Raw genomic sequence first — 61,383 nt, 5'->3', positions numbered from 1 at the left:
AAGAACTGAGGGAGATATTCTCAGAAGATGGAGAAAGAGAGAGAAGAAAAGAGCGCTAAGACAGAGACTAAAAGAGACTCAGAGGTTCAAAGACACAGTCTGAGGCAGACTTAAAAGGGACCTCAGAGATAGAAATGGACCATCAGACACTGGGATTGAGGGAGACAGAGAGAGGAACCACATGCTGTCTTGAAGGCTGTCTCCTAACTTTCTGGAGCGATCCCACACCTCACCCTGCTTCTTCCCCGAACCCCAAGTGATTCACATGTGGCAGTTGAGCTGTCTTTTTCATCAAATGTATACATGTACATATGTTCAGGTGCACATGAACACACACATACAATACACACCTGATGGGTGCATACTATGGATGAAGGCTGTTTTCCAAGTTTTTCCCTCCTCCATTAACTTTTTCCCCATAATTGCATCTCCATTCTGACAAATTAAAAACATCATCCACTCATTTCGATGAATAACTTTCCAAATTGATAGCTCAATGTGTATTTTTCATGTAAAACGATGGTTCATATACCACACAGGGTTTGCCTCATGCTGATCTCACTTAATAAATCATTAATTTTCTCCATGTGTTTTTGTGGTTGCTTGGCATTCCACCTGAGATTATTTCATGGAGTTGTTGATGTCAATCATCCAAGGTTCTTGTTTCTTTCATCATGACTGCAAGGAGCTTTCTCCTGGGAAGGGTGTGTTTTACAAACTAAAGCTCTTTGGTGCACTTTTGAGAATGGACTTCCCCAAAGCCTCTTCATGGAGGTGTTTGCTTCTTGCCAGGGCACTTCCCATGGTTGTTTTCTAAAGAGAGTCCCAGGGCCTGGCTGCAGGGGCCCACCAGGGCTGTCACATCAAATTCAAGTTCCAAGGTCTTGTCCAGATGAAATGAATGACAGCTGGTAGGAGCCCTCAGAGAACAGTGGTTATGTATCAGATCCCTAACCACAAGGTCAGCAGTGTAGAACCCCCAGCCACTCCCCGGGAGAAATACAAGGTTTTCTCCTCCTGTAAAGAGTTACAGTCTTTAGAAACCCACCGGTACAGTTCCTATCTGCCCCACTGGGTCACTAGGAATCAGAATCCACTCATTAGCAGTGAGTTTGGTTTTTTGGAGGAGCTGAGAGTCAACATTTTTATCAAGTCTGTGTGCAGAGGGGATTTGTCAGAGGCGTAATCAACACTTTGTCTCTTCACTTCTTTTTTTAACTTATAAAACCCTGACTCTTTCTAGAAGCAGACAGCTTCACATTTCTCCCACAGAGAAGCTGGTGGGTCTGAACCACCAACATTGTGCTTAATAGACCAATGCTTAGTCCACAAGGCCACCAAGGCTCCTTAAAGACGACACGGTCTCCCATAACCATTCCATCATTTGCATTTATGCAGAATCAGGATCTTTCTCTGCATACTGAACATGTCTAGAGATCACCTTATCCTATGCCTAGAGCTCACCTTATCATAGGCTGAAAGAGGGACAAGCCCTGCTATTTGGATGGCCAGTATGGAAGTTACATAAACTGTCAACTTGGGATAGGATGGAGTCTAGCCTGTCAATCAGCTCCCACCTTGATCACCTCATTTGGATGCCCAGCCGAGAGAAATACCTCACTGGAAGTCAGACCCATACTCTCTGCTTTGTCTTCCTGCGAGATATTCCTGATGACAAGCCTGGTGTAACTATGCTGATAGAACTAGAGCCCTGGATCTGGAGGAGCCAGCACTGAGATGCTTCCATGCCACTGGATCTGTAAGACTTTTCGTCCAGTGGCCTGTGATTTTCCTGCATCCTGTGTTATTGTGTGTATTGCATGAGTCTGAAGGGGGATTTACACACTAGTTTCAGTATCAGGCATATGGCTTTATATAGAACTCAAGGACTTGATCAGGATTTTGCTGGGATGTTTTCTTAATATTCAATTATCTTTTATATAAATCTCTCTCTTACACACATGAGTTTCTCTGGATTTGTTTCTCTAGTCTACCCAGACTAACACAGCCAGTTCTCCCTCTAGGGACCAGCACTCTGTGCTTTGTCTTGGAGGATAATAGTCCTGAAAAATGCAATTAATATGAATGAAATAAGCCCTAACATGATAATCAGTAGGCAGGAATGTTTCAAGATATTAATTTATTAATTGGGGCAGTTATGATTTATTGAACTTTAACCACAGAGCCTAAGCATTGGGCTGCTACCCTCAAGATTAGGGGTTCAGGGAAGAGATGTCCGAGCTCAAAAACAAGCAACCAAATCTAGGTGATGGGGCTTACAGACCCAAAACCCACCTGTTAGATCATTGGACAGTTCCTCTCAGAAGGGCCACATGGAAGAGATGATAAATCCAGGGTGTGGTATAGCACTGATGAACCACAGAACTATCCTCTAGTTCTTTAATATTTCCTCCCCTTACTATTATGGTTTTTATTTGCTTTACCTCATTAATCATGTTATAGTTGCATATGTAATTTTTATATTTAAGATTGTTTTATACATGGAAGCCAAGATAGATGACCCTTCATAAACAGAAATAGAAGTAACGGTTCCCTGAGGGCACGGGAAGAGAAGTGAGGGGAAGGGGGAATAGCGAGCTGGTAGCATTGATGACTGGATAACCCCACTGGATGGAATCAGATAACAGAATTGTATGTGGATGGATATATTGGATTCTGTAAGATATGGTACACATACAAAAAAACTATTTTAGAATGTGTATGTGTATGTATATCTGTAGTGGGAAGGATGGGGAAGGGAGGGGATAAAGGGGAGCCGATATCAAGGAGCTCAAGAAGAAAAAAATGTTTTGAAACTGATTGTGGTAGCAATTGTACCGTACTGCTTGATGTGATTGAGCTATAGTATATTATGTTATCTGGAAGAGCTCCCAATACAATTATTTTTTTAAAGATCAGGGGTTCCGACCTGCCACCTCCTCCATGGGGAAGAGCCGAGGCTGCCTGCTCCTGCAAAGGCTTACAACCCTCGAGCAGCAGTTATCACCCTCTGCGAATGACCCTTCCAGAGGGGTCGCCTAAGACCATTAGAAAACACATATTTCTGATAGTCTTAGGAACCAAGACATCGCTCCTCTATCCCCGGTGGGTCCGCCCTCATGCAGATGTGCTGATCTGGTGAGAAAGAACCAACCTTCGCACTGACGTTGCTTTTTACACATACTGACGCAAAATGTAGCAATGTAGTTTACTGTTGTTATATTAAGACTGTTACCCCATGCTACACCATGCTTCAGACAAAATTTCATGTATTTGTCATTAGAAATAAATATTTCGGGGCTCCAGGAAGGTGGTTGCCAGATAGGTAGCTCACGCCCGAAGTTCCGAGGAGATAGGTGAGTGGGGAAAGTTGGGGGTGGCGTAGGGGTATCAAATCTGTCTGTTCGATTCCCAAGACTACTCAGAGCATCTCTCGGACCCAGAGGTGGAGCCCCCCTGATCGCCAGGGGTCTGTGCGGACACCCGGGGTCTCTGGTGTGGCGCTCGGGGAACCAGCTCTGCCGGACTGGCGCCACAGTGCAACCAAGTGCACGGCTGAGGATGCGCCTGCCTCGGCATTCCGAGCAAAACCGCCAGTCAGTAACCCCACCCCACCTCAGGGTGTCCGGGGTCCCTGTGTGTGCTCCAGCCAGCAGAATCCCTCCCCCCAACCCCGCAGTTCCGGTCCACACTCAGGGACCCCTTGTGGTCGAGCGGGCCAGACCCTCCCCCTGTTCTCCTGGGAGGTGCACGTCCAGCGCTAGTCAGGCAGAAGGCAGAGGCTGTGGTCCTGCCTTAGTGCTCTACGTGAACTGCCAATAAGACCTGCCGCACGCTCAGAGGTCTCAGCCCAGAGGTGACTGCCCCATCACTGCGCTCCTTGCAGATCCGTCAGCCAGCCCCTTCCTTGGGCCTCCCCCCTTACCCAGCCCCCTATACACGCGTACGTCCGTGTGGGTGCAGGGGCGCGCGCGCGCACACACACACACACACACACACACACACACACAGATGCACGTAGAGGTTCCTATCCTGCCACACTGCTTGAGGCCTGCCAGGCAGAGGACCCAAGTTTGGCAGAATTTTCTGCAGCTGCAGCATAGGAACCCAAACCATTGGGGCTTGCTCACTGCATTCACCCTTCTACCTGCTCACTCTGTCCCACCCTTTGGGCTCCAAGCGGTGCATCTGCACACCAGTTGCAGGCCCCCCCTCCCACCTGCCTACCTGAGGGAAGTGCCCCTAGCCAAAAACAGATCACCCAATCCCCAACCATCCCCTAAATACGCTCCCCTGCACTGGGGCCAATACTTTCTATCAGACTGCAGGATGCACAGCTGCAAACAGCCCCTAAGGGTACCTAAAGGTGACTGCAGCACAAACTATAGGCCAAGGGGAGAAGGAATGCCCAGCAGAACAAAGGTGAAACACAACCCCACGAGACAATTGACTTAAGGCAACCAGCTCGAACACCAACACCAATCTCCCAAAGAGGGAGCCCAGGGCTCTGAGACACCCAGGAAAATGGCACCAATTTCCAACAAATCGACCAAAAAACAGCAAACTGCTTCCACAGTTTCAACAAGAAAAGAGTAACAAAATTCGATGCCAGAGGACCACCTGGACCTAACAGCAATCATAGAAAAGGCAAAGATTGACCTCCCACAGAAAGAAACCTGCAGAATGCTGCTTGGAGCCACACAGGACATAAGGGAAGCATTACAGAAAAAAGGATGAAATGATAAAGGAAGTAAAAACCCTGCACCAAGCGGAAATACAGGAGTTAAAGGGCGAGATAACAAAAACTAATAGCAATCTGACTGATTTCACCCAGAGAATGGAGGAGGCAGAGAACCACAAGAGCAGTCTAGAGGATTCACAAGCAGAAATTAATAAATGTGAGGAAAAAGTCCAAGTCCATCAGGGAAGCTGAAGAAAACCTCAGAGCTATGTCTGATGCTATGAGAAGAAAGAACATCAGAATTATCAGCCTGCCGGAGGAATGCACATCAAGGAAACCAGCATCCAGAATAGTGATGGAATGCTTGGAGGAAAACTTCCCTTACTTAATGAATGAAACCAGGCAACTATCCAGGAGGCCGAAAGAACACCAGCTAGACTAAATCCCCAGAAGAAATCACCAAGACATACAATTGTTAAACTATCCTACTTTGAGAAAAAGGAGAAAATTATGAGAGCAGTTAGAGAAAAATGGGAAACCACATATAAAGGCAAGCAGATATGAATATGCTCAAACCTGTCAGCAGACACTATGAAGAAGAGGAGACAGTGGAATTCCAAAAATTGCAGGAAAATATCGCAAACCCAAGAATACTCTATCCAGCCAAATTATCTATCAAAATTGATGGAGAAGTGAGAGTCTTCCCAGACAAGGAAAGCCTCAAAGAATATGCTAAAAGGAACCCAGCACTACAAAAGATCCTCACTGACCCAGTATGGGCAGAAGAACAACACTCACCAAGCACATACAAGAGACCGCCACACAGAACAACTCCACCCAGAGACCATCAAAGGGAAAACAGCCCCCAAGATAGAACTGGCTCAATCATGGAAAGAAGGCAAGAAAGAACCACAAACACACATATGCACAACCCACAGAAAAGAAAGGGAGATAGGAAAACACCCAACACAAGAGAGATAAAACAACATCACAGGGTCCACAGATAGATGTAATAACCTTGAATATTAATGGTTTGAACTCTGCCCTTAAGAGACAGGCTAATAGACTGGCTTGGAAAACACAAACTCTTGATCTGCTGCCTACAGGAGATACATCTCAACATTACAGATAAAAAACAGGCTGAGAATCAAAGGTTTGAGACAATATCAGGCAAACTCTAATTCAAAAAGGGTTCCACAAGAAGAGTACTGGAAGCAATAGAGGAATATGGCAGAGTAGCAGGTTACAAGATCAACAAACAGAAGTCTATTGCACTACTATACACATCAGACAAGGACACAGAAGAGGGGATCAAAAAGGGGGTACCCTTCACAGTAGCCAAACACAAATTGGAATATCTAGAGATATACTTGCCTCAAAAAACAAAAGATCTGTATGAGGAAAACTACAAACCACTATTAAAAGAAACCAAGGATGACCTCAACAAATGGAAAGAGATCCCATGTTCGTGGATTGGCAGACTCAATATTTTAAAGATGTCAATTCTACCCAAGGCACTAAATAAGTTCAAAGCTATGCCAATACAAATTCCAGCAACTTTCTTCTAAGAGTTGGAAAAACAGATTGCCAACTTCATATGGAGAGGGAAGAAACTGAGAATTAGCAGAGAACTCCTCAAGGAGGAGGACCAAGTCGGAGGGCTTGCTTTACCCGACTTTAGCACCTACTACACAGCCACAGTGGTCAAAACAGCATGGTACTGGTATAACAATAGATATTCAGACCAATGGAAAAGGATTGAAAACCCAGAAATAAAATCATCTGCATACAGACAACTGATCTTTGATAAGGGGCCCCAAAATATCAAATGGGAAGTAGATGCCCTCTTCAATTATGGTACTGGAAAAAAATAGATACGTAGCTGCAGAAAAATGAAGCAAGACCTTTATCTCACTCCATGCACAAGAATAAACTCAAGGTGGAGCACAGACCTTGAGGTAAAACCCCAAACTATTAAGGCTATCAATGAGGAAATTGGGACAAACCTGAGAACCTTGGCACAGGGATTACATAGGCTATCAGACATCAGGAAGGACACCAACACAGAGGAGGCACAAATTGACCAATGGGACATACTAAAAATAAAGCACTTATGTACATCGAAAGAATTCACCAAGAGAGTAATAAGAGAGACTACAAAGTGGGAAAACATCTTTAGCAATGACACATCAGACAAAGGTCTTATTACTAAAATCTACAAAACACTGCTAAACTACAACAAGAAAAAAAACAATTGTCCACTCAAGAGGTGGGCAAAGGACCTGAACAGGAGTTTCTCAAGGGCAGAAATTCAAATGGCCAACAAATATATGAGAAAATGCTCCAGATCTCTAGCCATAAGAGAAATGCAAATTAAAACAACTATGAGATACCACCTAACACCCTTAAAGAGCCCAATTCCAAAAACCAGAAAGCAACAAGTGTTCGAGGGGAAGCGGAGAGACAGGAACTCTTGTCCACTGTTGGTGGACCTGTAGGTATGTACAACCATTATGGAAATCGATTTGGCAATATCTAAAACAGTTGGAAATTGAGCTACCTTATGATCCAACAATCCCCCTACTGTGCATATACCCAGAAGAGACAAAAAACAAACCACGGCCAGACATCTGTGCCACAACGTTCATTGCGGCACAGTTCACAATTGCAAGGAGTTGGAAACAGCCCAAATTCCCATCAACAGACAAATGGATTAAAAAAAACCCTGGTACATACATACAATGGAGTATTATGCATCCCTAAAAAGCAATGATGAACGCATGAAGCACATTGCCACATGGGAAGAACTAGAGGAGATTATGCTAAGTGAAGTAAGCCAAGCACAAAAGGACAAGTACTACATGAGTCTGCTGAGGTAAGTTCAAAAAAAAATTCAAAAGGGGCATAGGGAAGAAGATGCTGCATACATACGTCCCTGGGGTGAGGCCCAGGTAATATGGCAGGGGCCAGATTAAACTCAGGGATACATAAGGGATACATATGGTAGCCCATTAAAAGGGAGGATGGAAAAAGGTATGGGTACCGGGGGAACAGGGCACTAACCCACACAGGGGGAGGGTGTTGATTGTGTTTCCACAGGGAAAGAGAGACCAGACTACAGCTCGGAGCTCCAAGACAAGAATGCTCCAAGACAACATTGACACGAAGAAGGGAACCAATAGAGAGAGAGGCCTGAGGGGCCGGCCCCATTACCAACTATGTGGACAGCACCACCCTCCCCCCATGAAGAATTCACTTCAGAGGACAGCACTGATGCTACAGCTCAAGAAGAGGGGATGATGGACTGGTCTGGTCAGAGCACACAGGAGCCAATGAGGGAGCATAGGAGAAAATAAAGAAAAGAGTGACGCATATCCTGGCTCACCAAACCTTGAGGACAATGTTCCTGCTCAGAAAAGCAATGCACAGAGATGACCACAGGGCCAGCCCCACAATGGGACACAGTGTTCCTCATTGACCCATAACACCATTGGTAAGAACACTAGAGACACACAGCAGGAATTGTGCCTGCCATGAGCTCACCACGCCGAATCCAGCCCCTGGGGACATGCAGCAGAGCAGCGGGGGAAGCAGATCAATGAAGTCCCCAGGGATAGAGGCGGTGCCAGGGCATGGCACCCCATCAGACTTGACTGGAAAGCACCCATGAAAGAAAACAAACAAACCCTGAACTACTCATACGTTTATGTGTGTATGCATGTGTGTTGTTGTAGTTGTTGTAGCTATTGTTTTACTTTCTGTTGTTGCATCATGTTACTCAGTTTTGTGATAGCACATAGAATGTTTACCTGGAAAGGAGAGGCGGAATAAACAAGCCAGAAGAGAGATCAAAGGGATGACAGTTCCGGGGGGACATGGGGGTAAGAGAGGCGGGGGAAAGGAAGAGGGTGTTAACAAGCCCAGGGACAAGGGAATAACAAGGGATCAAAACCAATGTCAAGGACGGTGTGGGAGGTCTGGCAGGGCTGGGTCAAGGGCAATATAAACGAGAGGAATTCCTAAAGTGCAAATGAAGGCATAACATGATAATGGGACAAGAGGAAAGTACAAAGAAACAGAGGAAATAACTAGGAGGCAAAGGGTAGTCATATAGATTTAAATGCAGGCATATAAAGATGTAAATATATTTATAAATGATGAGGGGGAAATAGATCTATGTACATATATTTATAGGTTTAGTATTAAGGAAACAGATGGACAGTGGGCCCCTGCTCAAGTACTCACTCAACACAAGAACACTTTGTTCTAACAAGTCGGCATTCTGAGATGCTCACCTGCCTGGCACGACCACCGAAGACAATGGGTGCACAAGCAAATGTGGTGAAGAAAGTTGATGGTGCCCGGTTACCAAAAGATATAGCACCTGAAGTCGCTGAAGACAACGGGTACACAAGCAAATGTGGTGAAGAAAGCTGATAGTGCCCAGCTACCAAAAGATATAGCACCTGAAGTCTTAAAATCCTGAAGATAAACAAGCAGCCATCTATCTGACAGACAACAAAACCCACATGGAAGAAGCACACCGGCCTGTCCCGACTCGATCACGGACAAAGTGGGTGCATAAGCAAAAGTTGTGAAGAAAGCTGATGGTGACTGGCTATCAAATGATATAGCATCTGGGGTCTTAAAGGCTTGAAGACAATCAGGCGGCCATCTAGCTAAGAAACAACAAAGCCCACACGTAAGAAGCACACCAGCCTACTCCAACACGAATGCTGAAGACAAAGCAGGTGCATAGGCAAATGAGGTAAAGAAAGCTAATGGTGCCCAGTTGTCAAAATATATAGAATCTGGGGTCCCATATGCTGGGAGATAAACATCTCTAACTGAGAAACAACAAAGCCCACATGGGAAATGCATACCAGCCTCTGGGATTACACGGCATCGAAGGGATCAGGTATAAGGCATCAAAGACAAAAAAAAAATCATAGCATTGTGAGTGAGGGCGAGTGCGGAGTGGGGGACCGAGGGCCCATCTGTGGAAAATTGGACATCCCCTTGCAGAAGGGCTGCGGGGAGCAGATGAGCCAGCCAGGGTGCAGTGTGAGAGTGGCAATATCGGGAGGGTGGGGGGAAGGTGAGGGAAAAAGGGGGAAGAGATGACAAGGTCTACGTATAACCATCTCCTTGGAGGATAGACAGCAGAGAACTGGGTGAGGGAGACGTGGGATGGTGTAAGATATGATAAAATAATAATGATTTATAAATTATCAAGGGGGAAGGGGGAGCGGGGAGGGAGGGGAAAAATGAGCTGACACAAAGGGCTCAGGTAGAAAGCAGATGTTTTTTGTATGTGTGTTTTTAAAACATTTTATCAGGGGCTCATACAACTCTTATCACAATCCATACATACATCACTTGTGTAAGGCACATCTGTACATTCACTGCCCTCATCATTTTCAAAGCATTTCCTCTCCACGTAAGCCCTTTGCATCAGGTCCTCTTTTTACCCCCTCCCTCTCTGCTCCCCCGACCCTCATGAGCCCTTGATAATTTATAAATTAATATTTTGTCATATGGTGCCCGTTCTGACGTCTCCCTTCACCCCCTTTTCTGTTGTCCATCCCCCAGGGAGGAGGTCACATGTAGATCCTTGTAATCGGTTCCCTCTTTCCAACCCACTCTCCCTCTACCCTCCCAGTATCGCCACTCACACCCCTGGTCCTGAAGGGACCATTCGCCCCGGATTCCCTGTGCCTCCAGCTCCTATCTATACCAGTGTACATCCTCTGGTCTAGCCAGACTTGCAACGTAGAAATCGGATCATGATTGGGGGGTGGGGGGACCATTTAGGAACTAGACGAAAGCTGTATCCTTCATCAGTGCTACATCGCACCCAAACTGACTCATCTCTTCCCCTAGACCCCTCTGCAAGGTGATGTCCAGTGGCCGACAAATGGGCCTTGAGTCTCCACTCTGCACTTCCACCTTTATTCACTATGGTAAGATTTTTTTTTTTCTGATGATGATGCCTTATACCTGATCCTTTCAACATCTCGTGATCTCTAATAGGCTGGTGTGCTTCTTCCATGTGGGCTCTGTTGCTTCTTAGCTACATGGCCACTTGTTTACCTTCAAGCCTCCAAGACCCCAGATGCTATCTCTTTTGATAGCCGCGCACCATTAGCTTTCTTCGCCACATTTGCTTATGCACCTGTTTGTCCTCAGCAATCATATCCTGGAGGTGTGCACCCAATGATATGATTTTTTTGTTCTTTGATATCTGATAACTGATCCCTTCAGAACCACATGATCACACAGGCTGGTGTGTTTTTCCATGTGGGCTTTATTGCTTCTGAGCTAGATGGCCGCTTGTTTATCTTTAATCTTTAAGAACCCAGACGCTATATCTTTTGATAGCTGGGTAACATCAGCTTTCTTCACCACATTTGCTTAGTTCACCCGCTTTGTCTTTAGAGGTTGTGTCAGGAGGGTGGGCATCATAGAATGCCAATTTAATAGAATAAAGTATTCTTGCATTGAGGGAGTACTTGAATAGAAGCCCAATGTCCTTCTGCCACCTTAATACTAAACCTATAAATATAGGCACATAACTCTATTTCCCCACCCTCGTATATATATTTGCATATATACATGTCTTTTGTATAGACCTCTATAAATGCCATTTGCCTCCCAGCTCTTTCCTCTATTTCCCTTTACTTTCCTCCTTTCCCACAATCATGCTCCATCCCCACCTGGGTTTCAGCTATACCTCTTCGTTATATTACCCTTGATCATGCCCTACCAGGCCTCCCACACCCACCTCACCACCAATTTGGATCACTGTTGTTCCCTTGTCCCTGGGTTTGTTAACACCACTTCCTTGCCCCCAAGCTCCCCCTATCCCATGTGCCTCTGGAACTGTCGGTCCTGTTGTTTTTCCTCCAGATAATTCATCCAGCCTATTTATTTAGATACCTGAAAGCAGGTGTTTTGAGAATGCTGATGGCAACATATGTATGATTGTGCTGGACACAAATGATATATGTACGCAATGTGAAAAGAGTTGTATGAGACCATAATCAAATAATTATATATAAAAAAGGAAGTGTTCATAATCTATAATTACATATGGCTTTTGTGACTAATCACTATGCTTTAAAGATGTTCAATTTGTACCAATGAAAAAACATCCTGTATATCAGATATTTATGAGATGATTCATAATAGTAGAAACATTACAGTGATTAAGTAGCAATCAAAATAATTTTATGGTTGGGGTTACCACAACACGAGGAAGTGTATGAAAGGCTCATGGCATGATGAAAGTTGAGAACCACTGCTATATAGTGTCTCTATGTGTCAGAATCAGCCTGATGGTAGTGGGTTTGGTTTGGGGGGTTTACTCTGTGAACAGGCACTCTTTGAGGTGGTGTTGGAGATCCAGCAATAAGCAGGATGAGAAAAAAATCCCCATGCTCCTGGAACTTCTATCAACTAATCAGAAGCACACAAGGGGCTTCAAAAGGCTGGTCGAAAAAAAGAAAATTCCATGATGGAATTGTTTCACGAGCTTTCTAAAGCGTCCTGGTCTAGAACAACAGAGAATGGGGCGTACTAAGGCTTGTGAGAAAACGAAACCTCAGCCTGCTTAGTTGTGCAGCAAGGAAAACATTTGTGACCTAGCAAATGTCAAGACCTTTTCCGCCAGAACGTTTCTATGTACAAAACCAAACACAAACGCACTGCCATGAGTCAATTCTAGCTCACAGCAACCCCAAAGGATGGGTAGACTACCTCTGTGTGTTTCTGAGACTGTAACTCTTTACAGGAATAGAAAACCTCATCTCCCTTCCCCGAACCCCCCACCCACTGGAGTAGCTGGTGGTTTTGAACTGCTAACCTTGCAGTTAGCAGCCCCGAACATAACCACTACATCAGCAGGGCTTCTTACTCACCTGAATAGTGTACCCCAAAACAAAAGCCCCATTTCAGACCAGGAGGAAAAAGCAGTATTTGGACTGGAAAGATCTGGGTGCAAATGCCATGTCTACCACGACTGACCTTAAGCTAAGATGCAGTTAGCATCACTCCAAATCTCCATTATTTAATTTGGGAAAAAATATGGGAGAAATAATATTTACTTTTTAATGTTGAGGTAAGGACTAGATAAGAAATTATCTTCCTCCACTCATTTTTCGTCCCTCTCCACAGTCTGCCCTCCTGTACTCCCCCTGCTTGCCAGGGATTTGTGTGTGTCTGTGTGTGTGTGATGCTTTCATTGGTCATAAGTTTATTCATTTTGTCACAATTGGTTGTCGTGTCAGGTAGCCAATTTCAGCCAGAGTAACAGCTCTTCAAAGCCACAGTCAGCCTCTGGCCTGCAGACAGACCCATGCAGTGGAGGGACCACCACCCCTGCACTTGAGGGAGGAATCTATCCAACATATGTTGCCAAGAATTCACCTGTTGACATGATGCATGGCCCATTGTCCATCAAAACCCAAATGTAGTGACCAGGTTTGTGCAAACAAGTAGCATGACTTTTCCCACATAAGTTTCTACTGGCACCTGTTATCAGGTCGAACCACACACTGATCACAAAATTGGAACAATCCCAACTCCATTCAAGAGAATTCAAGGGGTCAGGTGATCAGGTCAAGTTCCCATTGAGAAGACAGCAGTCAGGCTGCTTCTGCAAGGAGGGAGGAAACTCTCCCTTTAGGCCCCCTGCTGTAGCACATGCCAGATAAGAAAATAATACCACTGCTCTAGAGGATGAATCCAAGAAACTGGGTTCTATGATGACGAATGTGGCGTCAGGATTGGAAAAGGGCCTATTAACAACCTGTGATACGAAGATGACACAGCCTAGCTTGTTGAAAGTGAGGCGGAAACTGAAGTTCTTGTTGATGAAGATCAAGCATTACAGCCTTTGGTGTGTACTCAGTTTAAAGAAAACAAAAACCCTCACAACTGGTACAATACTCAGCATCATGATAAATGGAGACTACATGAAGCTGTCAAGGATTTCGTCTTGGATTCCCAACCAAAGCCCGTTAAAGCAGAAGTCAAGAGATCAAATGGCTCATGGCATTGGGTAATTCTGTTGCACAAGACTTCTTTCAAGGGTGGAAGAGCGAAGTTGTCATTTTGAGAAGGAAGGTGTGGTGACCCACCTTCGATGGCATTTAAAATCAGTCTCATATGCATGTCAAAGCTGGACACTGAGTAAAGATGATGGAATAAAATCAGTGCAATTGAACTATGGTGTTGGCGAATACAGAAAGGACCATGGCCTGTCAAAAAGACAAACAAACCTGTCTAGGAAGAAGTACACCCTGAATGCTCTTTAGAGGGAAGGATGGGGAGACATTGTCTTACGTCATTTCAACATGCTGTCAGGAGTGAAAGGGACACCAAAAAAGAGATAAACCCTGGACAAGATGGATGCTCACAGTGGCTGGAACAATGGGATCAATATAAAAACTATTGTGAGGGTGGTACAAGGCAAACCATGTTTCATTCTGTTGTACATGCAGTCGCTATGAGTCAGCACGGACTAGAATGGTACCTTACACCAAAAACAGGACACGGAGGATGTGGTTTACTGATAGAGAATTGAGGCTCAACATAGTCAATCGTTTCCTCTGAAAGCAGTGATTGCTGAGCCAGGACTCCACCCCAGGTCTATCGTCCTTCCGAGTGTCAACCTCATTACCCTGCCTGGGATCTATCAGAGGATGGAAAAGGCTGATAAATGTCAACTGAATGGACTATGAGTAACTGTCAATCACAGGAATCCTTACTTCCCTTCTTGCTTCCTCCTTGTTTTCCTACCTGTGGGAAATACAGGACCAGGAAGAGAGTGTTTGCAGATGGTTTCTTTATTCTCACATTTCAGAGGTTGGGAGGCCAGGGTTCTGGGTGGAGAGAGGCCTTTACACGAGTGACTTAGAGATGAGTACCAATCATATTCTCATAATTCAGTGGTTCTCAACATTCCTAATGCTGCGAGACTTTAACACGGTTTCTCATGTTGTGGTGACCTTCTCAACCATAAAATTATTTTGTGGCTACTTCATAACTGTCATTTTGCTACTGTTATGAATCAGGCAACCCCTGTGAACGGGACCTTCAACCCCCAAAGGGGTTGTGACCCACAGGTTGAGAAACACTGTTGAAAATCATCCCCACAGAATAATTATACACATAGCTGGGGAGGCCCTGCCTGTCCTTGGGCCCTAGATGCGGCTGAGACAGTGCCCCCCTCCCAACCCCTGCTATATATAGCACATTGTGCTATATACAGAACAATGCAGGTACACCAGCTAACTCCAGCACCCAAGTGACCCCTGGCCATGGGCGCAATCTTGCTTTTGAAGCATCTGTGGAACCCTACATCAAACAGGTACACCACCCTGCTCCCTTAAGGAAGACTTATAACTCCTCCAGTCTCACGGACAGATGATTTATTTATCTTACACCAAAAACAGGACACGGAGGATGTGGTTTACTGATAGAGAATTGAGGCTCAACACAGTCAATCGTTTCCTCTGAAAGCAGTGATTGCTGAGCCAGGACTCCACCCCAGGTCTATCGTCCTTCCGAGTGTCAACCTCATTACCCTGCCTGGGATCTATCAGAGGATGGAAAAGGCTGATAAATGTCAACTGAATGGACTATGAGTAACTGTCAATCACAGGAATCCTTACTTCCCTTCTTGCTTCCTCCTTGTTTTCCTACCTGTGGGAAATACATTTATCTCCTTACCTACTACTCTACTTCTCACTTTATTCACTAGCCCTTCTAACTTTCCCACCACACTCAGTCTCAGCGAGCTCAGGTTTGTGTTGGAGTTTTATTTTCTTTCTTTCTTCTTTATCCCTCTTTCTTTTGTTCCCCCTGATTCTCTTCTCTCCCACTCTCTCCTATCATATGCCACTACTGACTTCCAGGTCACTACCCTCCACTTAGGGTAAATCAACCCAAATATCAGGAGGAAATCCAGCCTGCCCTCCGTGGGAGTGCTGTACACCACACAAGGCAGCTGGGACAAACACCTACACTGTGCTGCGCTGCTGAGGAAACTTCCATCAGACCTCTAAGGTGATCTCGTCAACTAGGGCAATCCTGCCCAGCACCAGTGGATCCCAGCATTACAAGGGCATGCCAACCTGCCATTTTGTGGCAGGGTCTAAACCCATCTGGCCCCACATTTAAGCAATCAGGAATCAGCTATCACTTTATTCATTATATCCTTCTTCTTTCTCTTCTCCCTCTTTATCATCACGGCCAAACTTAGTGAAATCAGTTGGGTTTATTTCCTTCTTTCTCTTTATTATCTTTTTCTTTCTTTCCTCTTTCTGTCTTTATTCTCCTCGCCTCTCTCCCCGCTTGTATGATTCTCTCTGCTCCCACTCATTCCGTTCACATGCAACTGCTGGTTCCCAGACCCCTACACTCTGCTTAGGGCAACCCTGTCCTCCCGGTGAGCAGCCTGACCCCTAAGACAGTGCTGCACACAGGACGAGTCAGTGCTATACACAGCACAGCACAGGGTCAGCTATTTAACTAGTTTTTAATTCTCTCTCCTTCTCCTTCCTTTTAGCTTCTCTTTTTTTTTCATTGCTCTCTTCTTATACATTCTCTTCTTTTCTCCTCTCCTTCAAGCTCTTCTCTATTTCCTACCACAGCCTCAACAGATTTAGTTCCTCCTTTTTAGCTGTTTTCTTTCTTTCTCTCATTTTAAACTGTTTTCACCTTTTTTTATTCTGTGCATTTTAGTTGTGCGTGAGTCAGTGGGTGTCAGTTTGCTTTGAATTATTGCCCAAGTCTGTGTCTTCCTCTTTCTCTCTTTTTCCTCTCCTTTCACTCTCTTTCCTGTCATAAGATACTAGCAGCCTCCAGGCCACTCCCCTCTGCCTAGGGCAACTCTGAAGGCCCAACTAAGGGAGCTCCCACCCACATTTATTGGCTTGGCAAGTGGCCGGTACTCTCCCACGTGAAGGTCCTCTCCCACACACCAAGCAGCAGGGGGGGGGTTCTCCCCTAAAAAAACTGGGGGCATCCCCAGCCTAAATCCTGAGGCCCTACAAGTGACTGGGGGAAACGCCTGACCACCACTTCTGGACTGCACGCTACTGCGGGAATATCCACCCAACCTCCAAGGCGATCTCTCTGTCTACGGTAATTCCCCTGCCAGCTAAAGTGCTCTACACCAAGGAGGGTATACCCACAAGCCCTCCTCAGCACTACAGTTGCATAGAAAAACACCAGAGGCCAACCGAGCTGCTTCAAGAACTGTGAAGCCTACTTAGAGATCAGCCGGGGAAGCGACCCCATCGTGGGCCCACAACAACCCAACCAGTGCCACATGAAAGGAATTTCCAATACACATTCCAAGTAACGGAATTCTGGATGGCTAGGATGTGTGAAATCACAGGAAGATATAGCGATAGCCTGACCCCTCAGAAAACTACCGGCAGGTAGTACATGGAAGTACTCATACAAATCCCCCAGGAGAGAGCCCAGGGATCTTCGACTCAGGAAGACGGCTCCAGGCTCCTCTAAAACAACACGTAAACAGCAACCAGTTCTAACACCTTCAACAAAAAAGCAGGAAAAACAGAAAACAATGCCAGAAGAAGTCATGAACCTAACGATGTGCGTAGAAGAAGCATATATTGACCTGTCACAAAAGACATTTTCAAAATGCTGCTTAAAGTCATAAAGGATAGGAGGGGAGCAATGCAGAAAAAAGATGAAATGATAGAGGAGATAAAGGCAACGCAGCAAAGGGAAATACAAGAGTTAAGGGATGAAATAACAGAATCCAGTGACAAATTGACAGACCTTGCGAATAGGGTTTAGGAGGCAGAGAATGGCACCAGTGACCTAGAGGACAACTAAGAAGACCTCAGCAAATGGAAAAAGCAATCAAATAAGACAATCAAAGAAGCTGAAGAAAACTTGACAGCCATGTCAGATGCTACGAAAAGAAACAATATTAGAATAATTGGACTACCGGAACAAGACACAACAAAGAAGTCAATAGTGAAAATAGCAAGAGAATTCTTAGAGGAAAACTTCCCCAGGGTAATAAATGAAAATCAAGTAACCATAGAAGAGGCTGAAAGAACACCAGCCAGACTGAATCACAAGAAGAAGTCACCAAGACATAATTGTCAAACTATCCAACTATGAAGAAAAGATCATAAAAGCAGCTAGAGAGAAGCAAACTGTCACGTATAAAGGTACCTCAATAAGAGTATTTTCAGATCTATCAGCGGAAACAATGAAGAAGAGGAGGAAATGGGAGTAACATATTCCAAAAATTGAAGGAAAACAATGCAAACTCAAGAATACTTTACCCAGCCAAATTATCTATTAAGATAGATAGAGAAGTAAGAGTCTTCCTAGACAGGGGCAACCTCAAAGAGTACATAAAAAGAAACCAAGCCTTACAAAAGATCCTTGTTGATCCAGTATGTGCTGAAGATCAACACTCACTGAGGGCAAATAAGAGACCATCACATAGAACAACTCCACCCATAGGGCAACAAAGAGGAAATAGCCCCCAGGATAGCATCAGCTCAATAGTGGAAAGAAGGCAAACATAAACCACTCACACAAAACAAGCAGATAAGATAGGTAGATAGGAAAATATCCATCACAAAAGGTACAATATGACATCACAGAGTCCATAGATATATAGAATAACACTGAATATCAATGGCCTGAACTCAGGCATTAAAAGGCGGAGGCTAACTGACTGTTCAGGAAACATAACCCATCGATCTGCAGCCCCCAGGAGACTCATCTCAAGCTTACAGACAAAAACAGGTTGAGAAGTAAAGCCTGGAGAAAAATATACCAAGCAAATGGTAATGCAAAAAAAGCAGGGGTAGCGATCTTAATATCTGATCAAATTGACATCAAGATAAAGGCCATCAAAATAGATAAGGAGAGGCACTATATAATGCTCAAGGGAACAATAGACCAAGAACCAGTGAGCATAATAAATATATATGCATCTAATGAGAGACCTGAGACATTTGTAAACACTCCAAAAGGTGAAAAAAAGAGATCACAGGCTCAGCAATTATAGCTGGTGACTTTAATACACCACTCTCTGATAAAGACAGATCATTGTGAAAGAAACTCAACAAGGAGGCTACAGATCTAAATATCAAAATTGGACGACATGACTTGATAGATATTTTCAGAGCTTTCCACCCACATGCAAAAAATTCACATTCTTTTCATGGCAACATGGCACATACTCGAAAATAGACCACATGCTGGAACACAAGTTGAACTTTAGTACATTCAAGCACACAGAGATTATACAGACATCTCCCTCCGATCATTGTGCCATAAAGCTGGAAATTAACAGAAGGACAGTGAAGAAAACAAGGACAAACAATTGAAGGATGAACAATTTCCTATTGCAAAAGGAGTGGGTATTGACCCAGATCGGGGATGAAATCAGGAAGTTTCTAGAAACCAATGAGAACGAAAATACGATGTACCAAAACCTGTGGGATACAGCAAAGGCATTTATCAGAGGAAGGCTGATAGCAATAAACACACACACATTAAAAATGAAGAGAAACTCGTGGATGATATGCTGACACAAAACTTGCACCAATTAGAGCAGAGTCAACAGAACAACCCTACTAATAGCAAGATGATGGATATAATAAAAATCAGAGCAGGGATACAGGAGAGGGAAAACAAGAAAACTATGGAAAAAATTAATGCCGTTAAAAGTTGGTTCTTTGACAGAATTAGCAGAATTGATATACCTCTGGCAAACCTAACCAAAGAAAGGAAGGAACAAACGGCATTTTCAAGGATGAGGGATGAAACAGGGGACTATACAATGGACCCTAATGAAAGCAAAAGGATAATTACACAGTACTATAAAGGTCTATATTCTAATGAATTCAACAATTGGAAGACATGGACAATATTTGGAAACACAATCCCTCCCTAGACTATCCCAGATGGGTGTCAACAACCTCAACAGACTCATAGTAAAGGAAGAAACAGACAAGGTAATCAAGGGATTACCAACAAAAATATCCGCTGGGCCAGATGGCTTCACAGGAGAATTCTACCAAGCATTCAGGGAAGAACTGACACCAAGCCTATACAAACTCTTCCAGAACATAGAAAAAGACGGAAAACTCCCAAACTCTTTCTATGAAGCTAGTATTTCTTTGATACCTAAAGCTGGAAAAGATGCCACAAGAATCAAGAATGATAGACCAATATCGATGCAATGAATATCAATGCAAAAATCCTTAATAAAATACTGGCCAATAGAATACAAAAGCATATTAAAAAATAATTCACCACGACCAAGTGGGATTCATACCAGGGATGCAGGGATGGTTCAACATACGAAAGACCATCAGCATTATTCACCCCATTGGAAGGAAAAATGATAAGAACCACATGATAATATCAATAGATGCAGAAAACGCATTCAACAACTTCCAACACTCATTCCTGTTTAAGACACTTAAGAAAATAGGAATTGAAGGAAAATTCCTCAGTATTATACAAACCATATATGAAAAACCAACAGCTAATGTGGTAGTTAACGGAGAAACGACGAAAACAATTCTACTGCAAAAGTGGACCAGACAAGGATGTCCCTTGTTCCCACTCCTATTTAACATCATACTAACAACATCAGACAAAGGAAAGACATTAAAGGTAATCAGCTGGGAAGGAAGAGGTGAAATTATCATTATTCGCAGACAATATGATTCTATGTATTGAAGATCCCTTAAACTCCACAAGCGGAGTGTGGGAAGCAATAGAGGAGTATGGCAGAGTGGCAGGTTACAAAATCAACAAACAGACGTCTATTGGACTGCTCTACAATTCAGACAATCCCACAGAAGAGACAATTAAAAAGGTAATACCCTGAACAATTGCCAAGCACAAATTGAAATACCTAGGGATATACCTGACTTTTAAAAAAAAACTAAGGATTTGTATGAGGAAAATTATAAAACACTACTTCAAGAAATCAAGAGTGACCTCAACAAATGGAAGGATATCCCATGCTTGTGGATTAGCAGACTGAATATAATAAAGATGTCAATTCTGCCCAAGGCGCTATATAAGTTCATTGCTATCCCGCTACAAATGCCACCATCTTTCTTCAAAGAACTGGAAAAACATATTACCAACTTCATATGGAGAGAGAAGAAGCCCAGAATTAGCAGAGAACTTCTCAAGAAGAAGGACAACGTGGGAGGGCTTGCTCTTCCTAATTTTAGCACGTACTATACAGCCACAGTAGTCAAAACCATGTGGTACTGGCACATGACAGATATTCACACCAATGGAAAAGAGCTGAAGACCCAGAAATAAAAAATATCAGCACACAGGCAACTGATCTTTGATAAGGGCCAAAAAAAATATTAAATGTGAAGCAGATGCCATCTTCAATAAATGGTGCTGGAAAAAATGGATATCTACCTGCAGAAAAATGAAACAAGACCCTTACCTCACCCCATGCACAATAAACTCGAGGTGGATCACAGACCTTGAGATAAAACCCCAAACAATTAGGGCCATAAATGAGGGAATTGGGACAAACCTGAGAACCCTGGCACAGAGAATACATAGGCTATTAGAAATAGGGAAGGATTGTACAGCCATTATGGAAATCGATTTGGTGATTTCTCAAACAGATGGAAATTGAGTTTCCATATGACCCAGCAATCCCCCTACTGGGCATATACCTAAAAGAGACAAGAAACAAGCCACGGCCAGACACCTGTGCTCCAGTGTTCATCGCAGCACAGTTCACAATCGCAAGGAGTTGGAAACAACCCAAATTTCTATCAACAGACGAATGGATTAAAAAACTGTGGTACATACATACAATGGAGTACTATGCATCGCTAAAAAGCAGTGATGAACACATGAAGCATATCGACGCATTGCAAGAACTGGAAGAAATTATGCTAAGTGAAGTAAGCCAAGCACAAAAGAACAAATATAACATGAGTCCGCTGAGGTAAGTCTATATATATATGTGAGAACACAATTAATACATTATACAATTAATACAGTATTAATTATATATGAGAATAACATAATATATAATAATATAATTTTATATTTATATTATATAAATTTGTAGAATAAAATATTTATTGATATATAATAAATTATAGATAATTATATATTATTAATATAATATTGTATGATATAATTTTATATTTAATAACTATGTTATAAAGTTTATATATTATATATATGAGAATAATATTATATATATGAGAACAGAAAGGTAAGTGCATAAGGGGCACAGGGAAAATGTTACTGTATACAAACACTCCAGGAGTGAGGTCCAGATAGTATCGCAGGGGCCAGACCAAATCCAGGGGTCCATATGGTAGCCAACTAAAATGGGGGTGGAGCAAGGAAAGGGGAAAGGAACAAAAAAAAGATGTGTGAAGGGGGACTAGGGAACTGATTCACCAAGGGGAGGGTATTGTTTGTGTCTCCACAGGGAAAGAGGGACCAGATATAAAGCCAGTGCCAGATGAATGCAGTGTGCTGGCAAGGAATGGGGAGCCAATGGAGGGGCCTGAGGGCTCGGCCCCCCTACCTCCCCCTACAACTCAGTCCCCTACCTCCCCCCTACCAGCTCGCCCCCCTACCTCCCCCCTACCAGCTCAGCCCCCCTACCTCCCCCTACAACTGCCCCTCACCCGAGAAGAATTTACTTGAGAGGATGGCACTGAAGCTGCAGCTAGGAGAGAGGGGCATGTTTGATCAGAGCAAATAAGAACAAAGAAGCGAATAATAAAAAAAAAAGAACAAAGAAGCGGGAGGAAGAGCGAGAGGAGCACATCCTGGCCCATCTATGGGTAATTGGTTTCTTTTTTTGTTATCATAGCTGTGTTCTCACTCATCACTTACCTTGCTATGACTTGATTTTGGGTGCATATTATTATCTCTACAGATTTATCTGGATAAGATAGACTGGATGAATAGACTGGAGGGGAAAATAACAGAACCAATGGTTCCGGGGGGACACAGGAGAGGGAGAGGTGGGGTAACCAACCCAGGGACAGGGGAGCAAGAAGTGATCCAAAATCAGTAGCAAGGAGGGTGTGAGTGGTCTGGTAGGGATTCAGCAAGGGCAAGGTAACTGAGAGAAATTACTGAAACCCAAATGAAGGTTGAGCATGATAGTGGGACAAGAGGAAAGTAAAGGGAAATAGAGGAAAGAACTAGATGACAAAGGATATGTCTAAAGACTGGAATGTACATATGGAAATATATTTATATGAGTGTAGGGAAACAGATCTATGTGCATATATTTAGAGATTTAGTACTAAGGCAGTAGGTGGACACAGGGCCTCCACTCAAGCACTTACTCAATGCAAGAACACGTTGTTCTATTAAATTGGCATTCTAGGTGGCACACCTTCCCAACACGATTGCTGAAGAAAAATGTGCGCATAAGCAAATGTGGTGAAGAAAGCTGACGATGCCTGGCTATCAAAAGATATAGTGTCTGGGATCTTAAAGGTTTGAAGATAAACAAGAGGCCATTTAGCTGAGAAGCATCAAAGCCCACATGGAAGAATCACACCAGCCTGTCTGACCACAAGGTGCAGAAAGGGCCAGTTATCAGACATCAAAGAACTAAAAATCATATCAATGGGTGCCCACCTCCCTGATACGATCAATGAAGACAAATGTGTGCATAAGCAAATGTGGTGAAGAACGCTGACGGTGCTCAGCTATCAAAAGATATAGCGTCTGGGGACTTAAAGGGTCGAAGATAAACAAGTGGCTATCTAGCTCAGAAGCAACAGAGCCCACATGGAAGAAACACACCAGCCTGTGTGACCACGAGCTGTTGAAGGGATCAGGTATCAAGCATCAAGGAACAAAATATCATATCATTGAAAATGTGGGTGAGTGCAGAATGGAGACTCAAAACCCATTGGTAGCCAACCGGACACCCTGTACTGAAGGGTTGTGGGGAGGAGATGAGCCAGTCAGGGTGCAGGGTAGCAACGATGAAACATATAACTTTCCTCTAGTTCTTAAATGCTTCCCTCCCCCAACCCCCGACTATCATGATCCCAATTCTACCTTATAAATCTGGCTAGAACAGAGGATGTACATAGGTACACATAGCAACTGGAAACACAGGGAATCCAGGACAGATGACTCCTTCAGGACCAGTGGTGAGAGTGGCAATGCCTGGAGGGTGGAAAGAATGCCTGGAGGGTGGAGATAATGTGGGGTAGAAAGGGGGAACTGGCTATCTCACATAATGTATGTGTCCTAATCATGGTTCCAGTCTCATTTTTGTAGTCCCACCTTCACTTTCAGATGCATTGATCTGCCACCAGTCATGATTCGGTGACAGTTTCCTTTGCCCTGCTCTGTCCTGTTTAAGCTACTAGTTCTCTGTAAACCTATGGACACTATTATGATCTTGTGCTCATGGTCTTCCTTGGCCAAAGTATGTGTCTTACCTTTGCCCTGTTTAAGACTTAATGTTCTCCACAAGATTTAGCTTCTCCTTAGTTCCCATCATAAGTTGAATGTTTGCTAATGGAAAAATGAGGAAATGGGAGAAAAAAAGGGGAGGGTGTGGAATAAAATATAAGATATTATTTGCTAAAAATTAAGGAGATAGGAAAGAAAGCAACCAACAATTGTAGATCTAGGGCCAGTAAGAAACAAAAAAATAAATAAATAAAGGGGGAACTGATTACAAGAATCTACGTATAGCCTCCTCCCTGGGGGATGGACAGCAGAGAAGAAGGCGGGGGGTGGGGGGAGACATCGGACAGTGTAATATATGACAAAATAATAATAATTTATGAATGATGAAGGGTTCATGAGGTGGGGGGTGTAGGGAGGGAGGAGGAAAATGAGTAGCTGATATTAAGGGCTCAACTAGAAGGCAAATATTTTGAGAATGATGATGGCAACAAATGTACATATGTTCTTGACACAATGGATGGATGGATGGATTGTGATAAGAATTGTAAGAGCCCCCAATAAAATGATTTAAAAAGAAGAAGAATAGGTTCAAGCTTGCCTATTATTACTAAAACGAAAAGAAAATCATCTCCACACTATCCTCCCTCTGTAAAAACAGAAAGTAGTGGTATCAAGAACAAAGATGCAATGTTTTCTACAAAAATTTATAATGAAAGGGAAAAGAGGCCAATGTACATCTATTTATACGTTAAGTATTAACATAGCAGATGGATTTTGGGACTCTACTAAAAGCTACCCTAAGCACAAGAACACTTTTTTTCTAATAACCTGACACTGTTTGATGCTCCCCTTCCCAACAAGATCACTGCAGAAAAATGGGTGCATAAGCAAATGAGGTGAAGGATGCTGATGGTGCCCGGGTATCAAAAGATAAAGTGTTTGGGGTCTTAAAGGCTTGAAGTTAAACAAGCAGCCATCTAGCAGGGAAGCACACCAGCCAGTGTGATCATGAAGTGCTGAGAGACTCAGGTATCAAAAGATCAAAAACAAACAATTATACCAATGTGAATGATGGGGGTTGGAGTGGAGACCCAAAGCCCATCTGTAGACAAACGGACATCCTTCCACAGACAAGGGTAACAAAGAAGGGACGATTCAACCAGGGTGCAGGATAGCCCTAAGGAAACACACATCATTCCTCTAGTTCCTGAATGCTTCCTCCCCGACACGACCATGACCCAGTTCTACCTTACAAATCTGGCTAGACCGGAGTACACACATGGGTACAGATAAGAGCTCTCCACAAATGGAATTCAAGACAGATAAAACCCCCAGGAAGAGTAGTGGGAGTAGGGATATCATAAAGATAGAGGAATGAGAGGTGGGGGGTAGGAGGGGAGGCAAACGAGGAACCCATCACAAAATTGAATATATTGCCCCCCCACTTGGATCAGAAAACAGAAATGTGGAAGAAGGGAGACAATCGACAGTGTAAGACACAAAATAACAACAATAAGATGTAATTGATCATGGATTCACAAGGGTAGGAGAGTGGGGGAGGGATAGATAAAAAGAGGAGCTGATACCAAGAGCTCCAGTAGAAAGAAAATGTTTTGGAAATGTTGATGGCAACATATGTACAAGTAAGCTTAATACAATTGAATGATGGATTGTCATAAATTTTAAGAGGTCCAATAAAATGTTTAATATAATAAATAAATAGGATCAATGGATTCAATAGCTGCAACAATGAGTTCAAATACAGAAACAATTGTGAATATTGGAGGGGAAAAAAACTGTCCTTTCTCCATCATAATCCTTACAGTATCAAGTCTGGTGATCTGCAGGTGCTAAAACGCAAGCTCACAGGAAAGTAGAAATGGGTATAACAATAGGAATAGATAGGTTCCTAGGGGAGAAGAAAGGAAAGTTTATGTATAACACACTTCATTTAGTCTTTCGAACTCAAAATTGTTTCTCCCTACTAATAAAAACTAACAAAAGTATGGTAGATACACATTTTTTCATCTCAACAGAAAAATCTGGTCCTGAGAAGACCGCAATGGATGACAATACATTTGGGCGCAGGTCTGCTAATCACCTGTAGGTGTTTATCTCATAAGGGTGGTTGCTCGCTCTCTTTGGAGTGGTAGAGCTGGCGCCAGAAACAGCCTGAATAAACTCCTAACAGGAGAGTAGAACATGAGCCTTCTGCCTTTTTTTAAATGAGTGAGGTTTATTTCTCCAATCCCCACCAATGTGTATAAAGGTTATTACTCTCTCAGAGGCTTCAGACTGCAATTAGGAGAGCTTTTCTCTGATATCTGTTGAAATATGGCCTCAACATTATCCTAGTTTCCAGAAGTTCCTCATTCTGCACTCAGGACAACTATTCATCTGTACTCACTATCATATGGACCACAGGTCTAACATCTCTTCCTTCTCTCTAGACTGAGAGAGTATTACAACATCTGGCATATGTGCTCCATAACTGCTATCTGTTATCAACTATTTTTTTTAACCATTGGTCAGGTGAGTCATGTTAGAAGGACAAGCCATCCCAGTTTCGTAGGACTCTCCCAATTCTAGTTCCACCTCAACAGACATTCCCTACTTATGGTCACATGAGGACAGTGGATAGAGGACAGCACGAGAGGAATAAGACCATGGACCCACTAAGACGCTCAAACAAAAAAACACACTCACTGCATCCAGTTGATTCTGATTCATAGAGACCCTGTAGGACAGGGTAGAACTGCTCCCTGTGGATTTCTGAGACTGCAACTCTTCCTGCGAGTAGAAAATCTCATGTTTCTCCTGAGGAGTGGCTGATGGTTTGGACCTCAATGGGTACCTACAATGCCACTACAACCAAAATGGAGTGAGTGGAACCTCAGCAATAAGCAGGAATGGTTTTCTACTTCTTAGCGCATCGGGCCAGGGACAGCTTCCTGAGTCCACCTAACTCTTGCTCCCTAGGAAAGCAGTCACTTCATGTAAAACCCATCAACGCACATAAGGGCCTAGATGCTATCTCCTCTGTGGCTCTCTTCAGAGAATTGATGTTCACACCTGGAAATAGTATCACTAAACATACTCTCTTTTATGACTATTATTTAGATTTTTCATATATCATTCATATCTGTCTTTCCCAAATTACAGTCAATTTGATAAAAGCTTCAGAATTCTAAAGATTGAATTGTATACTTCAGACATACACCTGGAGCTATACATTTTAGTACACACATCCTTTGGCTTTGGGGCTGGGGAGAGGATGAACAGGGCTAGTTTGCTAAGAGAATGCTTCTTGGTGCAGAAGCCTTGTCCCGGTCACATTTTCCTCTCCTTTTCCCAGCAGAGATGCTTGGCATTGGAGTGTTATAAATAGCCACTTGTCATGGGATGCATTGTGTTGCTCAAAAGTTAAGTTGAAATTCCAACTATCCAGCCTATAAAGTGACTCTATTTGGAAAAAAAGTGCTTGCTTTCTCTCTTCATGAGGCCTCTCCAGAGTAGCCTGGGTCCTAAACCTAACCCCGTCTACATTTCCCAAGCTAAACTCACTGCTATCCATTTGATGCCATCTCATTGTGATGATGCATTTAGACTGCCTTGTTGGCTTTTGAGTCAAGAGATTTTTTACTAGAACAGTAAGCCTCAGTTTTCTCCTGAGGAGCGGCTGGTGGTGTCAGACCCCATACCTTTGAATTAGCAGCCAATTCCTAACTCACTACACTACCAACATTCCTTCATTTCTCTTTAGCAGTTTCTTATAAAAAGACAGGAGCCCTGGTGTTAATCCAGTTGCTATTGTGCTGCAAACTGTGTAATCAGCAGTTGAAAACAACTAGCAGCAACTCAGGAGAAAGACTGGGCTTTCTGCTCCCCTAAACAGTTACACTCTCACAGATCCACGGGGGCCGCTAGGAGTCAGAATTGACTCCATAGCATTAATGTTTGGACTTTGGGTTATAAAGACATGATAGACAGACCCACAGAGAGAAACCCCATGAAAGCTAAATCTACAAGTAGCCTAGAACTGAGCAGGAGCTACAGACATCAAAAGAGATAAGCACTTTCTCCTCTAGCAGGCAGAAAGAGCCTAACCCTGCCTAGTATTGAATTCAGACTCCTAGCCTCCTCTACCCTGGAGGATCCAAGAAGAAAAATAAAAGACCCTCAAGGAGATGGAGGGACACAGTGGCTACAACAATGGGCTCAAGCACAACAATAGCTGTGAGGATAAAATCACATGATGTTTTGTTCTGTTTGTACATATTGTAGTGATGAGTAAGAACCAACTTGATGGCACCTAACAATAACAACAAAACCAACAGATTCCCAAACCGTAAGACAACGCACTTCTGTTCTCTACAACCACACGCTCACACTATTTTGCTATGACAGAGGTAGTAAACAATGACAAACCTAGGATGAGCAACCCAATGTAGCTTTCAAGTCTCAGTGTTTGCTGGATGATTTCTTCCTCTTGCCCCTCCCATCTCACCCTCCCTCAGAATTTAAGACCGAGAACATTGTCCCAAGAGTCTCCATCTGCAATTGTCCACAGACAGGGAACGACTCTGCTAGGATCTCATCATGGTTTCCCAAGTCCACATTCTGGTCTTTCTCTGCTTTCTATTCGGGTTGCAGCCATCGATGACTGCAGGTAAGTCTTGACACTCACTAATATAAACTTGTGAGAAGGGCAACAGCAATTTTGACCTTGAATATCCTGCTCCCCACAAGCGTTGCCAGTGGCTCTGATCTGATCCCTTTTTCCTTTCAAAGAAGCACTTGCTAAGCACTGGAGGGATGTAGGGGTAGGGGATTTTTCTCAATAACACAGGATCACAGAAGTGTTTTTCAAAGACAACTTGAAATCGGTTGGTGCTTTTCTGGCCTATCTGTAGGAATGTGCCACCAGGAACTGGGATTCACGATACAGCATCTAGGGCAAGTTCAGAGAGTGAGCCATGGTGACTGTGCTTTAAACTTTCATGCTGGGCTGTCCACAGGGTGGCAGGAAGAGCCCAGCTTCTCAGTAGGACCATGTGAGGGACATCTGGATGAGTACACTGGGTTTCAGCACTTGTTCCATCAGCACTGCTGGGGCACCTCAGTCAGTCATGTAGTTTCTGTAGGCTTTTATTCTTCTGTTTGAAAAATTTTAACTTCCTTGCTTCCTCAGAAACGAGCCATCGTAGCATCAAAAACCATGGTGGTACACTGTTTATGCATAAGGCTGATAACTGCAAGGTCAGCGGTTCAAATCCCCCAGTTGCTTCAAGGGAGAGATAATTGGCCTTCTACTGCCATCAACAAGTATGGTCTACAAATCACACATCGGCAGTTCTATCCTGTTCTCTATGGGTTACAATCAACTCTATGGCAGTGAGTTTTGTTTTTGAGTTTGCCTGCTTATAAAAGGTCCCTGCTAGCATCATGGGTTCTGTAGGTTAACAACCGCTAACTAAAGGATCAGCAGTTTGAACCAACCACCTACTCATCTGGAGACATCGGAGGCTTTCTACTCCACTAAAGATGGACAGTCTCAGAAAAACCATGCGGGTCCTTGCATCCTGTCCTGTGGGGTAACTATGAGCCAGAATCAACTCCATGGCAATGATTCTGATTTTCTGGTTGGTTGGTTGGTTGGTTGGTTTCCTCATAGGATATCAGACCTGCATGAGGCAGTGATAGACAGGCTGCAAATTCCAGGCAGACAACAGAAGCTGTCATACTTATCATGATTTCAAGGACCTAGCATGGTGTTGAGGTCACTTAAATCCGGGAACAAGCTGGCAAACACTCTCCTTCGAGATCTAATTCATGGGTTTGTGATCTCATCATGGTTAAGAGGTCTGAACTGAGGACTTTGTGGGGATGTCAATCAATGTGACCAATTAAAATGTGTCTGTTGTTGAGTGGAAAACCAATCTGCTCTGCAATCTTTCTTCCAAATCACGAAACTATGTTTTGTAAAATGATGAGATCGGAATGACATCCACTCTCTAGTTCTGCATTGGGCTGTGATCCACAGGGTGAGCAGTTTGAATCCACAATGAAAGATGGTCCTTTCAAATCCAGTAAGCAGTTAGAGTCTCATGAGCTCACAGGGGAAGTTCTACCATGTCCTGTAGGGTCAATATCAGTCAGCATCCACTCAATAGCAGTCAGGTTTTTTGGTTTTGGGGTTTGTTTGTTTGTTTGTTTGTTTTGGGGGGGGGTGTTGTGGTGGTTGGTTCTACCCTGCACTCATTACCAAGTGTCCAAAGAGAGTAGGTCTTGCTCAGGAGGTAGTCCATGCTGGCTACACATTGTCTTCTTACCAAGATTCTGACTCATGCTATCCAAGAAAATATTTATAGCAGGATGGTTAATTTGAGATTTTCTATGGTTCCCTTTTTTCTTGTCCAAATTCCCTACAATAATCATGCAGTACTTTTTATGTTTAGTCTTAATTCTCTAAAGAGCAATATTGATTTCAGACAGGAATTCATTATCCAGCTATTGTCAGTTAGAAACACATTAGTCTACTTTAAAATAGGTTCTTTGAGGACAGAATGTGGTATTTGCTTTGATTTCTTATAATGTGGCCTTGTGATTAGGATAAGCATATGGCCCCTGATAAAGAAAAAGAAGTCTTTGTCTTTAAAATTCAAGAGATTTGAACATGAGTATTTTATAGGCAGTAGATTGGGTTTGAACCAAAACACAAACTCGCTGCCACTGAGTCACTTCTGACTCACAGTGACCCTAAAGGACAAAGTCAAACTGCCCACGTTGGTTTTCATGAAGGTAACAATATGGATGTATACATCCCAAAGGAAGACACAGCCCAGTCTTCATCCCAAGGAGGTGCTGGTAGGTTCAAATGGGTGTCCTGCAGTTAGCAGTCCAATGACTTATCGACAATACACCAGAAGTTAAGGGAAATGACAGGATGGAAGTTTCTTGATAAGTGATCACTGTAAGAGCTGTAACATGATGCACGTCTGTGGACATGCACAAGAAGTCACATGTCAATTGAGGATCAGACCAGGCTGGTAGAATGTGCCCTTTCCCTCCATCCCTGAGCCGATGGAGGCAGAGAAGTATGCTGAGGGAACCTGCAGCCGAGCCTTCTGACACGCCTGAGCACGGAGGAAGCACCTGCCATTACTCAGGAAAGGCAGGAGCCCATGTGGATTGTGTTGAAAGGTACAAAAGAGACCCCAAGTCTAAAGTGCAATTTAAAGAGAACTTTCATTAGGAAACTTCAACAGGAAATAGACACAGACATAGACATCGCATCCAGATGAGAGACTGTGAGGACAAGGACATAATAGTGTCCGTGGGTTTTCTGAGATTCAGAGAACAAGAAAGAAAGTGGGAGGGCAGAAGATGCTGTCACACACATATGATTGGCAGAAGATCAATATTCCCAGTTATAGGTGGGGCTATAAAAGCTGGAAATGGATGGGGCATGGAAAATGTGTTAGACAGAAGAACTTACTCAATGGGTCTAGGCTCCTCCGACGAAGGCAGTGAGGACATGATTGACTCAGGACTGTGCAACCCTAGGACTGTACTCTCCATCACAGACACAGCAGGCAAGCACTGAGGGGAGAGTGCTCTTCCCTGGGCTGGCTAGATGCCTGGAGGTAATCCACCTCCCAATGCACTCTACCTGAGGGCAAGACTTGTTACACCTTGGTGAATGACAATAAAACAGCCACTACAACAAAGCAAGACCCCAAACTCACAGCCAGTCCACCCATTTTCATTCAGGGAGATTACAGGACAGGCTACACTGGGCCTGTTGATTTCCAAGACTCTAGCTCTTTACAGAAGTAGAAAGCCTCATCTTTCCCCTAAGCAATGGCTGCTGATTTTGAACTGCTAACCATGAGTTTGGAAGCCCAGGATGTAATGCATTTCACTACCAGACCTCCTGCTGATAAATGGTCAGAAGGAATTCAATGGAGGCTTTTTCCAGGTGGAGACTCTGCAAATGGGTTTGGACTTTCACTGTTATCCATTGCCTTCTGCAAACTGGATGCTCTACTATGGTTCCCATTGCTAAACAGGAAGTCATCTGTGTGAACGGTGGCCATGCCATCTTGGTGTGGAAACTGGCTGTGACTTTCATGTATTTTCCGTTTCTCAGTCTTCATAAGGAAGGAGGAGGCCAACAGCATCCTGCTCAGGCAAAGGCGAGCCAACGAGTTCTTGGAAGAAATGTGGGCAGGGTCACTGGAGAGGGAGTGCCATGAAGAGCAGTGCTCCTTTGAGGAAGCCAGGGAGATCTTCCAGATCCCAGAGAGGACCGTAAGTACCTCATCAAAGAGGGTGCCGTCAGCTCTCTCTGCCTTGAACGGTGTCGGGATATCTTCTCTGAGCTGCTGGCAAGGGGGCTGCACTAAAGGATGCTTCAGGGATGCTTCTTCCATTGAAGTCCAGGTTTCTCTGTGGCTGGGCTGGGCAAGCTCCTCACTGAGGGAAATGCATACACATAGCCAGTGTCCCCACCCCCTCCAGTCTGGACTGCTCCTCTTCCCAAAGGATGACTTCCTTCTCCTCAGTCAGAGCTCCCAGTGTCACCTATACCTCCTCCGGTGTTCAGAGACAACCTCCCCTGCATTACACACTCTCTACTTCCTATCACACCACGCACCCTCATTTTGACATGCGCACTTGATGTGTATCTTGCCTTTCCAAGGAAGACCTTCCCGTGCCCTCTGAAGATTCAGGGTCGGCCTTTGCCACATGAAGGGACTCTTCACACTTGAGAGGCTCCCTCTATAGCTTGCCTACCTGGGAGGCCCCCTGTTGTGCTTTGGCAGCATGGTGAATGCTATCTTCATGGTGGCATAGTGAGTTATAGGTAGTAGTTCAAAATCACCAGTGGCTCACTGGAAGAAAGATGAGGCTTTCTACTCCTTGACAGAGTTACTGTCTCAGAAACCCATAGGGGCAGTTGAACCCTGTCCTATAGGGTTGTTATGCATTGACGTTGATGTGATGGCAGTGTTGATTGTTGGTTTGCTTTCTATAAGATACATGTGGGAGTTGTACCACATCCCTTTGAAGATTTTGATCAGTAGCCTGAGCTCAGGTTATGATGGAGAGAAGCACTCATGGATTGAGAGACACATTCCAATGCTCTCTATTAGTAGGATGGGCACAAGACCAGGAGTTCACGGGGAAGTTGTGCAGTGGTCCTTCATGACTGTTGTTTGCTGGTGATACTGCTCATGTGTGTTTTCTCACAACTCCTCACGACATATGTCACCCTCACCATGATAGAACAATTTGAGACAGATGTAACATTTTTCTTCCCATATTGGTTGAAGAGATTCATACCTTGCATTTGTATAAAGCATCTTGGTGGCATTATGCATTATACTGCTAAGTGACAGATAAGCAGTTCAAGCCTAATACCCACTCCAGGAGAGTTCATGAGACGGTCTGCCCACAGAATGATTTACAGTCTCAGAAACCATCCAGAGCTTTTGTATTCTGTCCTATAAGTTCACTCATCAGACAGAATACCACGGAAGGCTCTGTGTGTGTGTGTGTGTGTGTTTTGTGGGTGTTGCATTTGCATTCCACTTAATTTTTCAAAACATTTTCAAATTTTCTTTTGTATTTTATCCTCACAGCAACACTGTGAGGTATAACTTCTTGGTTAAAAAGCACCTCAAAAATTAATTTTATTGTGTAGTCTTTGGAAGTTTATTTGGGAGAAAGCTGAGACATTCTGCTCGCATAAAAATTTACAGCCTCAAAATTCCAAACAGGCACTTCTACCCTCTTTGCTAGGGTCCTCATGAGTTAGGATCTACTCAATAGCAGTGAGATTTAGCTTCAGTTTTTGATGTTTGTAGGACACTGGGTGGCACAAATAGTGGGCATCCATCTGAAAAGGAGACTCCAGAACTTGACAGAACACCAAAGGAAATGTTCTCACTAGCTGATGAAGCACCAGAAGCACTCATCATCCATGCCAAGACATTAGGGAGACAATCTTAATTGTCCTCAGTCCCAAGAAAAGTGACGCAACAGAATGCACAAATTATCGAAGAACATCATCAATATCAAATGCAAGTAAAATTTTGCAAAAGATAATTCTACAATTGCAGCAGTACATTGGCAGCAAGTTGTCAGAAATACAAATAAGATTTTAAAAAGGATGCAGCACAAGGGAAATTATCAATGATACCAGATGAACCTTAGCTAAAAGCAGAAAATACCAGAAAGATATTCCTGGTGTTATTTTTGCAAATGCATTCACCAGTGTGGATCACAACAAAATATGGTATAATTTTGTGAAGAATGGGAATTCGAGAACACATCATGGTGCTCATGGGGTGTAGTGTGGAGACCAAGAGACAGTCTTTCAAGCAGAGCAAGGGTTCCCGCATGGCTGAATGTCAGAAAACGTGTGCATCAGGGTTGCATCCTTTTATCATACTTATTCCGTCTGTACACTGAGCAAGCAACCTGAGAAGCTGGACTATGTGAAGCAAAAGGAGCCTTCAGGATTGAAGAAAGACTTGTTAACAACATGTGATACGCACATGAAACAACCCTGCTTGCTGAAATTGGAAATGATGTAGTCATGGAAACCAAAGGGTACCTTCAGGTTGAATTTCAATTCCATGTAAAGAAAAGCAAAAATCCTAAGAACTGGACCAATAGACCAAATCAGGATGAACAGAGAAAGGGCTGAAGTGGTCAAGCATTGCATTTGACATGGAGCCACAATCAATGTTGACGGAATCAGCAGTCATGAAAGCACACTGCTTCATAAGACCTCCTTAAACTAGACGAGCAAGGATAGCACTCTAAGGACTAAGTGCACCTGACTAAGCCAATCATCACATGCTCATGTGAACGTTGGACACTGAATGAGAAAGAACAAAGAATAACTGATGCATTTGGAGCGACCAGGTTGGCAAAGATTATTGAAAGTACATGGACTGCCAAAAGAACAAACAGATGTGTCTTGGAGGATGTATGGCTACAACGCTCCCTACAGGTAAAGATGGTGGGACTTGGTCTCATGTACTTTGGACACGTTAGCGGAAGAGAACAGTGCCCGGATAGAGACATCACGCTTGGGAATGTGGAGGGGCAGCCACAAAGAGGAAGGGCCTCAATGAGATGGACTGACACAACGGCTGCCATAGAGGGCTCACACATTAGAACAATTGTGAGGATGGCCCAGGATCCGGCCTTGCTTCATTCTGTTATACATGGAGTCCCTATGAGTCGGAGCTGACTCAATGCCTCCGAACAACAGATGCATGTGAAAACAGCACAATGAGTAGAGAAGACCGGAGATTAATGGATGCATTTGAATTATGGTGTTGGTGAAAAATATTGAAATTGTATGAACGGCCAGAAGAACAAACAAATCTGTCTTGGAAGAAGTACAGCCAGAATGCTCCTTAACAGGGAAGATGGTGAGACTTTGTCTGAGTTACTTGAAGCATGTTAAGCGAGGCTAGTCTCTGGAAAAGGAAGGACACAAAGCTTGAAGTAAGGGTCAACAAAGAAGAGGAAGAGTGCCGAGGGGATGGACTGACACAGTGGTTGCAATGATGGGATCCAAGTGAACAATTGTGATGAGGGCACCCGACGAGGCTGCGATTTGTGCTTTTGAAGTATGGATCTTATGGATCGCAGGACAAGACAGACCACTGTGCCACTAGGGTTTCCTGAGGCAGCATTTTGTGTGCTTTGCAGCGTGTTGCTGTGGGTTAGAAGTGACTTCCCGGCACTTAACAATAACAGCCTAAAGGTTGAGAGTTGGAGCCTACGGAGCATCACCGTGACTAAAGGGCTGGAAATCTGCTTTCCTGAAGATTTCCCTGAAGGAAACTTTACAAGCAGCTTTACTCTGTACGACAGGGAATCTCCATGAGTCAGAACTGGTTTGACAGAAGCTAATTTAATTGGCTTTTGCAGATGATAAAATACTTCTCTATACCTTACTGCATTAATTGATCAAGTTGGATATAATCATCTAAGAAGAAAGTGGAGACACAGACAGGTTTTATGACTTGGTCTAGTTTCACAGGCAGTAGGGTCAGGGCTCAAACTCAAACCCACATTCATGGAGTCAATTCCATCTCATGGGTACCCTACAGGAGGGACCAGAGCTGCCCCGGTGGTTTCCAAGACTACAACTCGGAACAAGAGTAGAAACTCTCCTCTGTCTCCCTTGCAGCAGCTGGGGCTTTCAAATGACTGACCTTGAGGTTAGCAGCCCAAAGTGTGACCACTAAGGGTTAGGGCTAAAACCTGGATGTTCTAATTTGGAATAGGGACAAAGAGCCTCTGAGGGCAGGGGAAAGAGCAGGAAAGCACTGTTTCATCTCCACAGGAAACCTCTGCAGTGTCCTCAATCCATCACAAAGGGCCACAATCAGAAGCCCCCAGCCCACCCACTCTGGTCCACACCATGAATTCCATGCAATAAATGTTTCCTTTGGGTGACTATGTGTCTCATATGATTTTCTCTCATTTCCTCAGAACCAGTTCTGGCGTTCTTACACTGGTGAGTAAGCAAATCCTTTACTTATTTTGGCCCCACCCACCTGCCCCCCTGCAAGATCCCCCTTCTCTTCCACATACTCAGGAACAACAACTCTTTCCACAGATGGAGACCAGTGTGCTTCCAATCCATGCCAGAATGGAGGCACCTGTATGGACGACTTACAATATTACATCTGCTTCTGCCTAGAGGACTTTGAGGGTCGGAACTGTGAGAAAAGTAAGCCCCTACTTCCCATCCCATAATTTACAGAGCGGGGTCCCTGGGAAACTGATGGGAGCCAGCCCACCTGATCAAGAGAGCTTCTGAGTGAACATCCTCAGTAGAGGGACTGGTCCAGCCAGAGTTGAGCTCTGGTCAGATAGTGATTTAGGTGAACTTCCAATGTGCCCATCTTCAATCTAGAATTCTCAGATGATACTTCTCATACTTTATTACCCCACATCCACTTCTAAGAAGTATAAAAATCTCAGGCTCCCGGCACTGGGGCCTTCTGATATGCATAGAGAGGACAGGTGAGACTCACCTCATCACTTCCTACAGCCTACATATCCCACCAGCCAAGACAATTTGGCAAACTTTGCTTGGTGTTATTACTGTACCATCATTCCTTATTATTACATAAGTTTGTTTTACCTTCAAATATTAAAGTATTCCAAAATCTGCTAAGCCCACAATACCAGCCTCACCTCTGACACCAATGACAAGTTTAAGAGTTCACAAGACTACCTTCAAGTTTGATGCTTCACCAGAAAGGCTCATAGATTCCAAAAAAAGCTGTTACATTCTTGGTTACAGTTCATTAGAGTCAAGAACTACATATTAAAAATCTGTCAAGGAAAGAGGCGCATGCGTGAAAGTGCCAGAGGGTACAAGAACGAAGCTACCTCTTGTCATCGCCCAGTGGAGCTGTCGACAGTGTTGATATGTAACAATACATGAGGTGCACTGCCAATCAAGGGTGCTCACCTGGGGCTTTGCATTCAGGGTTTTTAATTGGGGATCAATCACATATGCATAGCATAGTCACATATACATATGTATATGTATATGTATATACATAGTTGTATGTGTGTACACATAGGCACCCATGGGGTTAACCTTCTCTCTAACTCCTCCAGCAGTTCAGCTAATACGACCAGACCAGGGCTGGGAACATCCAGCCCAATAATCATCAAGACCAGCTAACATTGTACTTCACCAAAGAGAAGTCTTTCTAGCCATCATCTTAGGGTTAATTAATATTTGAACAGTATGGTTCTTGAGATAATGTTATAAATATCAAATGACAATTGGCAAATAAAAAGGTTCCATACCACTGGCCTAGGCCATACAGTGTGGCCCAAGGTCCCCAGGGAAACCAAGACACTCGTCACAGGCTGAATACTCCAAGGACTTAGGGATGATCCTGCAGGAGCTAATGACAAAAGCCTCTTTCTGGGCAAGGTTAATTGTGTCCTGCACAGTGTATGTTCTGATATTGAGTGAGCTTTGCCGGGCCACATCTCCTTTCAAGGGGAGCTGGTTGATCTGTGATGTGATGTTGGGAGAGGGACTAGAGAGACAGTATGCCTGCTCCCATCTTTGCTCCTTGCCTTCTGCCATAGGAGAAGCCCAGGTACCTGGGGACATGGAGAAGCAGTGAGGGGCAACAGAGGAAAAGACATCAGGCCTAGGTACATCATAGGTAATGAATTGTCACCACCATTTACTCAAATATCTTGTCATATATGTACATATCAGATCAGAAACCTTCAGTAGGTACATAATAACTCATGGAGAAAACTAGAGAATATCAATGTTTACTCTCAATTACTTTGAGATGGGCTTAATCATGGCATTGTTATTTTGCAAACATCTAAAATTAAACTCTCCCCACCCCACCCCATCCCACTCTGTTATCCTGTTAAGAACTCCATGTCTTTCTTGGTTGTGAAAGCTATGCATTCAGTACATGGCTTGACATCAGTGTTAGACCAGGTTGACTAGAGAAACAAATCCAGTGACACTCATACATGTGCAATGAGAGCTTTATATCAAGAACTAATTATATATATATCAAGCAAACATCCCAGCCAAATCCAGCTCAAGTCCACAAGTTTGACAGTAGTCCTTAAGTCCCTCTTCAGACTCATACAGTCACAAACAATGATGCAGAATGCAGGAACATCACTGGCTGGTGGGTGCAAAGTCCCATGGATCCAATGGTAGTGGCTCTGGCAGCTCTCCAAGTGACTCAACAGCAGGAAGGTGAGGGCAGAGAGAGGGGGAAGTTCCCAAGACCCTCCTTATGAGGAGGTCACACCCACAAGTAAGCACCATCAGGCTGTGACCTGATTGACAGGCTAGACTCCACTCCCACACTTCAAGTCCACATGAAATTATGGAACTACCACAACACCCAAACTCTGAACTCTGTCAGTCCTAAAGAGTTGAGGATACCAAGTTCCTAGAGACATTCCCTGAATAAGGAATATTAGATAAATATTAATTTAAGGAATTCCAAAGCCCCAGCCTCTCCAGCAGGTCTCATCGGTATGCAAAAGGAAGCTGTTGCTCAGGCCCCTAAGACCACCCTGAGAGGCAACCCTAGAATGGGCCCATGATTATGGAGAATCCTTCAGAGGAAGCAGCCTCCCTGCCTCTGTTCTTGCCTATGAGGAAGCTCCTTGGAAGAAAGGACGTCAAGACTTTGTCTCCTCGTGCTTGGTTAAGTAGAAGGGTGTTGTGCTTGGGGAAGAACATCAGGCTTGGTAGAGTGGAAGGGTAGAGAAAGAGAGGAAGACCCCCAGTGGGTCCAGACAGTGTTTTCCTCTGTTGTGTGCAGGGTGTCTGTTTCAGAGCGGACTTGAGAGCACCTAACAACAACAACAACAACAGACATTTCTTTGTCAGGTCTCCACACAGTTGTCTATTGGTATTTCTACCTAATGAGAAAAAATAATATTTTTAGTAAATTACTGGTCACAATCAAAAGCATCTCTCAGAATTTATCTTGGCCCTCCTGATGCCAGCCTTGTATTGGATCTATCAGATCATACAATCTGAGTCCTACATGAGAAGGGTATCATAACTGTGGTTTTATAAGACAGTTATTTAATAAACTCACTAACTTTGAGTCAATGCTGACTCATAACGACTCCCTGTGAGTTTCCAAGATAATAACTGTTTACTGGAGCAGAAAGTAGTCTTACTTCCATGCAGCTGTTGGTGCTTTTGAACTGCCAACCATGTGAACTGCAGCCCAATGAACAACCACTTCACCATCAGGGCTCCAGCTACAGGGCAGTATTTTTCTTTTTTTCCTTTTTAAAAAATCCTTTTATTGGGGTCTTATACAACTCTTATCACAATACAAACAAACATAGTGTCAAGCACATTTGTACATTTGTTGCCCTCATTATTCTCAAAACATTTGCTTTCTTTATCAGCTGCTCGTTTTCCCCCTTCCTACCTGCTCCTCCTCCCTCATGAACCCTTGATCATTTATAAATTATTATTATTTTGTCACATCTTACACTGTCCTATGTTTCCCTTCATCCACTTTTCTATTGTCCAGCCCCCACAGAGGAAGTTATATGTAGATCCTGGTAATCCATTTTCCCTTTCCACCCGACTCTCCCTCTACCCTCACGGTATCACCACTCTCACCACTGCTCCTGAAGGGTTCATCTGTCCTGGATTACCTGTGTTTCCAGATCCTATCTATGCCAGTGTACATCCTCTGGTCTCGCCAGATTTGTACAGTACACTTGGGATCATGGTAGTGGGGCTGGGGGTAAGGGTGGGGAAGGAAGCATTAAAGAACTAGAGGAAAGTTGTATATTTCATCAGGGCTACACTGCGCCCTGACTAGAGCATCTCCTCCCTGCAACCCTTCTCTAAGGGATGCAAGACAGTATTTTTTAATAATCACAAAAACAGATTTATGTTAGGCCATCCTCGCGTTACATTTTTACTTGAAAAAATGAATGCTAAATCAGAGGAGAACCCCAAGTAGCTACATTAGCATTTTAGATGATTAGCTTCCACCTGTGTTTTTGTGTGTGGTAATGAAATGAAAGCATATTTAAGTGTTGCCTGCTCACTTCCCTGAATTCATCAGGGCAGCATCATCTTCCTGCCTGAACACAAACACTTCTACTCACACCTCCCCACCGTGTGCCCTGATTATCTTCACTGTGAAGTCCAGTCTCCATAAACCTACTGTCTCCTGCCTCTGGTGGTCGGAATTTGGGTCATGGTAAAGACAACCTGGGACCACTGAATTAACCAAATGCAAATAGTCTACGTGAGAGACAAGGACGGCCCTGGCATCGTTTCCAATGATCCCAGCCCAGCAATAGCTACGGAAAGACTAAGGACACAGGTGTCCTGCCAATCACCTAGTGACCCTGGGAAGTACAAACACCATCAGCCCGTCATTCCTGAAACACCATCATTCCTTCCTTCCTACCGTTACTCCTTTATTCCCCACACACCGTCCAGCCAACCCTTCTCCCCTACTCACAGGGATGCTGAGATGATGTCAGCTCTCCCCCACCCCCAAGAGTGCCGACCATGCAGCTCCAACCCTAGCGCCAAGGCTAGGACAAACTCAGTCTCTGCTGGCCACAGCGCCTCCTCCTGTCCAGAAGAAAACTGTTCCTCTCCTCCCAGGCAGAGGCAGCCCCTCACAACTGACTCTCTCACACTCCCCCTTCTCCTTCTCAGACAAAAACAGCGAGCTGGTCTGTTTGAATGAAAACGGGGGCTGTCAACAGTACTGCAGTGACAACCCAGGGACCAAGCGCTCCTGCAGATGTCACCAGGACTACAAGCTCATGGCTGACGAGGTGTCCTGTGAGCCCACAGGTAACTGGTTCCCAGGAAGTGCTCCCCAGCGTGCCATGGGGCCTCATTCGCTACTTACTGTTAGTCAGGTGAGGTGGTGACGAGGTCCTGTCCTAGTGTCTGTTATCTCAGATGACTGAAAGATGAGGCGGGATGGCATAACCTCTACTGAGCGTCCACTAAGTGCTGGTCGCATTGTGAGGCAGAGAGAAGGACCCAGGGTCAAGAAGGCTACTCCCACCCAAGAGCAGGTCAGAGCGTAGTATGTCCAGACTCAGTTTACGGGGCCAGTTTTCTTGGGCTCAGTGGTCTACAGCCCATCCTCAGGTTCAGTCTAACAAGAAAGAGAACAGGGGACCTCTCTTGGAGCACTGACTCCCAGAGCAAAGAGACTGGGACTTTTTAAGCATATGGGGATAGGGGACCTGATCTCTGTGCAGTAGCTTCAGAGGTGCTAGGCATCCTTCCAGGTGGAGGAGGGGAGGCAGGACTATAGTCTGGCCAGTGGACTTCCAGCTTCTGAAATGGCTCCATGGGAGCACAAATGGGTAGTTTCAGGACATTTTGTTTCTTGGTTTTATGCTCTGGCACTTATCAGGAGGCCAAGGTTTTCTTGTTGCATGTTCGGGGAGCCAGCTGGGACCAGCTCTCAATCAGTAGCTGAAAAACGTCTACCTACAGAGGGCTGGCAGGGAGTGGTGGGGAGCGGTGGTCTCTTCTAGTTGATTGAGAAGGCACATCTTGAGACTTGTTTAGCGTTCCAAGCGCCCTTACATCCTATCCGTATGGGGAATGGATAACCCAGATGGCTTCCACAGGGATCAGAAGTTGCAATGTGTACTTTACCAGAAACAGAGCCCCTCAGGACTTCTGCCAAAGTTTCCTAGATCTACTGACTCCAGACCCAGGGTTTGGAACACCTGCTGCACAATTCCAGAAACCAAACTTTTCAAAGGGAAGTATTTTTAGAAAAAGGAAAAAAAGGGTGCAAAGCAACTCAAACTAAGCAGGGCTACAATTTCAAAGGCTGATTGAGGTACCCTTACCAATTATGCCATGTGGAGATGGATGTTCTCCATCTGAAATTTAGCCTGGCCCTTTAAATCTGTGAGCCCCCCCCCCCCAGGCCCAAGAACTTTACTGGAGCATATTGGTGGGGTGGGGGTTCTCAGTCTGGGTTGGCTAAAGAAAAAATTCATAGAGACTCATTTGTGTTTCAGAGAGATCTTTATGTAAAACAGAAATTGTGTATTAAGAAAGCATCTCAGCCCAGTACATATGAAGTCCATAAGTCTGATATTATCCCTTATGTTGAAACTAGTCCATAAATTCTTCTGCAGAAGAGCTTATGGTGCCTGGCTATCAAAAGATAGAACATCTGGGGTTTTAAAGGCTTAACGTTAAACAAGCGGCTATCTAGCTCAGAGGCAACAAAGCCCACATAGAAGAAGCACAGCAGCCTCATCACAAGGTCTCGAAGGGATCAGGTATCAGGCATCAAAGAACAAAAAATAAAAGTATTGTGAAGGAAGGGAATACAGATTGGGGACCCAAGACCCATCTGTAGGCAACTGGACATCTCCTTACAGAAGGGTTGCATGGAGGAGATGAGCCAGTCATGGTGCAGGGTAGCAAAGATGAATCATACAACATTCCTCTACTTCTTTAATGTTCCTTCCCCTCTCCCCCTCCACTATCATGATCCCAATTCTATTTTAAAAATCCAACTAGACCAGAGCATGTACACTGGTACAGATAGGAAACACAGGGAATCCAGAACAAATGATCCCTTCAGGACCAGAGTAAGAGTGGTGATACTGGGAGGGTAGAGGGAAGGTGGGATAGACAAGGAGAACCGATTAGATGGATCTTCATATAACCTTCTCCCTCGGGGACAGACAACAGTAAAGTGGGTGAAGGGAGCTGTAGGACAGTGTACTATAGGACAAAATAATAAGAAATTATAAATTAGGAAGGGTTGAAGAGGGAGGGCAAACCAGGGAAGGAGGGGAAAAAATAAAGAGCTGATACCAAGTGCTCAAGGAGAAAGCATATGTTTTGAGAATGATGATGGCAACAAATGTACAAATGTGCTTGGCACAATGGATTTATATATGGATTGTGATAGGAGTTGCATGAGCACCCAATAAAATTTTTTTTGTAAATTCCTCTTCAGAATCATGAAACAAATGCAATGATGACAAATGCAGGAAGCTCACAGGCCAGTGGGTAGAAAATCTTGTGAATCCAGTGGTGGTGGAAGCATCTCAGCGCTAGTGTGGGACTCCATATAGTTCCTCCAGCTCCAGGGCTCTGGCTCCATCACTGGGTCTCCATGTGGCTTGTCACCAGGAATGTGTCACAGAGAGTATCACTGTGTCCCACCTCCAGCAAGCTACTTATCTCTGTAGTGCCTCCACATGAGGACATCAAGGTGTGACCTGATTGACAGGCTAAAGTCCACTGCTTCACTCTTAATTGTCTCAAGTTGACACCAGATATGTAACTACCACAGGCGGAGAAAATGGAGTAAAGCTAGCACTACATTTTCCTAAGAGATATTAATCAAAGACAAGAAGCATATGATCTTAGTTATTTCAAATATCTAGAAAAACAAATCGACTTCCACCCAGTCAGTTCTGATTTATAGTGATCCTGTAAGGCAGTGTAGAACTATTTCTGTGGGTTTTCGAGACTGTAATTCTATGAGAATAGAAAACCTCATCTTTCTCCCTTAGAAGCCACTAGTGGTTTCAAACTGCTGACCGTGTAGTCAATAATACAAAGCCTAACTCACTACAACACCAGCGCGCCTTATATCTAGAATAGGCAATTGCACAAAGACAAAACTTTAGTAGTCATTTCAGAAACCCGGCAAAAGGCAAGGAGCGATTAGTTGAGTTTTGCTTAGTGAAGGTTGAGTTTCTGTTTAGGGTGATGAAAACCCTTTGGAGATCGATACCAGTGAAAGTTGCACAACATGATGAAAGTAATTAATGTCATTAAGTGTGCAGTTACAATAGTTAAAATGGCTATCTCTCTCTATATATATATTTCCAGTAAATAATAAATTTATTTATTACATATATTTTACATAATTATATGTAAATATATTTAGAGAGAAATATATTCACATAAATGTATATGTATATATATATTCACAAAAGTATTTTGAAAGGAACTCTCCACTTTGCCCAAAAAGCACTACAATTATTCTCGATATAAGTTCATCTTTAGTGATTGAAGCCACACCGTTTTTCTCTTGAAAATGATGCAGAGCCTAGCTTCGAGAAAAGGTTCGCTGGCAGTGTGATGTTGAGACATTCAATCACTAATGGAAAGGTTGCAGTTTGAGCCCACCAGCTTCTGGGCCAGAGAAACATGTTGCTTCCACCAAGATCCCCACTGGTGCTGAGTTGGCTCACACACTGCAGCCCTAGAGGACAGAGCAGAATGCCCCAGAGGGCTTCAGGGTTCCAGTCTCTAGGGGAGCAGACTCCCACAAATCTCCCCTGCTGGGTTCAAACAGCCAGGTGGCCCAGTGCTTAATCACCTGGGCTCTTTCCATAACAAAGAAAAGCTTGGGAACCCTGGGGCAGTTCTACTCTGTCCACCAGGGCTCTTAGTGGAGGGAGGGAGCCCACAGAATCACAGCAGGATTAACTTTCAAGAAGTAGGACTACCTCCTGCCAAACCAGCCTGTGCCCCATCTCTTCATCTGACAGCTTCCCAACAGCCTCTCCCCAAGCTCCAATCCAGCAGGGTCCCCGATCAAGGGGCAACTGGGTAGGGCTCAGCCCTCTCCCACTCTGAGCCCTGAAGGCCTCCCCTCCAGTTCCTGGAAGGAGCAGCTATGCACTAAAAGGGGAAACAGAAAGCCACAGCCTCAGATCTCTGAGTAGAAAGCCCTTGAGCCCCTTGATCCACAAATGCATTTCTCCTTCATGAACCCCTGTGTCTGACTGACTTTTGTTCTATACAGTGAAATATCCCTGTGGGAAAATGCCTGTCCTGGAAAAAAGAAAAAACAGCGCCTCTGAAGGTCGAAATGTGGCTGGCGTGCTGTGTCCGCAAGGGGAATGTCCATGGCAGGTGAGTCTCCCCTGGCCCAATGGGCTGCTCAGAGCCCTGTCATTCATCGCTGGTTTTCTCCATGAATGTTCAGGCCCTGGTATGGTTGCAGACTTTTGAATGAGGACTCATCTAAACTCACATCCAAACTCACTCTCCACAAGTACATTCTGGCTCAGAAGGACCCTACACAACAGGGTCGCACTGCCCCTGTGGGTACCCAAAGCAGAAAGCCTCATCTGTCCACCACGGAGCGGCTGATGGTTCAAACTGCAGCCAAATTATACAAGTTGCTTCATAGACTGGAATATGATATAATTTAATTCTCACAACAGCTCTTTGAAGTGAGATGCAAGTGTGTATTTGGTGGAGTCAGCAGACATGAAAATACTGATGAGTCAGTGGACTCCCACACCAAGGCAGGTGGCCCTTGAACCACATGGTCTGAACTTCACAGGCCACTGAGATACATATGAGCTTTCCGGTTGCTCTTCCTTTGAGCTTAGGGCCTGCTAGGATCTGGGAAAACCTAGTGTGGTGCTAGTCATTTCCATGTAAGTGGTTCGATGGGCTTAGTGTCTCATGGGTCTTTAAGGTGATACTCATAAGCCTGGTCCTCACACAGCAGGAAAACATTAGCTGGTAAGTGGACAGCAAGGTTCAAACTCATGTTGTTCAAGGGTCAGACTGTTCCAAATGATGTTGGTCCCTAAACTTCATGCTACTCAAGGGTCAAATGAAGTACTATTGTCCCCCGATGGTACAGTATTAGGGTATATAGAACAAACAAAAAATCCAAACACATTGCCATGAAGAGGATGCCACCTTATAGCGACTAAACAGGACAAGGGGGGGGGGGGGGAACTAACTGCTCTGGTTTGCAAGTCTGTAATTGCTTATAGGAGTAGAAAGCCACATCTTTAGCCCTCAAAGTAGCTGCTGGATTTGAACTGCTGTCCTTGTGGCTACCATTTCAATGTATCATCCACTACACCATCAGGACTCCCAATCCCACAGAAAGAACTGTGAAATTCTGTGGAGGTCCAGGACAGGGATAACCATTAGCATGCTCAGCTACTAATCAACAGCACCTCGATAGAAAAACCTGATGATCAACTTCTTGGGGGAGAAAATGAGCCCTTGAAAATTGGAGCACAGTTCTACTCTGACACACTGCAGGGGCCATGAGTCTAAATCAAGTCCACAGTAGCTGCATTCTAGCTGTCTCCTCAGCATAATTCACTTGACCCTCCAATTCCTGAGGCAGGAACAGCTAGATGAGAGAACCCCCCCACCCCCCACCTGAACAAAAAGAAGCCAAGGACAGGATCTGCAAAGGTGCCAGTAGTTCAGAAATGAATGGCTAAGCTGTCCTGAAGCGGGTGTGGGGAGGTGAGAAACCAAGGAACCTGTGAGAGCAATGTAACCTTCCATGTCTCCTCTGCCTGTGCAGGCTGCGTTGACCCTGAAAGGGGAACTGCTGTGTGGAGGGGTGTTGTTGGATGCCACCTGGGTGGTCTCGGCAGCCCACTGTTTCGACAAACTCAATTCAAGGACTTGGAAGACTGTGAAGGTGGTGTTAGGTAGGTGTGGTCTTTGTCTCAAAGGCAGTCCTTGAATAAGGGTGCAAGGAGTGAGGATTCAGCACACTCCACTCCTCATCTGCAGACCAGAGAAGCTTGCTCAGAGGAGCCACAGTCTGCCCACCGGGCCCACCTCCCTGCTCACAGGGCTTCTCCCACTGTGGCCACTGTCCCCTCGACCTCTTTTCCACTCCTGACCCGAATATAGAAAGGACACAGGGGGAGAGATGCTGTCACTTATGCCAAGAGGCGATCGCTGTTGAGGAGGCAAGATGAGAGCCTAAGGCGAGAGGGCAGCAGAGGTGTGTCAGACGCGGTCTGGAGAGACCAGTGCAGGATTGTCAGCTCCCATCCTTCTTCCTGCTGGTCCCCGCTATCTGACACCCATCACCCTTTTAACATCTCAAGTTCCAAAGGGACCCTCCAGTCACACTCTTCCCACAGGGACTCAGCTTCTCTTCTAGAAAGGGCAGCAAACTTTTGAGCAAAGACTCTGCTTGATTTTTTTCCCAGAGAGTTGGGCAGGTCCTATCCACCTCTTCCACAGAAAGGGAGACCCACTCTCACACTTTGTATATCCCCCAAATAGCCATTATTTCCCCATTCCACTGCAGTCTGGCTCCAGGCAGGCAAAATGAGAATGTCATCTTGTCACGATTTTAGGTGGAGAAAGGCTTCCTGCCCAAACAACCACCAGCCCGATAATGACTGGTGTCCTTTCAGGTGAGCATGACCTTGGCAAAGAGGAAGGCACCGAACAAGAACGGTCCATTGCTCAAATGATTGTCCCTGATAAGTATAGGGTAGGCCAGGCCGACCATGATATCATCCTCCTCCGCCTAAGCACACCAGTGAACTTTACCGACTACGTGGTGCCCCTCTGCTTGCCAGACAAGAAGTTCTCTGAAGAAACGCTCATCAATATCAGGTTCTCCTCGGTGAGCTCCTGGAGTCAGTTCCTCTACAAAGGCTCTTCAGCCCCGCTGCTCATGACCATCAATGTGCCCAGACTGATGAACCAGGACTGTAAGGAGAAAGCAAAAGAGAATATCAATGTGACTAAGCTGACATATAACATGTTCTGTGCCGGTCACCTGAATGGGAAGAAAGATGCCTGCCATGGTGACAGTGGTGGCCCCCATTTCACCAAGTACAGAAGCACATGGTACCTGACAGGAATCGTCAGCTGGGGCGAGGGCTGTGCATCCAGAGGCCATATTGGAGTGTACACAAGGGTCTCCCAGTATACTGAATGGTTGCATAGGAACATGGGCCAGAAACTAATCTCAAAACGTTTACTACGAGCCCCATTTCCCTAAGCTCCATGTCAGCTCCAGGGGCCCCCTTACATGTGAAAATCAATCTGCTATTCATTGGAGATTTTCTTGCATCAAATCCCCAAAATTCTCCTGCGGGCCTTGGGTGGGAATCAGGGAGACAGAAAGAGAGAAAGACTGGGAGAGGAAAAGAGAACCAAGACATAAGGAGTAAAGAAAATGAGAGAGGGCAAGCGGCTGAGAGCCAAGAACTGGGGGAGATATTCTGAGAAGATGGAGAAAGAGCGAGAGGGGGAAAGAGAGAGAACGCGTGCGCGTAAACAAGAAGAGAGACTGAAATAGACTCAGAAGTTATAAGACACAGTCTGAGGCGGGATAAAAAGAGACCTCAGAGACAGAAATTGACCATCAAACACGGACTGTGGGAGAGACAGGTACCACATGCTGTCATGAAGGATGTCTTCTAACTTTCTGGAGTGAACCCACACTTCACCTTCCAGCACCCAGTGCCCAGCGATTCACATGTGGCAGCTGAACTGTCTTTTCTCATCAAATCTATACGTGTACATATGTGCATGTACACATGAACACACACATACAACATACACCCTGTAGGATGCATGCTATTGATGAAAGCTTTTAACAATTTTTTCCTCCGTCATTTCATCTCCATTCAGACAAATTAAAAACATGATCCACTCATTTTGATGAATAGCCTTCCAAATTTGTAGCTCAATGTGTGTTTTTCAAATAAAACGATGGCTTATACTACACATAGGTTTTGCCCCCTGTTGACACCAATTAACAAATCATTAATCTTCTCCATGTATTTTTGTGGTTGCTTGGCATTCCACCTGAGATTATTTCATGGAGATGTTGATGTCAATCATCCAAGGTTCTTGTTTCTTTCATCATGACTGCAAGGAGCTTTCTCCTGGGAAGGGTGTGTTTTACAAACTAAAGCTCTTGGTGCACTTTTGAGAATGGACTTCCCCAAAGCCTCTTCATGGAGGTGTTTGCTTCTTGCCAGGGCACTTCCCATGGTTGTTTTCTAAAGAGAGTCCCAGGGCCTGGCTGCAGGGGCCCACCAGGGCTGTCACATCAAATTCAAGTTCCAAGGTCTTGTCCAGGTGAACTGAATGAGAGCTGGTAGGAGACCTCAGAGAACAGTGGTTATGCATCAGGTCCCTAACCACAAGGTCAGCAGTGTAGAACCCCCAGCCACTCCCCGGGAGAAAGACAAGGCTTTCTCCTCCTGTAAAGAGTTACAGTCTTTAGAAACCCACCGGTACAGTTCTAATCTGCCCCACTGGGTGACTAGGAGTCAGAATCCATTCATTAGCAGTGAGTTTGGTTTTTTGGAGGAGCTGAGAGTCAACATTTTTATCAAGTCCCTCCGATGAGACTTGGATACACTCAACTGTGTACGTGTCAGCAGTCCTGGAGTGGCCCCCACCTGATGGCAACCCTGGGCAGGGCAGGGCCAAAGTGCCCCAGCCTGCACTGTGCAGCTGTCACGGCGTGAGTTTCCAAAGTGGATGGCCAGGTCTTTCTTGCTAGCCCATCTTAGTTCAGAGGTCCCATTGATACCTGTTGGACATCACAACAACACACAAGATGGTGGTGGCTGTACCTGAGCTACATTGGCCAGAAATCAAACCCAGATCTTCCTCATGGAAACTGAGACATCTACCACTGGTGTACCATAGTACACCCCAAACTACCTACCACTGGCCATGAGATGGCCTTATATGAGAATAGTAAGGAGCCAATAGTAAGGAGCCAATGACACGACATTCGCCTCCATTTCAACAGGGGAGAACACAGGATAAAAGGATAACCACCATGTGCACGCACCTCCCGCAGGGCATGCATCTGTCGCTGCAGGATGGTCCCTGCATTGTGTGTGATTGTTAGTGGCGGTGTCCCCTCTGAGAACCTGTCCTTGTGCCTGGAATACAACTGATACTTCACAACTGTTCATTAAGGGGCCAATACAATGATATATATAAAAGCAATATTCACTTTACCAATAACTTAGAATAAAATTGTAGTCTGCAAACTACATACATCCCGGGGGATAAGCCTAGACCAGATCTCATATGTAAAGTTTCCATGGAACAAAGTACCTCTCATTTGTTCACTGGTGGATGTATTGTCTTTAAAAGTGCACAGTGGAATCATTGAAACAGGGACCGGCTGGCCCCCAGAGTCTAAATATTTATTACCTGGGCCTTTACAGCAAAAGATTGCTGACATCTGGTCCAACTGGAATTTCTGAATGAAGTCGCCAAGCAAGAAATTCACTGTCACCCAGTCGATCCCGACTCGCAGCAATCCTACCCCGCAGAGTAGAACTACCCCTGGGTTTCCCAGGAGATAATTCTTTATGGGAGGGGAACGCCCCCTCTTTCTTCCATGGTACAGCCAGCGGTTTCCAACTGCTAACATTACTGTTACCACCCCAATATGTAACCCACGAGGCCACCAGGGCTCCTTCACCAAGAGAGAGCATAGAACTCAAGAGGGGTGACTCTGGAGTCTGAACACCTTGACGTAAAGTCTGGCTTTGTTACTTCTTTAAAAATATATATTATTAGACTTATATGCTATTTTTTTCTTTAAAAAGGTCATTAGGTGGGGGTGTACTTTCAGACCATCAATTTTGTATTATATAACTCAAGCTACTTATAGCACCACCGACCCCTCAGTAGCTTGTCCTACCCCACCTGTGATTTATCCTCTTCCTCTTACGCTCTCCTGTCTTCCCATTCTCCCAAGCCAGCCCCTCTCTACCCTTCTTCACCCCCGCCTTGCCCTCCCCACCCTCAGGAGCCATCAAAGTCTGTTTCCTTGGTTACGACAACTTTGTCTTGATTGTGTGCTTTACAGAAGTGCACCCATACAGGAATTGTCTTTTTGTGATTGGCTAATGTCACTCAGCATAATGTTCCCTGGTTCTATCCACTCTGTGAGTTGCTTCCTCTGTCACTTACTCTCATGCAAGTTACCTACCCTCTCTGTGCCTCCATTTGGTTCTCCCTCTGTAACATGGGAACTCACTATGTTGGTTGCTGTGAGACTGCTAGTTCATGCATGCACGAAGCTGGCACCTAGACCGCTGAGTGCTGCCACGAGGGAAAGTTGGTTTGTAAGTGCCCAGTTGTCCTCCAGCTCCACCAGCCCAGCCCAGGCCTCGCAGATTTAAGCGGGAAAATCTGCAATCAAAATGGGCCAGGCACCAAGCTCAGCTCCCCTCTCACAGCAGCTGTGTCTTACTGGAAACAGCAGTTGGCCAGGCCCCTCCTCTTGGGAAGAAGGAAAGGATGTGGTGAGGAGAATGGGCCATGCAAAGAAACAAAAATGCTAACAAGAACAAAACAAAACAGAGAAAACCCTCACCAAAAAAGAAAGCAGAAGGTAATAAAAACTAGAACAATTCTAAGTACATGTGTCATGATCCCCTTTCTAATGCACTTGCAAGATAGCCAGGCTATTCACAGCCATGGTTTGTGTGCAGAGGGGATTTGTCAGAGGTGTAATCAACACTTTGTCTCTTCGCTTCTTTTTTTAACTTATAAAACACTGACTCTTTCTAGAAGCAGACAGCTTCACATTTCTCCCACAGAGAAGCTGGTGGGTCTGAACCACCAACATTGTGCTTACTAGACCAATGCTTAGTCCACCAAGGCTCCTTAAAGACGACACGGTCTCCCATAACCATTCCATCATTTGCATTTATGCAGAATCAGGATCTTTCTCTGCATACTGAACATGTCTAGAGATCACCTTATCATAGGCTGGAAGAGGGACAAGCTCTGCTATTTGGATGGCCGGTATGGATGTTACATAAACTGTCAACTTGGGATAGGATGGAATCTAGCCTGTCAATCAGCTCCCACCTTGATGACCTCATTTGGACGCCCAGCCAAGAGAAATACCTCACTGGAAGTCAGACCCATACTCTCTGCTTTGTCTTCCTGCGAGATATTCCTGATGACAAGCCTGGTGTAGCTATGCTGATAGAACTAGAGCCCTGGATCTGGAGGAGCCAGCACTGAGATGCTTCCATGCCACTGGATCTGTAAGACTTTTCGTCCAGTGGCCTGTGATTTTCCTGCATCCTGTGTCATTGTGTGTGTTGCATGAGTCTGAAGGGGGATTTACACACTAGTTTCAGTATCAGGCATATGGCTTTATATAGGACTCAAGGACTTGATCAGGATTTTGCTGGGATGTTTTCTTAATATTCAATTATCTTTTATATAAATCTCTCTCTTACACACATGAGTTTCTCTGGATTTGTTTCTCTAGTCTACCCAGACTAACACAGCCAGTTCTCCCTCTAGGGACCAGGACTCTGTGCTTTGTCTTGGAGGATAATAGTCCTGAAAAATGCAATTAATATGAATGAAATAAGCCCTAACATGATAATCAGTAGGCAGGAATGTTTCAAGATATTAATTTATTAATTGGGGCAGTTATGATTTATTGAACTTTGACCACGGAGCCTAAGCATTGGGCTGCTACCCTCAAGATTAGGGGTTCAGGGAAGAGATGTCCGAGCTCAAAAACAAGCAACCAAATCTAGGTGATGGGGCTTACAGACCCAAAACTCACCTGTTAGATCATTGGACAGTTCCTCTCAGAAGGGCCACATGGAAGAGATGATAAATCCAGGGTGTGGTATAGCACTGATGAACCACAGAACTATCCTCTAGTTCTTTAATATTTCCTCCCCTTACTATTATGGTTTTTATTTGCTTTACCTCATTAATCATGTTAGATTTGCATATGTAATTTATATATTTAAGATTGTTTTGTACATGGAAGCCAAGATAGATGACCCTTCAGAAACAGAAATAGAAGTAACGGTTCACTGAGGGCACGGGAAGAGAAGTGAGGGGAAGGGGGAATAGCGAGCTGGTAGGATTGATGACTGGATAACCCCACTGGATGGAATCAGATAACAGAATTGTATGTGGATGGATATATTGGATCATGTAAAGTATGGTACACACAAAAAAACCTTTTAGGATTATGTGTGTGTGTTGTGTGTGTGTGTGTGTGTGTGTGTGTTTTCTCCTAAGGGGTAAGGGAGGCATATATATGGGTTCCTAGGAGGAAGGGAGGCAATAAAGGGGAGCTAATATCAAGGAGTTTAAGAAGAAAACCAAATGTTTTGAAACTGATTGTGGTAGCAATTGTACAGTACTGTTTGATGTGATTGCGGCCATCTAGCTCAGAAGCAACAACACCCACATGGAAGAAGCACACCAGCCTGTGCGATCACGAGGTATCAAAGGGCTCAGGCATCAGGCATCACTACAACAAAAAATATCATCATAGGAATGTGGGGGGAGTGCAGAGTGGAGACCCAAAGCCCATTTGTAGGCCACTGGATATCACCTTACAGAAGGGTCTTGGGGAGGAGATGAGTCAGTCAGGATGCAATGTAGCAACAATGAAAAATACAACTTTACTCTAGTTCCTAAACGCTTCCTGCCCGCCCTCCCCGCCACTATCATGATCCCAATTCTACTTTTCAAGTCTGGCTAGACTAGACGATGTACACCGGTACAGATAGAAACTAGAAACAGGGAATCCAGGGCAGATGATCCCTTCAGGACCAGTGGTGTGAGTGGCGATACTGGGAGGGTAGAAGGAGGGTGGGTTGGAAAGGGAGACCGATTACAAGGATCTACATATAACTTCATCCCTGGGTGACAGACAACAGAAAAGTGGGTAAAGGGAGACGTCAGATAGGGAAAGATATGACAAAATAATAATTTATAAATTATCAAGGGTTCATGAGGGATGGGAGAGCAGGGAGAGAGGGAAAAAATGAGGAGCTGATGCCAGGGGCTTAGGTGGAGAGCAAATGTTTTGAGAATGATAACGGCAATGAATGTACAAATGTGCTTTACACAATTGATATATGTATGGATTGTGATAAGAGTTGTATGAGCCTCTAATAAAACAATTAAAAAATATATTATGCTATCTGGAAGAGCTCCCAATAAAATGATGTTTTTAAAGACCAGGGGTTCAGACCTTCAATCTGCTCCGTGGGGAAGAGCCAAGGCTGCCTGTTCCTGCAAAGGTTTATAACCCTCGAGCAGTGGTTCTCACCCTGTGCGTTCCCTCCCCTTTGGGGGTCAAACCACCCTTCCATAGGGGTCGCCTAAGACCATCAGAAAACACGTAGTCCCTATAGTCTTAGGAACCGAGACACTGCTCCTCTATCTCCAGGTGGGTCCGCCCACATGCAGATGTGCTGATCTGGTGAGAAAGAAGCTATTACAACCTTCGCACTGACATTGCTTTTTACACATACTGACGCAAAATGTAGCAATGTAGTTTACTGTTGTCGTATTAAGACTGTTACCCATGCTATACCATGCTGCAAGACAAAATTTCATGTATTTGTCATTAGAAATAAATATTTCACAATCTATAATTACATATAGATTATGATTGGGGTTCACCACAACAAGGGGACCTGTATGAAAGGCTCGTGGCATGAGGAAGGTTGAGAACCACTGCTATTTAGTGTCTCTATGGGTCAGAATCAGCCTGATGGCAGTGGGGTTGTTTGGGGGTTTGCTCTGTGACCAGGCTCTCTTCGAGGTGGTGTTGGGGATCCAGCAATAAGCAGGATGGAAAAAATCCCCATGCTCCTGGGACTTCTATCATCCAATCAGAAGCATACAAGGGGGCTTCAAAAGGCTGGAAGAAAAACAGAGAATACCATGATGGAATTGTTTCGTGAGCTTTCTAAAGTGTCCTGGTCTGGAAAACCAGAGAATGGGGCGTACTGAGGATTGTGAGAAAACGAACCCCCAGCCTGTTTAGTTGTGTAGGAAGGAAAGCATTTGTGACCTAGCAAATGTCAAGACCTTTTCCGCCAGAACATTTCTATGTACAAAACCAAACACAAATGCACTGCCATGAGTGAATTCTAGCTCAGGGCAACCCCAAAGGATGGGTAGATACCTCTGTGTGTTTCCGAGACTGTAACGCTTTACAGGAATAGAAAGTCTCATTTCCCCTCCCCCTTATGCCAAATGGAGTAGCTGGTGGTTTTACATAACCACAACATCAGCAGGGCTTCTTACTCACCTGGATAGTGTACCCCAAAACAAAAGCCCCATTTCAGACCAGGAGGAAAAAGCAGTATTTGGACTGGAAAGATCTGAGTTCAAATCCCATGTCTATCATGACTGACCGTAAGCTCAGATACAGTTAGCATCGCTCCAAATCTCCATTATTTACTTTGGGAAAAAAATATGGGAGAAATAATATTTACTTTGTAATGTTGAGGTAAGGACTCAAGAACTTACCTTTCTCCACTCGTTTTTCCTTCCTATCCACCACCTGCCATCCTGCACTCCCCCTGTTTGCCAGGGATGTGTGTATGTGTTTGTGTGTGTGGGTGTGTGTGTGTGTGTGTGTGTGTGTGTGTGAGAGAGAGAGAGAGAGAGAGAGAGAGAGAGAGATACTTTCATTGGTCATAAGTTTATTCATTTTGTCACAATTGGTTGTCGTGTCAGGTAGCCAATTTCAGCCAGAGTAACAGCTCTTCAAAGCCACAGTCAGCCTCTGGCCTGCAGACAGACCCATGCAGTGGAGGGACCACCACCCCTGCACTTGAGGGAGGAATCTATCCAACATATGTTGCCAATAATTCACCTGCTGACATGATGCATGGCCCATTGTCCATCAAAACCCCAGTGTAGTGACCAGGTTTGTGCAAACAGCACAGGGCATGAATTTTCCCACATAAGTTTCTACTGGCACCTGTTATCAGGTCGAACCACACACTGATCACAAAATTGGAACAATCCCAACTCCATTCAAGAGAATTCAAGGGGTCAGGTGATCAGGTCAAGTTCCCATTGAGAAGACAGCAGTCAGGCTGCTTCTGCAAGGAGGGAGGAAACTCTCCCTTTAGGCCCCCTGCTGTAGCACATGCCAGATAAGAAAATAATACCACTGCTCTAGAGGATGAATCCAAGAAACTGGGTTCTATGATGACAAATGTGGCGTCAGGATTGGAAAAGGGCCTATTAACAACCTGTGATACGAAGATGACACAGCCTAGCTTGTTGAAAGTGAGGCGGAAACTGAAGTTCTTGTTGATGAAGATCAAGCATTACAGCCTTTGGTGTGTACTCAGTTTAAAGAAAACAAAAACCCTCACAACTGGTACAATACTCAGCATCATGATAAATGGAGACTACATGAAGCTGTCAAGGATTTTGTCTTGGATTCCCAACCAAAGCCCGTTAAAGCAGAAGTCAAGAGATCAAATGGCTCATGGCATTGGGTAATTCTGTTGCACAAGACTTCTTTCAAGGGTGGAAGAGCGAAGTTGTCATTTTGAGAAGGAAGGTGGGTGACCCCCTTTGATGGCATTTAAAATCAGTCTAATATGCAAGTCAAAGTTGGACACAGATTAAGGATGATAGAAGAAAATTAGTGCACATGAACTATAGTGTTGGCAAATACCGAAAGGACCCTGGACTGCCAAAAGGACAAGCAAATCTGTCTATGAAGAAGTACACCCTGAATGCTCCTGAGAGGCATGGACTGGGGAGACATTGTCTTACATCATTTGCACATGCTGTCTGGAGAGAGAAGGACACCATGTGAGGGGAAGCAAGAAAGAAGCAAACCCTGGACAAGATGGATGGACACAGGGGCTGCAACAATGGGATCAATATAAAAACCACTGTGAGGTTGGGACAGGGCAGGCCGTGTTTCATTCTGTTGTACATGCGGTCGCTATGAGTCAGCAACGACTAGAATGGTACCTCACACCCACAACAGAACACGGAGGATGTGGTTTACTGATTAAGAACTGAGGCTCAGCAGAGTGAATCGTCTCCTCTGAAAGCAGCGATTGCTGAGTCAGGACTCCACCCCAGGTCTATCGTCCTTCAGACTGTCAACCTCATGACCCTGCCTGGGGTCCATCAGAGGAATGTCAACTGAAAGTACTATGAGAAACTGTCCATCACAGGAATTCTTCCTTCCCCTCCATCCCCATTCTCTCCCTTCCTGCTTGCTTCTTGTTTTCCTTTCTGGTAGGAAACAGTGACCAGGAAGAGAGTGTATGCAGATGGATTCTTTATTCCCAATCTGAGAGCCTGTGGGGCCAGGGTTCTGGGCCGAGGGGGCCCTTTACACGAATGACTTAGAGATGAGTACCAATCATATTCTCATAATTCAGTGGTTCTCAACCTTTCTAATGCTACAACCCTTTAATATATTCCCTCACGTTGTGGGACCCCCTCAACAATAAAGTTATTTTCTTAACTACTTCACAACTGTAATTTTGCTACTATTATGAATCAGGTGACCCCTGGGAAATGGTGCTTTGACCCAAAAGGGTCGTTACCCTCAGGTTGAGAACCGCTGTTGGAAATCATCCCCACAGTATTCTCCCACAGTAGTGCTACCTTCGCAATACCACTCACAAGCATAGGGCTGTTTGCTATCTGGCCTTATCTAAAGGAGCAGATATGTTGCTGTTTCTCTTCCTGCTCAGGGGACAGTCACGCCCCCTTATCTGTCCCTAACCCTGATGTTAGGTTACTCTTACAATGAAACCTGAGACCTCTAGGATTAGGGTATAGCCCACTTTGTTAGGATGTGATTATCTACAATTAGGGGGCCTTGCATACCCCAGACCATATACACTGGTGTAAGAACACATTTTCTCTCTCTGTTGCCTGGACGTAGTTCCAGATGCCATGGAGGAGAGGAACACCTCAAAACTGTTGTCTGCCTCTTAATTTATTACCTTCAATGACACAACTGTCCTTAGGACCCACCCAGATCTGTGCGGGATTGCACATATGGTGTTGCCACCAATCAGGGATTAAGCTCCCAGAGGTAGAATAATCCCCAAATAGGGTTTTGTAACTTCTGGAAGATAGGGTGAATGGAGGAAATTAATCTGAGGTGGAGTGAAGTTGAGGGATTATTGAATATTTATATTGAATAATGGAGCAAGGTGAAAGCAAAATTAAGATGTACTGTATTACTTTCACCCACTTTGGTAAACAGAATGTAGTGGTAACAAGCAAAAAGATGCAAGGTATTTTACAATGAGTGCAACAGTAATCCATGGTTCCCTGAGGAGGGAACTTTTGATCTAGAGACCTGGGAAAGGTCATGGCAAACTTAACAAAAGTGTACATAGAGGGGCAAACAATACCCATGGAATGTTGCCCTACAACCAATTCTCTCAGGTGATAAAACGAATAAACTTATGATCAATGAAAGTATCATCATCAGACAGAGAGAGAGAGAGAGAGAGAGAGAGAGAGAGAGAGAGAGAGAGAGAGAAATCCCTGGCAAGCAGGGGGAGTGCAGCAGGGCAGAAGGGGATTTGGAGACTAGATTAGCCTTCCCTGTCCATGTTAAGGAGAGGAATCCTAATGCAGGGAACTGCAGGGATTTCAGGAATGTCATCATTATGGTTTCCCTTTCAAAGGTGTTAAAAGACCTCAAATGGGTTGTCTCAATTACAGTCCTAACTCTCCCTGTGAAATTAGCGTGCTCAGATAATTAGTGGAAACTGATAGATGGATACCAAAGACTGGCAGGTCAAGCTATGTTGACCCCCTCCCCAGAAGAATGTAATACAGAGGACAGCACTGAAGACAGACCCCAGGGAGATGGGTGGGTCATTACAGACCACAGGGGTGCAAACTAAGAAGGAGAGAAAGACAAAGAAAGAGAGAGAGGGAGAGAACCTCAGCATGGCCACAAAGCCCAAGGGGACAACATCCCTGCTTGGAGCAACCAATGCACACAGAGAACAGTAGGGTTGAACCCACGATGAGGCACAACGTTCCCTCACTGACTCAGAGTACTATGGGGACAGCACTGGAGACATTGTGTGGAAAGTGTGCTAAGTCTGCCACAAAGACAGCGGGGTGAAACTTCAAGAGCGTGCAACAGGGCAGCAAGGGAAGCAAAGTAACCCAGTCCTGGGGGAATCCTGAAAATTGACTTCTGACTTGGGTGACAGGGTTTGGCACCTCATCAGACCCAATTGGAAAACACTCATAAGGGTCAGCAGGCAGACCTGAATCATCTATTGGAGTTTGTTTGTTTGTTTGTTTGTTTTCTTTCTTTCATTCTCCCTATTTATATCTATATAAGATAGCCAGGCCAAATAATCCTATGGGGATAACATGACCAGGGGTCCCAGGAGGACATGGGAGAGGATGGGGCAGCATGGGGCATCAGAAAGCCAACAAACTCGGGAATGAGGGAACCAGAGCTCTAAACATGATAAGGAGGCCTGCTGAGATTTTGTCAAGTGTGATGTATCCAAGAGGAATTACTCAGAGCTGAGTGGAGGGTGAGCATGGTAGTAAGAAAGAAGGAAGGTGAAAGGATGTAGAGGAAAGAAGTAGTAAGCAATAGCTATTTATAGAAGTATAGCTATTGGCAAATATTTATATATATATCAATTTATAATGAAATGGATAAGAAGCCAATGTACATCTATTTATTGTTAAGTATTAGGGTAGCAGATGGACTTTGGGACTCGACTAAAGGTCACCCTAAGCACAAAAACACTTTGTTCTAATAACCTGACACTGTTTGATGCTCCCCTTCCCAACAAGATCATTGCAGAAAAAATGGGTGCACCTGCCCCTCCCCCGAAAAAAATTTGTTCCAAAGGACGACATTGACTCTGCAGCTCTGGAAGATGGACACAGTTAATCAGAGCACACGGGAGCAGATGAAGGGGCAGGAGGAGAGAGTGGAGCACAGCCTGGCCCACCAGGCCGTGATGATGATGTTCCTGAGTAGAGCAGCCAGTCCACAGAGAGAACAACATGGCTGGCCCCACTATGAGACATGATGCCCCTCAGTGACTAAGGGCGATACAGGGGACAGCACCGGAGACACAGTGTGGGAATTGCACCTGACCTGATCCCACCACACCGAGGCAAATCACTGGGGGAGTGCAGCGGAACAGCAAGGGAATGGAGTGGCAAGGTCCCCAGGGAATGCTGAAAGTGGACTTTGGGGCCAGGGCGTGGTGCCCCAACAGACTGGACTGGAAAACGCTCCTAAGGGCCAGCAAACGATCCCTGAACTACCTACAAGCTTTTCTCTTGTGAACTGTTTTGTTCTGTTCTTTGTCAGTGGTTTGTTTTTGTTGTTTTGTTGTCTGGTTGTATACTGTTGCTTTGTTTTCCTCTGTCTAGTTTTCGTGCATGTTAGTGACTCCACAGGTCTGTCTGAATAGGACAGGCTGGATGAACTATCTGGAGGAAAAACAACGGGACCGACAGTTCTGGGGGGACTTGGGGTGGGGGGGTAGGGGGGTAAGGAAGTGGTGTTAACAAACCCAGGGACAAGGGAAAAACATGGGACCCCAAATGGTAGAGAAGGGGGAGTGGCTGGCCTGGTGGGAAATGATCAAGGGTAAGGGTGTTTAGAGAAGAGGTATATTCTAGCCCAGGTGGCGATGAAGCATGGTAGTAGGGCAGGAGGAAAGTCAAGGGAGCTGGAGGAAAGAGCTAGGAGTCAAAGGGCATTCATGGAGGTCTAGACAAAGACATGTACATGCAAATATATATAGGAAGATGGGGAAATAGATCTATGTGTCTATATTTATAGGCCAAGTATTAAGGTGGCGGAAGGACCTTGGGCCTCTACTCAAACACTCCCTCAATGCATTAATACCTTCTTTTATTAAATTGGAACTCTATGATGCTCACTCTCCCGACACAACGGCTGGAGTCAAAGTGGGTGAACAAGTAAATGTGGTGAAGAAAGCTGATGGTGCCCGGCTATCAAAAGAGATAGTGACTGGGGTCTTAAAGGCTTGAAGATAAACAAGCGGCCATCTAGCTCAGAAGCAACAAAGTCCACATGGAAGAACAC

General features: G+C 44.6%; 1 protein-coding gene across 1 annotated transcript; it reads left to right on the top strand.

The window, feature by feature from the left end:
* Positions 1-28,750: 28,750 nt before the first annotated feature.
* Positions 28,751-48,504, top strand: LOC142461005 (coagulation factor VII-like). Its single transcript, XM_075562689.1, has 8 exons — positions 28,751-28,820; positions 32,304-32,464; positions 36,677-36,701; positions 36,804-36,917; positions 41,412-41,552; positions 45,514-45,623; positions 47,056-47,185; positions 47,909-48,504. Exons 1-8 carry the CDS (start codon positions 28,751-28,753, stop codon positions 48,502-48,504), a joined length of 1,347 nt encoding a protein of 448 aa, XP_075418804.1.
* Positions 48,505-61,383: the final 12,879 nt, after the last annotated feature.

Source organism: Tenrec ecaudatus, chromosome 11, assembly GCF_050624435.1.
Source record: "Tenrec ecaudatus isolate mTenEca1 chromosome 11, mTenEca1.hap1, whole genome shotgun sequence".
NCBI classification, from domain to species: Eukaryota; Metazoa; Chordata; class Mammalia; order Afrosoricida; family Tenrecidae; genus Tenrec; species Tenrec ecaudatus.
Note: the sequence above shows the minus strand (reverse complement) of the source record. Positions and strands in the feature narration are given on the sequence as shown.

Bases quoted from the DNA above. Each gene is read 5' to 3' on its own strand.
- LOC142461005 (XM_075562689.1), top strand. From the start codon at position 28,751: ATGGTTTCCCAAGTCCACATTCTGGTCTTTCTCTGCTTTCTATTCGGG. The intron at 36,918-41,411 runs GTAAGCCCCTAC...TCTCCTTCTCAG, and splicing joins GGGTCGGAACTGTGAGAAAA to ACAAAAACAGCGAGCTGGTC. The intron at 41,553-45,513 runs GTAACTGGTTCC...TGTTCTATACAG, and splicing joins GGTGTCCTGTGAGCCCACAG to TGAAATATCCCTGTGGGAAA.